Source organism: Mauremys mutica, chromosome 7, assembly GCF_020497125.1.
Source record: "Mauremys mutica isolate MM-2020 ecotype Southern chromosome 7, ASM2049712v1, whole genome shotgun sequence".
Classification (NCBI taxonomy): Eukaryota; Metazoa; Chordata; order Testudines; family Geoemydidae; genus Mauremys; species Mauremys mutica.
This window is the reverse complement of record NC_059078.1, coordinates 57,319,238-57,380,456: the sequence shown is the minus strand read 5'-3', so window position 1 is coordinate 57,380,456 and position 61,219 is coordinate 57,319,238. Positions and strand designations below refer to the sequence as shown.

Genomic DNA, 61,219 nt, shown 5'->3' with positions numbered 1-61,219 from the left:
ACCACAATACAGGGGGTAGCTAATAATAAAAGCTTCATGTCCAGCTAAAGATGCTGCCGTGTTCCCACTGCCACCATTTAAGTGATAATGGATCAAAACGGTTGAACATACAGCAGCTGTCTGCCCACCCACATGCAAGTGCACCACGCATGTGAGAGAAAGGGTTTGCGTCTCAATCTTATCTATGTGTGTTCTCTGGCTAGACACTGTCAGTGGCTGTTGAAGAGGGGGTTGCAGAGTTGCCTTATGGCTGGGGGTTGGGGTGGGCTTGCTTTGGATGGGGGGCAGGGGGGTGCCATTTTTTTTTGCATTTTCAAAGGTGATATCCCTCGGCTCTGACCATCTATATGCTACAGTCTCAGCCTCCAAACCAGACAGCCACGGGCGGGGGGGGGGGCATGGTGGAAGCCATTTGGATACCACAGTGAGGGGCATGCTATAGATCTGAAGATTAGGTCAGGCTTTGAGTGGGAGGGACCCTGCATGGTACTGGAGGGGAGTACATGGGGTGTTTGCCCATCTCTGTGAATGGGGCCGTCTGATGGAGTGAAAGCAGCTTCCTGGGGTGCTGCCTGCCTGCAGTGTGTAGGAGAGAGACAGCCCAGGACTTCGCTGCCCCTGGCTCCCATGGCTCAGAGGCACTCTTGCTTCTTCGCATATTGGGCCTAAGCCCAAGGTCTTGCTGCTGTGTGCTTATCGCTGCAGGGTGCTATTGACCAGGACGGGTGTTCCCTCCGAGTTTCTGAGAAATTATATTCTCCAGTTCCCTCCCCAGAACAATGCCTCATGGGGCTGCTGTCGCGAGGTGGTTGCATTTGTGATGGCCGAGCGCTGCCCATGGCTGGTCTAGGATACCCTGGGGCCCCTCCCACTGAGAGGAGGCACCTAACGAGCAAAGGCGGTGTTGCCAGTTCTGAAATGCATCCGTGCTGGGCTCCAGGTACAGATCCGGGAGCAAAACGAACCCTCCTCCTCACCCAGCCAGCCCATCACAGTCCACCTTGCTCTGCCCCCCTCGCCTCTTTCTCTGAGACGGAAGCTGGACCTTGCAGTCTGGCTTGAAGAGCAGCAGGCCCGGGGTGTCGACACCGAGGCCCTCCCACTGGAACTGTTTCGGGGTGTGGGGAAGGGAGGGGTTCGAGCCACTTGAGCAGCCTCGCCTGCCCCTTGGACACATTGACTCTCCTTCGCTGTCAGCAGTGTGGGAGGCAGCTGCCCAACGGGATTGAATCCGAGAGACACTTGCACATGCAGACACACCCATGAGAGCTCACTAACAATAGTGGCAAAGCTGCAACAGCCTAGGCAGTGGCATGCATGTGCTAGACAGCCGGGTCCATACCTAGTGTCTGGGGCAGGCCTGTACGTGGGCGGCTAGCCTGTCACGCTGCTCGTGCTGGGGCGGCTGCACCGCCAGCGTTATTCAAGCGAGCTGTACCAAAGCTAACTCGGGTATGTGCACACACGCTGCAGTCACACCGCGGATTGCTCTGTAGCCCCACCCTGAGAGATCACTGGGAGCAAAACCGCACCAGTCTCCAGGTCTCAGGCTGGGTTGCCTGGGAGCCAGGAACGCTGGCTATTGGCCAAGATGCATTGGCACAACCTTCTTAATGACCTTCCCTCAAAACAGTGAGTTGAGACAGGACCATAGAGGGTGAGATTGTCCGTCTTACAGGTGGTTTCCTATGCCGAGGCCTGACCATTGCTTGAAGAGAGGCTGTCCCATGACATCCCATCGCACAGCATTGGCAATCTCCTCCAATACCAGACCCAGTTCCTTTCTACTGGCCTTCCCCAGGCACTGAGGACATTGAGCCAATTCCCAGGCTGCAGCTCAAAGCTCCCTCAGCGTCTCCAGAGCTCAGTGCGTGAGTCCAGCTGCAACTCACACCGGGAAGACTCGGTGTTTGTTTGGCCCCCGCTACCCCAGGGAATACTGCTGCCACGGAGACAGAGCTTGATCTGGATCCAAGTGATCTCTTCTGAGGTTGCGTGGACACTCACGGCACGACCTGTAAGCAGCTGGAGGCAGCCTAGGTTGCTCACCCCTGGCAGGGTCTGTCCATTGCTGCTTGGCAGGTGCTGCGTTGGAGGCAAAGGACCCATTTCATGCCTCCCGCTCAGCCATGTGCCCAGTTTTCAGTGTCTAAGCCACAGATGGCACAGGAGTTCATCTGCTCTTGCCACCTCCCATGGCAGCTGTTCCAGGCCATCTGTCTGTTGCGCTAGCTTGAGAAGCTGACACCGGGGAAAAGGCTAATTAGGGACTATCATAAGGCTACACAACAGGGAATGGTGACATCATCCAGGCAGCTGCACCATGATCTTCCCTGGCGTCTCCCACAGCCCAGCCAGGGCTGCTGCCCTCAGAGGGTGGATGATAGAAGGGTCTCCCCAGTTCCATGAGGAAACATATTCCTGGAGTCAGCCAGTTCCAGGCAGGGGTAACCCTACCTGTCCATTGCCCAGCCCAGCCCCCGAACCTCATTCTGCACCTGGGCAGCTCTAGGAGCTGAATGTGACAGACGTGCGCTAGCAAGTTAGCCCCAAAGAATCCTCATCTGCACTCTCCTAGGTTTCCCAGATCAGGGATTTGCGGGAGCGGGGGCTACCTGAAATAAGCTGGAGGGATTCCGTTGGTTTGCAAGTGTCCCTACCACAAGCCATGCCCATCAGCACTGGGCACTAATCCCCACCACCCATGCACACACACATGCGGCACAGGGGAGCCTGGAACTGGAGCCTGAACTAGAAGAGGACTGAGAGACATTGGCAGGGTAGTGAGGAAGTGTCTTTACTCTCAGACAGCTTCCCAATGGCCCCCACATGTGAAATGAGTTGTCAGGCCTCAGTCTGGATCCCTGTGTAATCACCTCGCAAATACCAGCAACGTCTGGCTTGCTGACAACAGAGGTCACAGCCTAACTTCTCATCCTCTCCAGGGCAGGGCTGAGGGACGGGGTGGAGCAGTACGGAGGAAGCTTGTCCACCTGCTGCTCATGTTATCCGCTGAGCAGGGCCAGACAGGGGACTTTGGTCTCCAGAGCTCTAATCACCCAATTAACTATACAGCTGCTAGTGAAAGAAGAGAACCCAACGACTTAGACACACCAGTATTTTGCAAGCACTTGGCTACTGATTTATTGCATTGACTATTGGTTTACAAACATGGCTACAGGAGAGGGGTACTGGCCAGCAATTTATCTAGGCTGGCTCCTGATCAGTCTACAAGAGATTTCAAACAGCGGCCACTGCAGCAGAACAGGCGACAAAGGCACAGCCCTGCGGGAAAGCGTTCAATCGCGGTGCCGGTGCAGTGAACTCCCACGTCCCGCGGCTGACAGAGCGTATCTCACCCCCTGGCTAGGACCAGAGACATATCAGCCAACTCTTTACAATGCACACTCTGCCTGCAGCATATATACAATCAGTGTCAAGGCAAATTGTTATGTATACATCACAGTCACTGTGCAATAAATTAAACATCAAAGTGCTCAACTGTCCTATTTACACCACCATTAAATAGTTACCACCGGTGTTCTCAGCCTAGGGGGAAGGGGTTAGTAGTTAGTGTGAGGCATAAGAGTGCTTGGCAATTGCGGGGGGAGGGGGAGGGGGTGCTCGTCTGCTCAAACCCTCCTTTGAAGAGCCTTGGGAAGACGCGGTGGGGCTGGAGAGCGGCAGTCGAGGAGCCTCCGTGGGGCAGCATGTGAGAGCCGACGGCGGGAGGAACACCCCCGGCGTGGCGGGGAGCCCTGATGCAGTGTGAGCATGAGAGCGTGAGTCATGGGATCCCTGGCTGGACGCAGCCAGACAGCAGCTGATTAGGCAGGTCAAATGGCACCCTGGAATCTCACCCCGCTAAGGCGCTTACTTACACTGCGGTGCACTGTAAGGAATGGCAGAGCTGAGCCAAGGGGGAGGGGCGAAGCAGGGGCCTTTCTCACCCGGGGCTGGCTGCACCCCTTCTCTCTCCCTTCACCCCTCATGGGAGAGGCAGTGGGGTTTTTTAAAATGCCTCTGACTGTTGAGAGTCCTGCACAGGGAATATTAAACAAGGCCCGCAGACAGTTGCCGAGCCCCGATGTGCAGTCGCCGAGCCTGCGGTGCTGCTGCCCAAACCCAGCACTGGCGGCTTGACTGGCTCAAAGTTTGCAGGACTGCTCCCCAGGCCCAGCTTTGATTGCCGCTCTCTCTAGTCTAGTAGTCTGGTGCACAGACCTGGCAAGCTTTGGGCGCTAAGGCTCCCTGATGCCAACCTTGTGTTTGCCCCGGGACACAGACTGGAACAGCAATGTTTCCATCTGGTGTTAACTAGCTAGTTCTTGGTGTTGCTACTGTAAATCCAGAGTCACCCCTGCCACGCGGCAGGCCGGAGGGGTGTGGCTCTGGATTTAGGGGTGCAAATCCCAGCTGGCTTTGTCTATGCTGGGGGTGTGGGCCACAGATTGCTGGAGGTGAGGTCCACTTCCCAGTGCAGGCAAGGCCCTGCCAGCAGCAGCCTATGGCCTGCCATAGTCACCAGAGGCACCGTTTCAAGCACCAGCTGGACAGTGGCCAAGAGCCGACACCTTCCTTGGGGCTGTGCTGGGGAACAGAACAGAGCCAGGACAGAATGCTGCGGGGGGGCAGGAAACGGGGCACCAGGATGGCATTAAGGTTTCCTCTTGAGCTTGCGAGTGGCCCTGCCGCCCCCACTCCGTTCCCGCTTCTCCTTGCGGACGCAGAAGTACTTGGTGACCCTCTTGCGGCACTGCTCGCACCGCACAGCGCAGCACCAGTGGAACTTGCAGTTGCAGCTGGACACCATCTCGGCCCGCCTCTCCTCCACGGCCAGCCCACAGTCCCCGCACAGCCGCCGGCAGCTCCGCTTCTCCCACCGACTCAGGGCCTTGCCCCGCTTGAGGCACTCCCGGCCCTCGGTCCCCAGCAGCCCCAGGGTCTTGTTCTCCAGGCAGTAGTCGGGGGAGTCTTCCAAGTGGACCAGCTCCTTCTTGGAGATGGAGCTGAAGGTCTCAGCGATGGCCCCCCGGCTGGCCGCACTGTTGCCCACCCCTTGCAACAGATCCACTTTCAGGGCTTTGTGGTACTTCTCCTTCAGGTACGTGCCCACCTCCCGGAATTCAGGCAGCTGCAGCCAGCAAGTCTGGGTGGTGCAGCTGCCTGACACGCCGTGGCACTTGCAGGTCCGCTTCATGGTCCCCTTCACTGCCTAGGAGACAGAGAGGATGTAACAGCCCGTCAGCCAGGACACTCCGGCATCCCCGGAGCCACCGCACTCAGCGGCAGCTGCCAGGAGAGCTTGCCATGGGCCCTTTTCTAGTGAAAGGGGCTTTGTCAAGATAAAATCATGGCGTAAACCCTCCACACATTTACCCATGTCTCCACCCAGTGTCTGAATGGAGTGATTTGCAGTGCGCGTGTGTGTACATGCGCAAACCCTCCCCATCCAGCCAGCAGATGATTAAGACCAAAAGGATTTGCAAAACCAAATGCAGAATTCAACTGTTGCTGTTGCTGCTGCACGTTTTATGGTGACAATTCAGCACTTCCTGCAGTGCAGCCAGTTAAAATGCACCTAGCAACACGTTTTCTAACAGGATGAGTTTCCCAGCTAGCCTGGACCAGGTTCCCTCTACAGCTAGCAAGTGGGGTTTGCCTGCTAGCGCTGCACTAGGCTGCTGTGTTTGGGTTGCAAACATGACAGGGCAGAGAGCCAAGCTGAATGGATCTGTGTTTGTAAACTCCTTTCCCTCTCCTCTGTTTAAAGGCTAGACCTCAATTACTTGACAATCCTTTCTGAACCACAGAAGGGTTCCCTACACTTTGCTGCTGTTCCTACACATTGCTGCTGCTTCCAGAAAGGAAGCTCCCCCTCCAGCTTTCCTCAGTAGAGCTTCTCCGGAATAGGGGGCTATTTTCAGTGTCCACAGCTACACTGGGCCCTAATCCTTTAACTTCATCCACTGACTACACCGTGGTGCCATGCAGACGAAGTGCCAGGATCAGGTCCCTAATCAGCACCCTTCTTCCCTTTCCTCCAGGCTGTCAGCGCCTTGTCCCAAGAGACGGTTGTGTGCCAGTTACTGAACTCTCTCACCCTCTGGGGAGCGCCCAGAGGCCCCAGTGGGGAAACTCATCCTGTTAGAAAACGTGTTGCTAGGTGCATTTTAACCAGCCTGATGCTAGCCACCTTGCAGCGCCCAGTGTAGACACAGGCGAGTTGGGGTTAAAAACATGTTAGCTGGGTGGTGGGGAGCTGTCCTTGGGGTTCCCCACCAGCCGTCAACACCTTTTTGAAGCACAGCTGTCCTCCACTAAAGGCCAAATCCTGGCTCACCTCATGTTAGTCGAGACATGGTAGTGCCCCAACTCCTAACACAGCAGGTACAATCTGACCTGCCTGAAGCCAATGGGAAGTTTGCCATTGATGTCAGTGGGTCCAGGATTTCATGCAGTGTGTTTTCCCAGGATAGAAAAGGCCAGAGGAGGGAGAGAGATGCTGCCCAAAGGGGCTGGGAGTTGCCTAGGGATGACTTGGATTGTACTGGCACCTTCAGGGACAAAAGAGTGCAGTAACGTGGCTTAGTATATAACTCAGAGGCACACGAGCCACTCATCAGCCAGGGCAGACATTGAGCCTTTGCTCCTGGGGAGACTGGCTCTTTAGACCTGCAGAATCATTGCACATGCCGTCCCAGCCATCAGTTGCCAGCGATCACCAGTGAGACTGAACTGCACTGGTGCAATGCCCTGCGTGGCCTGGAAAAACACTAGAGCTCAACAGAGGTGCAGCTACCTTGAGCACTGGCATCTGACAGTGGAGCAGGGGCTATTTCCAGCTGCACGCTCAGGTCCCAGCTGCAATCCCTTCATCTGCCTTTCTCCGGGGCAGCTGATCACTATCACAGTGAGAGGCTGGGTACCAGAGGGCCCAGGGAAAACCCTCGCTTCCCAAGGGCCTGTTGGCGAGAAGAGGGCTCACCTTCCGGCCAGCTTCGTTGTTGTGCAGGTTCATGGCTGCTCTGGCATCCTGTCCCGTCTCCAGGGCATCCACAAACTGCTTGGAAATGGCCTCCCCAAAGCCCACATTGTCGCTGCAGCCGCCCCACAGCCAGCCTTGTCCCCCTGTGGAAAGACAAGAGATGGGCATTTCCAGGGGCCTCCCACATGGCAGCCCCTGCCTGCCCAGCCCCGGGAGGTAAAGCATGGCACAGGTCCCTGGGTGAGATGGCTCTGCCAGGGGATGGGGAGCAGCTGGGGTGCCACCTCCGGGGTACGGCCTGGTCACACTTCCAGATTCTCTCCTCTCACAGCCTCACACCATTTTCATCCAGGTTTGGACACTAAGTGAGCTGGAGAGAGATCTCCCTAGGGAAAACATCCGCGAGCACCGGGGGTTGTGCTGGCCTTGGCTAGCCCAGGAATTGGAAGCTGTTAGCTAACACACGTAAACAGCCTAATGTAGATGCCACCTCGAGCCTTTAACAAGTGTTAAATCCTTGCAACTGGCCCAGTTAAGGCACACTGCCAGAGGAGTAAAGAGTGGGGTCCCCGAGGGGCTTGCACTGGGACTTGTGCTGTTCAACATACTCACAAATGATCTGCCAAAAGGGGTACATAGTGAGGTGGCAAAGTTTGCACATGATACAAAATTACTCATGATAGTTAAGTCAAAGCAGACTGCGAAGAGTTACAAAGGGAGCTCTCAAAACTGGGTGACTGGGCAACACAATGGCAGATGAAATTCAATAATAAATGCAAAGTAGTGCATATGGCAAAATATAATCCCAACTATACATATAAAATGATGGTACCTAAATTAGCTGTTCCCACTCAAGAAAGAGATCTTGGGCTCATTTTCAGGACTCTGGAAGCACTATGTTTCCAGAGCCCTGCAAATTTAAAATAATCCTTCTCACTGTGCCTCTATCATCCTGAACTCATTCCCCAGCTTCAAAAGACTTAAAAATTATCTCCAGTCATCAGTGGGACAGACACAACTGAACAATGTAGCTGTCCTTAACGTGCATCCAGACAATACCAGGGAACCTAGATGTAAATAAGATTGCTGACAGTTTTAAGGTGACCAGATTTCCTGATTTTATAGGGACAGTCCCGATTTTGGGGTCTTTTTCTTATATAGGCTCCTATTACCCCCCACCCCTTGTCCCCATTCTTCACACTTGCTGTCTGGTCTCCCTAGACAATTTCATCCAGAAAGCTACAGTGAGACATAATGTCTTTAAACTGGGACATTAGTGAGGACAGCTTGTAGGTGATTGCAATGATTTTAATATACTGCAATTCATGATACTGTAATTATGTAGGTTTCAGAGTAGCAGCCGTGTTAGTCTGTATCCGCAAAAAAAACAGGAGTACTTGTGGCACCTTAAAGACTAACAAATTTATTGTAAGTGAGCTTTAGCTCACGAAAGCTCATGCTACAATAAATTTGTTAGTCTTTAAGGTGCCACAAGTACTCCTGTTTTTTTTGTAATTATGTAGTTCATAACAATTGAATCATTATTAAACAGTAAAGATACCAATGAGAGACACATTTAGTAACTAGAATATGAAAGAAGTGTATAAATATGCTGAAAATAGCCTCCCCCCAAACTGGCAGGGGTCTCTGCCCCCCAGCACACACACACCTTTTGAAAAGCACCCTCTGGCAAAACCAAAACTCAGCACTTATGCTGCTGGGTCTACACTAGGCTGTTAGTGTGGGAGCTAACACTTTCCAAACCCTAGCCTAGACAGGCCCATATCTCCTCAGAATGGTTGGGGGCAGGGCCGGCTTTAGGAAGTGCGGGGCCCAATTCGAACATTTTTGGCGGGGCCCCGGCAGGGATGACTAAAAAAAAAAAACATGTAAAAAAAAGCCTTTCATTTCTTAGCAACCGGTTCCCTGTAAAAAGTTCTGCTTTAAGGGATGTGCCACAGTATGTATTTTTTGTACCAATAGGGTTACCATACGTCCGTATTTTAAAAAATTCCTCCCGGATGGCGATTTAAGAACCAAAAAGCTGGACATGTCTGGGAAAATACAGATGTACGTTAACCAGACCTAAAGTTCTTTTTTAAAAAGATGAGCCTGAACTAGAACTGAGCTCCGTTTCATGTGTGTGGATCCCTGCCACTCCCTGGGGGTGTGCTAGGATGTCCAGATGTCCAGATTTTATAGGGACAGTCCCGATTTGGGGTTCTTTTTCTTATATAGGCTCCTGTTATCCCCCACCCCTGTTCCAATTTTTCACATTTGCTCTCTGGACACCCTAGGGTGTGCCCATGTGTGGGTCCCAGCTGCTCCCTGCCCCCCCTCATTGAAGCAGGGTTACTGCCCTGGGAACTGCAGGGCAGCAGTGGACATGGGGCTGGCTGGAGGCAGGGCAGGGGCTGACTGGAGGTAGGGTCTGGCTGCAAGCAGGGCAAGGGGTGTGGGGCTGGCTGGAGGCAGGGGTGTGTGGGGTGGGCTGACTGGCTTCAGGTAGGGCTGCAGGGGGGTGTGGCAAGGGTTGGCAGCGCTGGACACAGAGGAGTGCGGGACTGGCTGGCTTCAGGCAGGGGCGTGCGGCAGGGGTTGTCTGGAGACAGGGCAGGAGGTGCGGGGCTGGTGCGGGCAGGGGCTGGCTGCAGGCAGGGCAGGGAGTGCGGCGCTGGGTGCAGGCAGGGGGTGCGGGTACAGGGGGTACCGCCCACCCTGTACGGTAAGTGCCTCCTCCTCCCTCCCCCACCAGGGTAGCAGCAGCAGCAGCCCGGGGTTCAGGGGCTATTTAAAGGGCCTGGGGCTCCCCTGCTTCTACAGCCCCGGCCCTTTAAATAGCCACGGGAGCCTTGGCAAAGCAGTGGGGTTCCAGGGGCTATTTAAAGGGCTGGGGCAGTAGAAGCAAGGGGAGCCCCAGACTTTTTAAATAGCCCCCAGAGCTCTAGCAGTGGGGCTCTGGTGGCAATTTAAAGGGCCTGAGGCTCCAGTCCCTGCTGGGAGCCCCAGGCCCTTTAAATTGCCCCCTGGGGAAGCTGGGCCACCCCGGTACAGCGCACTGTCAGGGCTTGTGTGCGGGGCCCTCTTAGGCGCGGGGCCCGATTCGGGGGAATTGGTTGAATTGGCCTAAAGCCGGCCCTGGTTGGGGGTCTCGAGTCCTGCAGGGGAGAGCACAGCCTGAACGCCCAGCTAGGTGGTCAGAGCAGAGGCGTCAGGCTTCCTCAGCACAGAGCGCCGCATCCTACTATGAATTGTGGTTGTGATATAAACGTAGGCATCAGGCTCCCCTCAGTACACAGCGTCTCTCCCACCAATCCCTGGGGCACAAAGACCAAGGGCAGACCAGGGTTTATATGCAGTAACTAAACTTGTCATTATTCCTCATTCAGCGTCATACTGTCTCATTCAGCCTCACGCAGTGGGGAAATATGTTCCCCTTCGGGACCGCTGCTACTTCAGCCCTTCATTTCACTTCCTTCAGCCCCCTTTCTGCTTCTTCCCCTTTCTCCCTCTGACTCTGCAATGGGGTGTCTACCCCACACAGGGGCTCTCAGGAGCGGGAGAGCAATCAGCCCACCTTGCTGCACCTGGAGGGGTGTCAGGCTGGATTTGATATTAGACCCAGCTGGGGAGGAGCTGGGGTTTCTTCATAAAAGAAGCCAGTGGACTCTAGGAAAAGGTTTGGTCCAGGGCAGGCCCTTAGGAGACAGGAGCTCACTCTCCCTGGGAAGGCAGATTGAAGAAGGCCACAGGGATGGAATTAATCCCGTGGTGGGCCCTGGAAAGGGGGCCGGGTGCACAGAGGCAGTCCTTGGGGTCGGCTTCCAGCACAGAAAGAAGGAGCCAAGGGAGAAGCCAGAGGCCCAGGCACCAGAGGAGAGGCAGTGTTAAGCACAGGTGGCAGGGAACTGGCACATGTGGCTTGGTGGCCCAGGCAAACGCAGCCTGTCTGAAGGAGCAGAGATAGCTGCTTACTGCAGGGTACCTGGGCTGGAACCCAGAGCAGAGAGTGGGGCTAGAGCAACCATCTAAGATGTGCTAGAGGAACATGGCCAGTGATGCCACAACCACTGCCAGGCGGTGCTCCAGCAGTGACTCAACTCCTCTAGAGCATCCCTCCTCATCTCTTTGCCCTGCAGTAATCCTGAGGCCCAGCTCCAAAAGCACAGCCCCCTACTCTCACCTGAACTAACAGAGAATCTCCATGAGTGGTCCTGGGGCTATGACATGTAAGCGAGCAGCGCTGAGTCCATCCATCAGGGGCAATGGTGCACAGTAATGCTAGCCAGCTCATTACAATAATAAGCAGGAGTTATTCACAGATCAGGCTGTCCCAGGGTTATCTCTGTCTGAACCCCACCTGGGATTGATCACAATGTTACCAGTAAGTGGGATCTATGTGTGGTACATAGTCTGGAGACACCCTGCTAAGCAATCAGTAACGAGAAACTATTGAAAGTGGTGTGACTATCTGCTGCCTTTTAACTGTTTGGCTTTTTAAAAACAGAATGCACTTGAATAAACAGTAGAAACCCCATGTACAGAGAAATCCTGCTCTGAAAAGGATTCAGAAATGCTTCCTGACTCAGCCAGTCTGCACCCTGTGTGTGTTTGGGATCACATCTGCTGACTTCAGTGAGTAGGATGACTGTACGTGACTCCCATCAGCCCTCCACAGCCAGCACATCTAAGAGGGAGGGAGCTGGAGTCATCCCAGCTGGGGCTTGATTACTAAGCTCCACCCAGTTACAGCTGGCCAAACCCTCTGAAGACAATCAGCTTGCACAGGTGCCACTGAGCCCACAATTGGCCTGCAGAGCCTTTTTGATAGGGGGTGTGTGGGAGCTGGAGAGAGCCCAGCTTGAAAAAACCCTGTTGTGCTTGTAAACAAGCCCCTGTGAGCTGGAGTCCCTGCGAGTGCTAATAACCACAGGACCACACGTTTTATGTAGCGCAGAGTCGCACTTCCACAGCCTCCCGGATACACACGCTGGGAGGCTGGAGTCGGGTGTGGAAGGGAAGGTGCCTCTTGGGAAAGTTCCATAGTCTCTGACTAAGGGCTCAGATTTGTGGCCATTCAGCGTCGGGTGATCAGCAGCCCTATGGTTTGTGTGGCATTTTGAGACTGTTTTGGCTGGAAGGTTCTTAATGAATGGAAAGGATTCCCATCAGCTGCCAGGCTGGGGACCAACCGGGGCACTCAGGAAACAGATGGGCTCCTCTCAGCTCAGTGCAGAATGGTGTGTGTGTCTCGCTGGTGTGATTCACTCCCCCTGCGCTCTCATGCTGTGATCCCCCCAAAATCCCTATGGAACTGCCTGGCTTCTACTGTGATGATCTCCCCTGGGTCCTTTGAGTGACTCTCCCACAGGGTTTTCCCACTGCACTTTCTAAATAATGCCACAAAGTGCACAATAACGGTCACAATTAATGCAGCAAATAACATGGACGTTGAGGAATCCATGTTGATCCAAGGTGCATGTAACAGGGTTGAGTTGCAATGTACAGAGAGAGATGGCGAACTGCAGGAGTGAGAAAGTCCAGAATAAAAGGAGAGAGGAGGATAACTAGAGCTGGTCAGAATTTTTCCCATGGAAAATTTTGAGTTTTGAGCAAAAAAAATCAAAAACTGAAATATTTTATTCTGAAATGCCACTGCAGTGCCTCATTGGAACTGTAGTTCAAGAGCCTCACATGCCCATTCTTCTCTATGATCTGGGCTCTCTGGTGGGACTACATCTCCCATGATGCAGCACTCTCCCCTCTTGATGAGGAGAAGCCACGTATCATGGTAGTCACATGGCATAATGCATCATGGGAGACAAAGTTTATCTGAGGACCCTGGTCCATAGAGAAGAATGGGAACATGATGCTTCCAAACTACAACTCCTATGAGATATTGTGGTGGCATTTAGACTAGACATATTTTGGTTTTTGGCTGAAAATTGAAAGGATTTTTACGTTTTCAGGCATTCAATTTTTTCGACAAGAAGTTGAACTTTTCCATGGAAAGCAGACATTTTCTTTGCAAAAAACAAATTTTGCCAATTCTCCATCAAAAAACATTTTCAGTGTAAATTTTTTAACAAGCCCTAATAACAATAATTCAGCTCCAAGCATTAATATCCTACATGCTCTGACACTGACTTGCTGAGTGATTTCCGGCAACCCCTTCAGCCAGAAGTTTCAAAAGTGGCCACTGAAATTTGAGTACCTCAATTTCCAGATGTCAGTTGTCCTGAAGGCTGGCCATCCTACCACCCCACCAGCTCCACCCCAACATACTGAAAAATCTGTGGCCACTTTTAAATCTATTGGCCAAACTGGCAATGACTGGGCTGCCATGGTGAGTGTGTGAGGTGTCTGTGTCTGAGAGTTTGTGACTGGTTAGACTTGTGGAACTTGATTCTCTCCTCATTTTTACACTGGTCTTGCTCCATTGTCTTCAATGAAGTTATTCCTGATTTACACCAGTGTATGTGAGGAGAAAATCAGGTCCGTGTGTGCATGTTTGTTTCTTTTGAGGGAATTAAGAAAATTAAGCAAGGGTTGGGCAATGCTATAAATTCAGGGCTAGCTCCTGGGCTGGTCTGAATTGACTTGGCTCCATTGACTTCCACAGAACTACATCAGCTTGCACCAGGTGAGGATTCAGCCCTGGAACACTTTCTTTCTGGAGCCTTTTTGCCACTAGGGGACCAAGGGAAGGAGCTGTTTCTCCAGGCTCAAGGGGAGAAGTGGAGAGACACCCAGTATGATAGAGGGTGAGACACGCAAATCACAGCTGATCTGCTTCTTACCGAGCTGTCCGTTGCGGGAGTCATCACAGCCACAATTGTCGAAGTCCCCAAGGCTGCAGTTCCTCGTCAGCGTGTACATGACGCCCGCCGAGCTGATGGCATGGACAAAGGCTGTCTCTCGGTTTGCTGCCAGGCACAAACACACGGGGAGGGGAAGCGCTAAAGGTTTCACAATGGGCTGCGTGGAGCAGAGCCAGCTCCTGCCGTAGGGGAAGAGAAGATTCCAAGCGCAGGTCTCTGTGGCTGAGGCTATGTGGATTGGGTTAACCTGGTATCTTTTCACCCCTGCTTGGGGCCCTTTGGAGAGTGAAGGGCAGAATGCTGCCCTGCCTGAGCTATCCCATTGTAGACCATACGTCAGTGGATGTAGTGCTGGGAAATGTGCTGGATCAGCAGCCCTGCCATCCGTCCCCAGACAGGGTACAGCATAGGCACTGGCAGGGCGAGCCTCACCCACGTGACTGCGCCAGTATGCGTCAGCTTTGAGCTGCAGGGACTATCTCTAGGGTCGTTTCCGTGCAGAGTCATGGCCTCTGCTGGGATCAATAGCAACGGGTGACCAGTGAGGGCCCCTTGTGATGCTGGCATCAGCCCACTAGGACCTGGGCTGAAATAATCAACTCATTTCCCTGGGGCCCCAAGTGATAACGACATGTGTTCATCTCCAGGACCAGCTGGGGCAGGATTTCAGCTGGCAAGCTAGAGAAAGGCCTGCTAGCTCATTGCCAATTTCTACACACAGACCCCCAGGCTCTGGGTCTCTAGTCTGCTGCTGATCCCCCAGGGTCTGGCCCTTGAGCCTAGTGCCAATCCCCAGGAGCCAGCTCTGTAGCCCATTGCCAGTCCCCTGGGGCCTGGCAGCTGCCCCATGCAGAGGCAGTGAGCATGGGTATCTATGAGAGTCAGGTCTGGGGCAAAGGCATTTCCTGCTGGTTGCTGGGGGGTAGGTGAGGGGGGTGGAGTGGGGGAGCCATTTCCATGCTCACCCTGAGAGGCTCTGGCAGGTCCCAGCAACCCGCCCGCCCTGCAGCAGTGCTGAGGCAGGAGAGCCGCACGGGGCAGCGATTGGACCTCCGCCCTCTGGAAGCTGCACTAGGGAAGTGCCCCCGTCAGCCTGCTGGCCCCAGAACCTGATCACCAGAGCAGAGCCGTGGAGAAACCTCTCTTTAGCCAGCTCCCACATCTGCTTTCCCAGAACTCCAGCCCTGTTTTCAGTCTCTGTATCCACTCAGTGGGCCATCTCCCCATCCTATGCGTGTCTCAAGGGCAGAGGCCAGGGCTGGCTCTAGCATCTCCTCCCACAGGGGCTTTCAGCTGATTTGTCTCAGTTCCCCATCCTTGGCCAAGTGGGGGCTCAGCAGGCACGCAGCCCTGGGGGAGTGATGTTTGCCATGTCCCCGTGCTGCTGTGCCAGCCGTGGTCCAGACACACCTCCCCAGAGCAATGCCAGGGCCAGCCATGGGGGGAGCAGGGAGGACAGGGCCAGCCATGGGGAAAAGGGCCTGGGAAGGATGTGCCCAGAGAGAAAAGGGAGACAAGGAGATCCCCAGGAAAAGCAGGGACCTGTGGGCTCTAACCTGTGGCGAAGGGGTCCCATGAGCTGTAGCCAATGCTTTCCTTACCACTGCGCAGCCCGCCGTGGCTGGAGAGCTGCAGCGCTCTCTCGGGGCAGTTCCAGCGGTCCCATGCAAACTGGAACTTGCACTCCTCAATGCCGCTCTGGGCCCCGGCCGCCACGCTGCTGGAGTAGATGAGATACGCCTGCACGGGGAGGGCAGCGGGTCACAAGGAGCCACGTGTCCTCGGGCAGCTGAACCCCTGGCACAGGTGTGTCCCCCACGGGCAGGGCTTGCTGCTGCGGGCAGAGCTCCAGCACAGCCCAGCAGTACCTGGGAACCACAGCTCCGTTTCGCTCCTGGATATTCACCGAGAGGCGGCGCCCTCTGAACACAGGATCAGGAGCTAGGAACTGCACCATGCTACTCCCAGATGGGTGGGGCCATGGACCAGCCATTTAACTGCCTGGTGCCTCGGATTCCCCAGGGGTAGCCAGGGGATGATAACCCAGACCCACCTCCCAGGGAGTCGTAAGGCTAAAGAGCTGGTGGCATGACCGGGTGCTGACAGTGTGTGCAGTGCTGTGTGTTGCCTGTATTTCAGCTCTGGGGGTTATGTGGGAGGAGCTAAGCGGCAGGAAGAACCAGTAGGAGAGCCCCAAAGAAGACAGCTCTTGCCCTCTTCAGCCAAGGACAGGATGGGGTTTGCCCCCAATTGACACTTCCAGTGTTACTGAAATAGCGCCAAAAGGGATTGATGGGGAACTAACTTTCCCGTCTCCCCTGGGATCAGGGATCCTCAGAAGCAGGGGGACCAGACAGCGTTGGCTTTGCTCTGACAGAACAGCCAGATCCTCAGCCGGTGTCTAGTCCATGGAGCAACACTGATGTCCCCCAGCTGAGGATCTGTCCAACAGGATCTGGCTGCCCTGCAATGGAAGCCCAGGGTTAGCAGAACTCGAGTGAGCAGCCCCTGGGTTTGCTAACCTAGGGCTCAAGTGTCTACACTCCTTTGTAACCCCAGGTTAGCGACTGTTGAAACCTGGGTTCCAAGCTGGGGCTCCATTGTCTACACCATATTATGTGGGCCCAAGTCCAGCCACCCATATCCCAGATGTCCTAGTGCCCTCCCTAAATGTGGCCACTCTAGCCCTTTGTTCGTGGTGTAGTCATGGGCGCCAACTTCCCCTCTGCCCAGTGCCCAGTGGGTGCTCAACCCCCCCCTGCCCCCACCCCTGCACCGCCTTTTCCTGCCCCTGCACTACCCTCGCCCCACCCCATTCCACCCCTTCCCCAAAGTCCCTTTCCCACCCCCAGGGGCGGCTCCAGGCCCCAGCACACTAAGCGCGTGCTTGGGGCGGCAAGCCGCGGGGGGCGCTCTGCCGGCGCCGCAAGGGCAGCAGGCAGGCTGCCTTCAGCGGCTTGCCTGCAGAGGGTCCGCTGGTCCTGCGGCTTCGGAGGGCCTCCCGCAGGCATGCCAGCTTTCCACCTCCCCTCCCCCAAGTCCCTGCCCTTACCCTGCCTCTTCTCCACCTCCTCCCCTGAGCATGCTGCGTCCTCGCTCCTCCTGGAAAGTCCTAAGCGCTGGCAAACAGCTGTTAGGCGGCAGGGGGGCAGGAAGCACTGGGAGAGAGGAGGAGGAGCAGGGACGCGGCGCACTGTCACGGGGAGAAGGAGGCAAGGAGGGAGAAGCTTGGCTGCCGGTGGGTGCGGAGCACCTCTTAATTTTTCCCTGTGGGTGCTCCAGCCCTGGAGCACCTATAGGTGCAGTGTTGGAAAACTTGACTGCCTGGAGCACAAAGGAAGACAGCCTGTGGGATAGTTTTGGCAGAATCCCAGAGCACATGTCCAGTGGGGCTGTGTCCACGCTGCACAGCAATAGGGCTTGAACCCTGGGTCCTGGCTTGACTCAGGCTTGGACCCTGGGTCTGAGGGTTAGCACAATGTGTGTGTGGATGGAAGAGGGGTTAGTGTTTGAACCCTGGGTTTCCGTGGCAGTGTAGACATATCCAGAAAGACAGCCTGACATAATCTGCAGTCATTAGTGCCATGGGGCCTAGTGGATAGAGCACAGCACTGGGACTCAGAAGACCTGGCTTCTATTCCCAGCAGGGTGCTACATGATCTTGGGCAAGTCACATCCCCCTCCCTGTGCCTCAGTTTCCCTCTGTGTAAAATTAGGGATCATGATACCGACCTCCTTTGTAACGTGCTTCGAGATCTGCAGACGAAAAGAGCTAGGTATTATTGTAACTTGCGACGTGCAAAGTGGGTGTCAAAATGCAGACATTCAGCGCGTGGCAGAGGTGTAAATGATCACACTGCCATACTTTGCATGAGGGATCCGGGCTGGGATGGCTCTGCTCACGCTGGTGTCAAAGGCCTGATTCTCCCTAGCCTCATTTACATCCATGCAAAGCGAGTGTGAAATGCTACCTGTTGTGTGAGCGAGTGGAGGGCAGGGGTCTGGCCTAAAGGAATTATCTTCTCCACCCTCATCCATCCTCACCCCATCCCTATGCTGCTTCCGGGGCCACACGCTGAGCCTTGTGCTCAAGGCAAAGCCCTCACGTCATGCTGTTGTGATGCCGTGGGTCAGCGTGCTGTAACTCCAGTGTCACCAGGACCCATGTCCTTACAGGCCAGATTGCAACACCCTTCCTCCCAGGCTGATCTGAGCCTAAGGGACTGCCCCGCCTGAGGACGGGTGTGTCCTTGCAGGGGGCAGTGTAGTGCCCCCGCCCCCTCAGGGGGCTGTGCCTGATGTCCCTTAGCTCTCCAGGAGGGAGCCTGGCATTGCAACAGTGGACAAATGGACCCTGTCTCTGCTGCAGGGTGGGGGGAGGGGCGGGCTGTGGGAACAGCCAGCTAAGCTGGGTTATGTGGGAGCTAGAGGCCCCAGAGCTTGGTGTCAATGGGCACAGCTCTGGGATCTGGCCCCCAAGACAGACGCTGGTGTTCCCAGTGAGCAGAACCGATCACAGGCCAGAGCGCAGTGATGGGCACTGGACAAGCAGCCTCATCTCCCCCTCCCCCAAGCTTCCTCCGGCTGGCACGCTGCATGGGGAGGCCAGCGAGGCTGCTGGAGATGGAGGAAAGGAACTAGATGCCCCTGAGGGCTGAGTAGAATCCCAAGCGCAGATCAAAGGGATTTCTCTTACCTTCGGGCCGGTCATCAGGAAATTATTCACTGACCTGGAAGAGAGAGAACAGGCCCTCAGTGGCGAGGAATTAGCACAGTGCCGACCACGGGAATGCCTGGAATTCTGCGGTGCCCTCACCAGCTCAGAGCAGCATTGACCTCCCAGCCCCTCCCTCCAGGGCAGAGAAGCCCCTTCCCCCTCCTCAGAGCCCTTCCACATTGGGAAATCACCTGTTCACTGCTGGCCCATCCTGGGTGCAACAGCTGCCCCCACCCCAGAAGCTGTGACCCCCCTCACCCCTCTTCGCAGCCTGGGGCAGGGCCCTCCTCCCCCTCCTCATAATTGCCCCCCCTATAGGGCAGTGCCCCTCTCCCCTTATCACCCCATCCCACCCTCGGGCAATTCCTGCCCTCCCATCCACGCCCCCATCCTCTCTCCTTCTTGCACTGTCAGTCTTTATCCAGTCATGTGATTTCCATTTGCAGGTGTTTGCACAGCTGGTCCCAGTGGGAATGACCCTCCTGCGCGTGACAGAGCCCAGCCACTGCCCTGGGACCAGCCGCACATTCCCACTGCACAGCCCCTGGATGCTGCCCCAGCATGCTCAGGATCTGGTCCCATGTGCACTAGCGCCACCTAGCCAAACCGGAAGGTAGCGCACATCTAGCTCAGTGAGCGAACGGACAGGAAGGAGGAATTCCTGTGTTCTAGGCTCATGCCCTAACCACCTCCTTGTTACGTGGGACCCTATGACCTCTAATCTAATCCAACTTGAACCAGGGTAAGTAGTTGCAGTGTTGTCAACTTCTATATATTATTCTGAGTCTGACGCTATTTAGTGGTTGTCTTAAGGCCCCAGCTCCTGGAGGCATGAGATTATGAGAATCTCAGCTCTCCTCCTGAGACAACAGTAAGGCTCTAGCCCTTGTGGTTACAGAGAAAAGCTTGAAAACAATGGCTATGAGGCCAGAAGGCAAATAAAAATAACATCAATATATATATATTTTTAAATCATGAGCTTTTCTTTAAGCCTCTTACTGTCTTGGGCCAGACTCATGATTTTTGGAATGCTCTGGGGTGTCCTTACTGTGCTTGGGATCATTGCTCCCATTTCTAGCTGGAATGGGAATCAGACCTGATGAAAGCCCATGAGAAAATCTGTTCTCCCAGCTCATGTGGAAGGAGAAAGTAACTGAAATCTCGTAAAAACACTTTGCCCTGACACGGCTTTCATCTGACTCTCCCTGACTTGAGGCAGGCAAAGGATGTTCAGGGAAGTCCTGCCTGGCTTTTCCAAATGTAACCATCAGGCCTTTCAAGAGTCCCCCACCATTGCTCTGTTCCCTTTGCTACACCCACTCCCCCAACTTGACCTAATCTCTCTCACTCTCTCTCTCTCTATATATATAGTTACGCTGTATTTATAGCTTCTTGAGGCCCCCAACTAGGACCAGGTCCCCATTGTGCTTGGCGCTGTACGTACCCATAGTGAGAGACAGCTGCTACCCTGCAGCACTTACAGTCAAGACAGACAGGGAGTTGGAGCGGAAACAGATACGGTGCTTGCCACAGGAAATCCGGGCAGAGCCAGAAATAGAAGCCAATTGTCTTGTCCTAGCTGCTGGTGTCATAGAGTTTGAGGCCAGAAAGGCCCACTGGATGATCCAGTCTAACTTCCCATATCTCACAGGCCATCATCCCCACCCAGCACCCGCATGCTAAACCCAACAACCAAAATGAGATCAAAGTATCACAGCCCCCAGGTGCAGCTTTCTCTGCTAGCATTTCTGAATCTTCTGAACACCCAGCAAATAAAGATCTTCTTTCATTTCATCCACTGCTGCTTTAACCACATGAGCTGTGAGCCATAGGCAATGAGGGAGGTGCACCCTAGTGTAGAAGGGTCAGTCACACTCTGTCTAGTTGAGGTACCCCCATCATTGCCCCATCACTATTGTATCCAAGCAACTCACAATCAGTTTATGTAGCCTTATAACACCCCTGTGAGGCAGGGTAGAGCTGTTATCCCCATTGTGCTGATGGGGAAACTGAGGCACAGAGTGAGACTTGCCCAGGGAGTGTGTGGCTGAGCAGGAAATTGAAGCCAAGTCACCCAAGTTCCAGGCTAGCACCCTAACCACTGGCTCATCCTTCCTGTATGCTTTTGTATCTCAAGGAGTCTTTAAGAAATAACAACCTGCATGTTCTTTAGGGATAGATCAATGGAGCTACTTCACTGTGAAATAACATAGGAATTGCGAGACCAGATCAGACCAGGGGACCATCTGACAGTAGCCAGCTCCAGTCACTTCTAAAGAAGGTATAAGAAACCCTGTAATGGTCAATGATGAAATAACCTGCCCATAGGGGATGTCCCTTCCTGACCCCTGTAAATTAGAGGTTGACATATGCCCTGAAGCATGGGGGTTTACATCTCTTATACATTTTTATTGTATTTAATATAATTGTGGTTGTGCTTGTTATCCACAGAAATGTCCAATCCTTTTCTGAATCTTACTCAGTTCTGGGTTTCAGCAATACCTTGTGGTAAGGGTGCCACAGGATACAGATGCATGTATGAGAATGATCAGTATCCCTGCTACCTCAGTCTTGTCTTTGTATCTACTGAAATCTGGCATGTGTATCCTTTGGGCAGGCAATGCTCAGAGCCAGCTCTTTGCCAGAACTCTGGTTGACTGAAGGGTCCAAGGGCTGGAGTTAGTGGTTTGAACATTTTCTCCTTCCCAGAGGTGGAACGGAGAGCCTGTTCTCCCAATGGCATCCACAGATACTGGCTGCTGTCAGTCCAGGGACAGCCTATAACACAGGTGCTGCTGCTGTGGAGCTGGCTATGGTGTATTGAAAACTGTAAAAATTGTGATCTATCACTTTAAAATTAAATTCTCAGAGGTTTTCCTGATTCTGCTTGCAGGCTAGTGGGCTCTGGGAAAGCATGGGATAAGAGTCAGTTTGCAGCCAGCCAGCCTAGAGTAAGATGGGGTGAGCTGTGCCTCTCTGTTTTATGGAGCAGCCTGCTTTGTCTCTCTCTGTTTTGGGGCTCTTGTGTGTTCTTGTTCTGGATTCTAAGAAGTAAAGTAGAGTTACGTTGTAACCTTCCAGGAAGACTATTTGATGTTTTTATTTAAATTCTCTGTGTAGGCTGTGAACATAACACTGCCAATCCTCAGTAAAAAGCTAGTAGGCCCCTGCATCTAATGCCCTACTTTTGAACATGATGGGCAAGTGGAATTTGGGGATGACTGAGGCAGGAGTAGAGCTTTCAGCTCCATTGGCAGGATGGTGGTAGCAGAGTGATGGGAAGGCAGAAACACAAACCTGGCGGGTGTCCACCTGAAATGCACAAGCAGATCTCTCAGCAGTTTAGAGCAGAAGTTCCTGCTCTAATCAGATAGCAGAAGACATGGCTGGAGGCATTCATTGCTTCTAGAGGTTCAAGGGCTTCCTACCAGTAGGCTGCTCTGGAGATATACGGTAACCGCATCTCATGTTTTTGAACACTTCAGTTCCTCCCATGTCATAAGTAGAAGCGGGGGAGAGTAGGAGGCACGTCTGCCTTCCTTGCCCCAACTCCCACAGGATTAGTTATTTGGATGTGTATTACAGCTGCTTTTAGACCAAGATCAGGGCCCCCTGGTGCTAGATGCTGTGCAAACACATACCCCGAGACAGCCCTGCCCCAAAGAGCTTACAGTTCACATAAGGCAATAAAGAGAAAAAGCAATCTGCCTAGGGTCACACAGCAGCTCCGGAATAGCTCCACGAACTGAACCTCTGTCCTCAGCTGCTAATCCAACACGCTGTCCACCAGGCCACGAGAGAACAGGACCCTCAGGGAGCACGTGACACAGAGGGGGGAGTTAATGAATGGCAGAGCGCTAGAGAGGCCCCGGCAGAGAGGAAGGGAGTGACAGTACAATGGAGAGAGAGACACAAGAGAAAGTGAGAGAGGCAAAAACAATGTGAAAGCAACAGACAAAGAGATCACGAGTTAGACACTGGTGCATTCTACAGGCACAGGCTGAGCCCATGTCAGCTGTTCAGGTCGGGGGGGAATGGCTATGAAATACGGGGAGAGCGAAGAGACAGAGGGGCACAGAGACTATGTAACAGACCAATGCAAACTCATCTGTTATCCTCATGAATCAGCAGCTCCATCCGACTACCGATGACGTCAGTGGAAGACCTCATTAGGTCACTCGCAATCCACATGCCAAGGAACTGGAAATCCCAGGGCACAGCACAGCCTCCACTCGGCCTGGCCCGTGGTGGTATTTAATAATTGTGATCATCTCAGAGTGACGTGGTCTGATTCTCCTCTCCCTTAGTCTGGCAAACCAGGAACAACTCTGGGAGTCCCAGGGCCAGATCCTCAGCTGGTGCCAAGCTGCACAGTACCATTAAAGACAACAGACCTATATGCACAGTGTCTTCAGCTGAGGATCTGCATGAGGGAAAACCCTGTGGGAGTGAGAAATGAATCAGGCCCACAGCCTAAGCCTCAATGCAGACCTTACACCAGCCAAAGAAAGAGAACAAGGTGCCTCACAGGCTCAACAATTCTTACCTTATCAAAAAGACAAGCATAGATCACTATCCTTATTTCTACTGTAGAAAGACAGACCCATAGATCCGGGCCCCCTTGGGCTAGACAGTGTACAGACCCATAGTTATTGACCAGCACTGCCCCAAAGAGCTTACACTCTAAGTAGACAAAGGGGGGCAGAAAGGAAGCCTCCGTATCCTCATTTTATAGCCTGGGGACGCTGAGGCACAGAAAGGTGGTGACGTGGCAGGAGTCAGAAATTGAATCCAGCTCTCCAAGTTGAGGGCCCTCCTAACTGGATTTGGCTGTTTGGGTTCTGATGCTCGCTGACCAAATTGTCTAGAAAAATAGTGAAAGTACTTTGGGGGATTTTTTTCCCATTAAACCAAATAGTCACTCCTAGGAAATTCCACAGAGAAAACTCTGTTAATAGTGTGCATGTTAATATTGCATGGTTAAGTACTCAATAGTCACAAGGTAGCCCATGATTACAATCTAGCCCCCTGGAAAAACAACATAACTCTTCCTGTGTCATTACGCTCAAGGGGAGCAGCTATCCAATATCATCATGCACCTTGCTGTATGTGACTGCCTCAGAGGGGCAAGATACCCAGTACAACAGAGTGCCTCGTGTTCTGCCTTATTGCACTGAGATGAGACGGCATCCAGCACAACTTTGCAATTTGCTGTTATTGCTTCCAGCTAAACACAGATAGGCTCTCTATAAAGGTAAGAAATTACTAACATGCTTTACCAACATAACCAGTGAATACACAGGAATCACCTAACCCTCCTGTGAAATGCAGCCAGCTCTGGGGTGGAATGTGGCAGCTGGTGAATGGTGCCTGACCACACTACACCGTGGTTTATGGCAGGGAATTAAGAATGCTGTTTCCAGCTGAAACTACAGGGGGGATTTTAATATGACGAAAGCTGGGATTTCACCAGGAATTAGGGAGATTTGCCCTTCATTTTGCAACAGTTTCCATGTTACCTTTAATGAACACACAGTCAGGATTTTAACTTTAGGTCTCATACCAGAGGCAGCACCTCCAATGTACAGCTCTCCACAATGCCAGGTTGGGGATAGGAAGAGCTCCCCTACTGAATCAGTAACACCACCATGGGTTTTCAGCACAGCACTGACCCAACCTGCCCTTGCTTTGCTTGGGAGAGCTAAGGGGCTCACGGCTGGACTACTGACTTTATGCAGAGCATGCTCTTTATTAGGAGCACTGATAGGCCCCAGCTGAGCTCAAGGCCACATTGTACTAGGTGCTGAGCACATACAGATAAAGGAAGTATAATTTCTATTTTGCTGATGGGGAAACTGAGGCAAGCTAAGAGTTAAAGATTTGCCTGAGGTCACAGCGAGATCATGTAGCAGAGCCAGACACTGAACCCAGATCTTCTGAGTCCAAGTCTGTCCTTCCTCGCAGTAGCCATACAGCACTAGAAAGAGCTCCTTGTAGAGACAGAAAAGCAAAGGCTTGCTACCCCCTGAAGCATCCAGCTGCATGGGGTTTTTTCCAGGCTGCCGTAGCTGATCGTGGCTGAATTTTCCCAGCCTCCTCGGTGTTTGGGCTGTAGAACTCAGGGGGCCGCTTGCCTGTTTCAAGTAGCTTTGCGTGAGAAATGCTGGAATGCAGGAAAGTGACTGAAAACCCCTTCCCCATGCAAACATCACATTGCGCCAGGGTGCCAGGGAGGGCGAGCCGATCAGGCAGGCTGGGCAGGAAGGCAGCAACTGAGTGTTTGCCTGTCTCGTCTCGTGCCTTGAATACTGTCATCTCCCCCTTTCAGGGCCTGCATTCCAGTCTATTCAAAGGATGCTTCTGGGAACATCCTTCTGCTTCTAGCTCTTCCCACCTCTGCCTCCCTCTTCTCCGCTGCCTCCAACACGAGCATCCCATCCTCCCCTTGGAGGCCCGTCCCTTCACCCCACCTTCCCAAGCCGTTCCAGCCACTGACCCCTCCCTTCGCTCTGCCAACCGTGCCAGCCTCCATCTCCTGCTGGTCTGCTTCTCCTGCCGTCTCCTGCATCCTTTCCCCCGGCCTCTCATGGTGGTGTGAGAAAAGCCACTACCTTACTCTGCTTGCCATCCCTCCTTCAGACTGACCTGGTCCCTACAAACTCTGCCAGCTGATCCTAGGCTGAAACGACAGCCCGTGTCACTGCTACCTGTGTCACACCCACCTGCTGGGTCTTATCCTAAATCCAGCCTGGGCACTGTCGGGGGAAGGGACTGCTTTCGTATTGCTCGGCTGGACAGCGCCCACCAGGGCTGGGTCCTGGGCCTTGATCGGTGCCCAGGGGAATGACTGTCTCACAATAAATCCCACTAAGCAGCTGAGATTGGCCAGGATATGGGGCTGGTTTGGTCTGGCTCTGGTGTAAATCCGGCGTAACTCCAGCGGAATCAGTGTTCTGTTGCTGATCAGAATCAGGCCTCATTTTATTAAAGTTATGTACGTGCTGCTGCAGCTGGGCTAGTGGTCTGAGGCCGTGCTGAGCTCTCAGTGCTCCCTGTGCTCATGCTTCGCTGGCTAGTGGAAATACTGGTGCCATTAGCGACTTGGTGATTAATGAATTATTATTATTGAGGTGGTGCCTGAGCCCCCGGCATGGCCCAGGACCCATTGCGCCAGGCGCTGTACAAACACAGACCAGAAAGACTTCCTCTGCCCCAAAGAGCTGACAGTCTCAGTGCATCTGGCCAGATCTTTAGCTTGTGTGAACTGACGTGGCTCCATGAAAATCAATGAAACAATGCTGACTGGCACCAGCTGAGGAGCTAATGGCAAGTTTCTGGAAGAGATCTAACCTCTCCTGCTCCAGGGCATGAGCCAGCCTCAGATAACAGAACTGCCTGCTGCAGGGGATTCTTGCCCCTTCCACTGAAGCAGCTGGTGCCTGCTGCCATCAGAGTCAAGTCGCTGGGCTTCATGGGCCATTGGTCTGATCCAGGCTGAAATTGTTCTGTTCCCGAGGATTTGCAAAATAATAATCCCAGTCAGACCTACCATTGTCACCTTTTCACCAGCCAATCTCAAAGTGCTTTAGAAAGATGGGTAGCCATAAAACTCTCCATTTTACAGGTGTGGAAACTGAGGCACCAAGCGGTCGACTTGACCAAGGCCACAGAGTGAGTCAGTGACAGAGCAAACCTGACAGCGGTGTCTTGTGCTGAGAGAAGCCAAAATGCCATCTTTTGCCTGACAACCTCTTTGCTTCTGCTCAAGACAGAGTGCCCCAGGAGAGGACATATATCCCTCCCCTGGGCAGGCAGGCAATCAAATTATTTATAGATTGCTAGATTCCAAGTCCAGACATGATCATTGGGATCATCTCAGACTTCCTGTATAACACAGGCCAGAGACCCAGAAAAACATCCCATCTGGATTTTAAAATTGCCAGTGACGGAGAATCTGCCACACCCCTTGGTAAATTGTGAGAATGATCTTTAACTGCGTGGATCCCACTCCTTTTAAAATAGAGCGCAGTCCATTTTATGAATGATGCAGATACTGTGTATCATGGATCAGGGCCCCGTTGTGCTAGAGACCGTACAACCCCACTTACTCCTACCCCTGTATTTTAGCAGCTAATGGACTCGGGCTGTGTCTCTCTCCATGGGCTAAGCCTGTGGCAGGGTCAAACTTGGCTGGAAAAGGCAGTGAGGTAGTAGGTGTGGCAGTCCCATCAATCTGCCTCTTGGGGACAATGTGGTTTTAGCAGCGCAGAGGGGAACGAGGCGCGGCTTGTGGACTCAGCAGATCCCAAGGAGCCAGAAGGGATTCAGAGAACAGCCCCAGGTGGTCTGATCCCCCCACAACTCCCCTGACAGTGCAGATCCAGAGGCCACCCTGCTGCTGTCCTGTGTTCCCCCAGCCCGATAACATGCTACGTGCCATGGCAGGGGCTCTCTGGCAGTTAATGCTGCTTTAAACACCTGCTCAGATTTCAGCTTGGAGGCACCTCGGGGAGCATGTCTTTGCCTATGTCCCAGCCCTAGCCCTCGAAAACCCAGGGCGCCCTGAAGGTTGTGGGGTGGGGTCATGCATCCGTGAAGGGATGAACCTGCAATTTTGGCTGGCTTCCCACCCACTGCCCTTCCATGGCCCTTCTCTCCGCATTCCTTTGCCCCCATTTGGGCCATGTAACAGAGGGGAGCAGGGAGCTGCCCGTAGCCAAGAATGGGCTCTTGCCTCAGGGCAGCTTGCAGGTGAGGTTCCCAGCTGGCATAGACGTACCAGCGTAGCACTGCGGCCAGGCTAGCACACGGGTGTCTTGGGCTGGCTGCCGGAGCGCATCCTTGGGTGACAGCCCGAGCCACCACCCCTGCGACCCCAGCTACGCCACCTGGGAACCTAACCTGCCAGCTCCGATGCAGATGGAGCCGACATGCCTCACTCCTCTGGCCTACCAGGTTCCACCTCATCCATTAGCATTAGGTGCAGCCAGCAGTGTCACCGACCCAGCAGAAGAAAAGTGGCTATACAGGGCTGCTTTCCAAGTATCATCGTCTCCCTCCCTCACCCCACCACCCTCTACTTGGCGCTGGGCACCAGGGGCCAACCCTGCTGCTGAGCACCAACTCCCACTGGAACCAGTGGGTGTTGAGGGTGCTCAGCAGCTGGCGGGGTCAGGATCCAGGGGCTTAGTTCTTCAACTGTGCCTGGACTCCAGGAAAGCTGCTTGCCCCCCAACTTTTGAATGCAAGATTCAAAAGGCTTTAGCCAGAAACCTGGCAAAGTTCCCCTTCTCCTCACTGATCCCCAAGCCCTGGCATCACTGAGGGGAAGTGGTCCCTGGAGAACTGGTGAACAAAGCTCAGGGGCAGAGCAGCCCCCTTGCCAGCCTCTCAGCCATCCAGGGACTGGCCTGCACTTTTTACCGTCTGAAATACAGGCTATTTATCAGTGGAGTGGTGGGATCTGCATAGGGCAGCATGATCAGGGAGATCTATACTAAAATGGTCTGTGCTTGGAGCCCCGCCTGGCCATGCTGCTCCCAGGAGGTTAGTGTGAGAGCAACGGGTCTTTACTCATGGTGTGTTTGCAATTCAGGTGTCTTGGCGCTGTGGGCCTTGGGGCGTGTGGAAATGCATGGGGTGATGTCCTGCCATGGGGAGGAAATGGAGCCTGCTGGGGGCCACCCTGGCTGGGCACCTTCTCAGGCTCCCAGAGAAACATCGCAAGAGGCAGCGCCATTCATTATAGCTGGGGGCAACCTCCTAACAACACCAGCCCAAACGTCACCCCAGCCCTGGCAGCACAAGCCCCTGAGCCGGCCCCTGTCAAATAGAGCAGGGAGGATTCCAGTTTGGCTTCCAGAGAGCAGGATGCGGCTGGTGCCAGTGAGCAAGGAGCCCTGCCCGAACCACTCACCTAGCCCTCAATGACCAACCCCCAGGAACAGGCATTTCCTCCACTGAAATCAGGAACTCTGTCAGCTGGACTCAGATTTCACAGGCCAAGGACTAGGGCTCTGGTCTGGGAGTCCAGCAACCTAGGGTCTAGTCCCAGCTCCACCTGTTGCATGAGTGAATCGTGTCCTTTTCTCCTCCTGCCCTTTGTCCAGCTTGTCTGTAAACTCATTAAGGCAGGGACCTCTGCATACTATCTGCATGTCCTGCACCAAGCACAACAGGGGCTTGGTCCCTGCTGGTTGCTTCTATAATGTAACGAAAGCACATAGTCTTGCCAAGCAGTGGCTGGACAAGGGAGGGAGAGAGGAGAGGCCACAGGCTTTGCAAAAACTGCAGAGGGGCGAGTCTGGCTGAGCTCAGGTCTCTGTCATAAATTAAGGCCCCTCCACATTTGCTGACTACATCTCTGTGCCAAACTGCTTGCCCTGTACCTTGCATGGCTTCTCTGTCACCGTACGGGGGGCTATGTCTCTTCACAAACTCCTGGGACTAATGGTCCTTCAGCAAGTCTAAGGCATAGATTGTGAATGTTTTTGTGCATGGTTTTGTGTGTCAGATGGGGACACACAAACACAATGGAAAGCCCTAGTGAGCCTTCAGGGCGAACGACACCCTCCCTTTCCTTGTCCCCACTTCTTGAAGCAAGATTAGAGCTGTGTTAAAATCGCCTACCACCAGCTCAGCTCCAGGGTTGCGCTAGTGTAAACAGGGCACCACCCTCTCACCTAATCCTGCTCAGAGCACTTATAGAGGACATGGGGGGAATGCTGGTCACACTCGTATTGACTTGGTCAAGCCAAGATTTCACCAGTCAGGAATAGAATGCAACTCTAGCACACTCAGCCTGGCTGCCAGGGGTGAAGCTGATCCAATGGTAGCAACAAGGGGAATATTTAGGCAAAATTCCCTAGTGGGAGGCAGACCTAGGAGAGGGAAGGAAGCCCATCCTCTCCTGTCATCCTTTAGGATCAACAGAAGAGCTGCCTCCAATCTGAAACTCCTCTCTGGCATTGCTAGATACTTTGCTTCCTATCTCCTTGGGAGGAAACCCCAAATGCTTCCTATTCAAGAGGCGTCAGTTTCCAAGCAACTTGCAGTGATCTCTGTTTAGGGACCACCATCATCTGTGTCTGAACTGTAGTGGTGGTGGCTTTGGTCAAGGAGGACGGTAAGGCACGAGTTCAGAGTTTATCTAAAACATAAAAGACCAGATCGTCAACTGGATCGATCAACATATCTCCACTGGTGCTGAGGATCTGTCCCTTTAAGGAGCAAAGTCAGGGCTGTATGTTCCCATTCACTATCTGCAGCTGAGCAAACAGGAGAGTCCAAATGCTTTTATTAATTTAAAGGGACAGATTTTGTGTGTGTGTCTGTGTCTGTGCTGGCTGATCAGCAGTTCAAATGGCCTCGGGACAGGATCATAGCCTTCAGGGATGGAACAGACCCATTATGATAATATACTTGCTAGTACCAGCAGCCTCTAGATGTAACTGTTAAAGCTGCAGAGGATTTGGTAGCAGGGCTATGGAACTGTTTGGTTATGAGGAAGACTGTTTGCTTCAGAATCTATGGGTGGGAGGGTAACTGGACACTCTTCATTGCTTAGTCTGAGAAGCAAATAAGGTTAATACCAGAGCCAAAATCTTTGTGCTTCTTCTTCGCCCCTATGATCTGATTAATGAGACCACCTCTCTGTGCTGGCCATACACCACAGGGAGGTATGTAGTCCATTTGCCAGTGGTGATGAAATGTGATGTGATATTGACAATACCCATTCAATAATTTCTTCATTGTTTGTAGATGCAAACTGCTGCAGATCTCATTCCCCGTTTGCATACATCTACGTTACACTGACTTCAATTACTACTTATCCACACCCATTGTAAAGCAGAGCAGAATGTGGCACTATGCCGGATCCTCAGCGGGTGTAAATTAGCACAGCTCCTCTGACTTTAATGGAGCTATGGCACTTTACATTAGCTCAAGATCTGGCCCAGTGTACACAGAAAGGCAGGCTCCTGTAATCGCTCCTGTGCGGCAGCAAAGCTGTCGGCTGTTTCTAGATACCTCACACTCCTCCTTTCATTCCTCCTTCAAGTGCCAGGCGAGCACACCATGGAAAAAGTATAATCAAAAGAGCTCAGGAGTTAGAAGGAGAAAAGTCCTATCTGGTATTTCAGTCCATGCCTGACCCCTTGACTAGTACAAGTTGTTCCTCTAAATACTGCCATATTCATTTAGGTTAAAAAACAAAATCTGGATAAGGTGCAGGTGATGGTGTTTAGTTGCATCATGTTTTACAAAATTATAACAACATTAAAAAATAAATAAGTTCTGAAGTCCAGCTCCTCAGCTGGTATGATTTGATGCCGCCTAGTGGAAGCCAATGGCAATTTACACCAGCTGAGGATCTGGTCCAGCACATTTTACATGGATATAACGCAAACAAGCCTTTGGTGCTTTCATTGTGTTTACTCTCTGTCTGACCAGACACATAGGCCCCGATCCTCAGGTGGTGCAAATCAGCCCTGAGATCAATGGAACTACACCAGCTGCAAATTGGGCCCGGGGATCAGGGGCCACTCCAGGCACCAGCGCAGCAAGCATTCGGCAGTCCCGCAGCTTCGGAGGCAATTCGGAGGCGGGTACGCCAAAGGCGCGGGAACAGCAGATCACCCGCAGAAATGCCGCCGAATCCGCGTGACCAGTGGACCGCCCGCAGATGTGTCACCGAAGGCTGCCTGACTGCCATGCTTGGGGCAGCAAAAAACATAGAGCCGCCCCTGCCGGGGATTCTGAGGCAATCTTGTTTTAAGGTATTTCTTTGATATCTGTGCCTCCAGTGACTCGCTTAGAAAATGGCTATAAATGATTTACTCAAATTGATTTCTTATTTTACTTATTGCAAGAATAAAGAATGGACCCAATTCAGTCCCAAAGCCACTCACTTGCAAGAAACCTCCCTTCCACCTTCAGAATAATGTAAAACCAGCGACACTGGAAATTAGTGGCAAAAATCCTAATTTAAGAGTAAAGAGCAAGTTGCAATGCTAGAGACTGATACATTATTCCCAAAGGCTGCAAAAGGAGAAGTGACTTCTTAGCATTTGGGTCTTTACATTCACTTTTTTTCTTTTCCACTTTTTATTCCTTTCCCTCCCTTACAGTATCTTAAAAAATAATTTAACCCCATCGTTTTGTTCTGACACAGGCACCATCCAAAACAGCGATCTTAGCAACAGTGCCAGATGGGTCTGACCCACACCCAGACTGAGAAGAGAACATGGATTTAAAGGTTTTAAAAAATACACACACAACACCCCCACCCACCCACCCACCCACCCACCCACAAAAAAGCCCCAATGTCCCATCTGCTCTGATGACTAGAAAGAAGAATCTAGTTATTTTTAAAGTTACCAGATCAGGTGAAGAACAGCAAGGGGGTAGAGGGGGAATGTCCTTAGCAACTAAATTTGAAATAGTCCCTGAAAATCCCTGTCTCTTAGACTGTCAGTGAGCCCTTCAGCGAAGCAGGATGTTTCTGAGGCCACAACTTTTTCCATCAGATGGACGCAGAGAGCATTTAGGCATGAAAGTCAACAGGGTATGAGCTCGTAACTCCCATTTGTTCCTTGATCTTTTCCTAACAAACCCTGATAATCTTCTGTAATGTCTTCTAAACCTGTTCAGACTGGGTGATGAGGGACATGTACATACAAGGGGGGGGGGGGAAGAATTAGCCCCTATAGGAAGAGTCGCTATGAAGTATCACTACAGAATAACATCTCTTCCTGCCACCCAGGAAGGATTTACCTCTAGTTTGGCATAGGAAAGTATTTGTGAGTTTGCATGTGTGAAGGATGAGGGAAGGTTGGAGATGAAAGAGGATTCCCTCCTTGTTTGTAGCAGACCAGGAGTAATTCTCAGGTGGTGTATTCCTCAGTCCGGGTGGCTGTATGGTTCATATTCTTTAATTTATACACGAATAGCTCTGGAGCCCAGGCTGGGGCTCTGAAGGTGGGTTCTGACCGATCAATGGAAGAAGCCTTCCCTGGTGGGTAGGAATGAGCCTATAACTCGCAAAGCATATTCCCCAGGAGGAGAATCAGAAATAGAGGGTCCAACAGAGACTTTGGCACTTGATAGGAATTTCAGATGGACAAGAACCCCCAGAACTAGGTCATGGGAGTCCGTCCCCCAGGCAGGTGCCTGTCGTCTATGGAATGCTGCTGCATCCAGTCTAGCTTTAGTCTTTGCATCCCTCTTCGGAACACTTCTGGAAATTAAACACAGACTGACAGAACCGGGCACTAGGCCCCAGTGACATGATTGCCTGTTCGTGTGAGGAGAAATTGGGTTTGATTCGGCTGCCGGGTCCAGACAAGGGGGGATAATTAGTGACACAGAACCTGTAATTAGATATAAAGCTAAACTCCAGCAGGCTCTACAGTGAAATCTTCATCTCGGACAGTCCAAATATGCTTATTTCAGACCATAAGTCCCCCTACCCAGAGCCAGCTCAGACGCCTCTGGGTTTCATCATGTTCCTATGGCTGTATCTGTCTAGGCATTTATACTGCACTGTAGAACCTGAGCTCCTAGCCCCGGGCTGTTCTACAGGGGAAGAAAAGAAGCCCTGGTTGATTAAGACAAGAACCACACGGACTGTGAACCTCTGGCAAAGGAGAAGTCTCTGGCTCTCTGCTTAGGTCTTCTATCCAGTTGGAAATGATGGGCTAGGTGCCCCTGGACTCTCCTCTGTGGAGCTGCGCTGCTTTACCCCCACTGACAATGAGTTTTAGAAAGGGACAGAGTCTTTCTCTGCTAGATAAAGCCTGCCCGGCAATGAGAGAGTTTGGACTCAGTCAGTATCAGACCTTAATAAAATGCCAGGGAAGGAAGGGCTGATTTCTCAGGAAGGCAAAAGGGAACATTATTAGCTGTCTCTCGGGGTGCGTCCCAGCCACCTGCCCATGGCACAAAGCGAGATGCTCTACTTACCAGGCCTGGCAGAAGCAGAGGAAGGAAATGAGAAGGAAGATGCATAGATAAGGGTCCATGTGAAACATAATCCAAATGGCGAGGGGAGAAAGGAGATCCTAAAATACTGGGCTATCAAAAACAAAATAAGGAAGGGATAGGGCTATTTTCCACCCGGCACTCCCAGTACAATAAGGAGCTGCATGTCCCAACTTCTATGGAGGGTGACCAATCCCAAAGTGAGAGCTAAAGGGGGTGGTGAAATGGAGCTGCAGAACTGCCGAAGAAGAGATTATCTACTTAATTAAAGATTTTTTTTCCCTAAGTCCTTCAGCCAATCAGGACACAAGTGCCAGAGAGAGATTGAGCTGATCAAAAGAACACCCCAGGTTCCTCGAAGACAAATGCACCACGAAAGGGATAAGAGGGGGAAAAATAAAAAGACAGAAAGAAAGAGACAAAGCAAATCCCTCAAAATAATCACTGGATGCAATCTCCACCAGCACCACCCCGCCTCTCCATCCCCCCAAAGGCAACTGGGAAGGGCTTGGATTGCACGCCTTGATCTCCTCCTGCCTTAGAGACTTCATTTGCAACCAGGAGTTGTGTAGATGTGTGTGCACGGGAGAGAGAGAGAGAATGTGCTCTGGTTCTGGGAGTGGGGGCCACTCAACTGGAGGTCGGAGTGGGGCACCCTGAGTCTGCGGGCCAGGCTGGGACATGGGTATATTAAAAATATCCCTGCCGAGCTAGGAGGAAATGGAGCCGATTCCTAGAGCCAGACGGCCTTCCTCTTTCAGGGGACCTGCCCTCAGATCTGCCTATCCCAGCTCCTTTTGGAGCAGGCCCTCCTTTGATTGGCAGGGAGGTGTCCCCTGGGGGTCACCACCAGGCTTGGCAGTCACCCATCTCACCTTCTTCCCTGCTATTTGTTTCTCTTCACGTCCTCCTGCAAAGTCCAGCAAGAGGGGATGTCACAACCCAGAGACATCAGAGCTTGGGCAAGGTAAGGATCCCTTACTGAGGTATTGAGGGATAGCTGCTTGTCAGGGGCTGACTGAGTCCAAAATAGCTCACTCAATAGCTGCTCTGAAATGCTTGTAACAATTCCCTGGCCTCCTAGAACATCACATATGTCGGTATGCCCTCATGACCACTCTGAGCTTCGCAGTGACTGTGGGAACAGAACTTTTCCTCCATTCTGCCCATCCACTGTGACTCACATCTACCTGGAGGATCCCCCTCTCGGGACCAGGAGCTAGTCCAGGCCCCCTGACTCTGGCCCTGCCGCAAGGAAGGATTTTGTGACTGTGGACCCCTGTCTGCAGGGAGCTGGACTGGGACCTGTCAAACTCATTCTGTAGTTACAGCAGTTGTCAGCAGCACACTGCCCCGGGCAGAATTGGAACCAGTGCCCGTGAGGCGAGGAGTGCAGTAAGAGCATGAGAGCAGCGGGCAACTGTTCAGAGAAGGCTGGCTGGAAACTGGATTTTGCTAAGTGCCACTTCAGACAGACAAACTGTTCTTGGCTGGGTCCCGTGATCTCAGACAGAGGCATAAGCTCTGACCTAGGTCACTGGGTAGCAGTCATGCAGCCTTCCTGACCTCAGGGCTGAGGCTGCTGGCGTCTGCAGCGACGGGGAGATTCGATCTCCCTTCAGAAGGAGGATGCTGATTGGGAGCCTGCAAAGAGGCGCTCTGAGCTCCTGGTCCCGAGACCATCCCTGTCCTGCATCCCATGGACACAAGGGGAATGTGCAGCCTTGTGGGGCCCTGCACTCTTGGGGCCTGACATGCAGAGTGCCGGAGCTGAGAGGGCCAGCCAGCCCAAAGAGCCCCGATCCTGCTGTCCCCTTCTCCCACTCCCCTATCCCAACAGATCAGCGCTCCCACCCCAGTGTGCTGCCTCTCCCTCTCCCAGTCCCAGCAGGTGGAATTCTCCTCTCACCCTGCACGCCTGACACTCTACAGCTCCCAGCAAATGCCCGGGGGCAGCCTGGCTCCCAGGTGTCACACAAGAGCCCCTGGATCACAGCATGGGGGCATATGTTTAGTTCTGTTTAGCCAGCCAGTCAGGAAGGAACTGATCAATAGAGCCACTGGCTCTTTATCTTTATCCCTGGGCCGGCGTTGCAAGTTCTCGTGATTTTTATCACTGGTCTCATGATATTTGGTGTTAGTGCCATACCTCCTGGAGACATGACATTAGAGGAGAGGCTCAGCTTTAAGAAAGAAGTATGTTTCTCACCCTTGTGGCAGCAAAGAAAAGCCTAAAAACTTGACCCAAGTGTGCCTTAAAGGCTCAGAACAGAGCAACAGAGAAAATAACCCCTAAATGTATTATTTGTAATAATCTCATGATTATCAAGCCAATCTCATGGTTTGGGGTGGGTCCAACATATGAATTTTGAATGTTTGAGGTCAGCCATATTGCACATTGAGTAGTGCTGCTGGGTAAGTAACTCCTGTTTTGGTTCCCTGCCAAAACAAAACAACAACAATACATTTGGGTCGAGCAGAAATGAAATTTTTTTGAAGTTTTTGGTGAACTGAAAAAGCCCAAAATATTTCATTTACTGTTTGCTACCCCTTTAAAAAAAATACAATTGAATGAAAATTTCAAACAAAAAGTAATTTCAAATTTAAAAAATCAATCTTTCAACCAAGATTTCCTTTCAACCAAAACCATCTGGTGAAACCAACCCAAATTTGTACAATGTTTCAGTTGGCCTACATCTGTATTATTATTATTCTTTTTTTTTTGGCCAAGAAAAAAAAAGTTTTGGCCAAAAATGTTGCCCTCACCTCCTTTCTCTCATTGCAGTGTAAATCAGGAGTCACACCACTGAAATCACTAACCTAAAACCAGTGTGAGAGACGAATCAGGCCCTGGGTCTTATTCCTCATGCTTCCCAAATGCCCACTGGCTGGAGCTTTGGGTGCACAGAGAATACAGGTTCTGTGCCTTAATGCATTCAGTCAGTCAGCCACTGTGTGCAGTCATTCAAAGGTCCTAGTAACAAAGGCATATAATATGTAAGTATTTAAACTGAACCAAAGACATTGTATTCCTGGGGAGTTAGGTGCCTAAATACCTCTGGGGATGTGGGCCCGAAGTTTCTGAGACACATCACAATCCAGAAGAGACCCATGTAAATTGCAATAGCAGCTCCTTTATAAGTAAATGCAACTTTAAGACCCAACAAGCCTGAGGCAAGGCCACACACAGAACAGTTCCCACCTTGCCCCAAGACATATAGAAATATTTCCCTCAAAGGGGGCAAACAGCTCTGAAAAGTGTCCAGTAAGTGCCTTAAAAAGCAACCAAAATGGATCTGGAGGGCCCAGGCACCGAACATGGTTCCAATAGTTTTTCAGCATTTTTCTAAAAATGCTGCAAAAATTGTCAAAAAATGTGTCAAAACAGTGTGAAAAAGCTCTGCACAGTGGCTGAGAAGGGCTCAGAAGGGCCTAAAATCGATAGATTCACAGAGTGGAAGGCCAGACAGAACCATTGACCGAGCTTGTCTGACCTCCTGTATCACACAGGTGTGATGGGGTGTATGCCCCACACTGGCAGCAAAACGACTAATGGGAGCCTAATTATCCCCCAGGTGGCAACTGGAAGCGGGGAACTGATTCATTACCAGACCCAGCTGGGGAGGAAGGGAGCCTTCTTTGTAAGTGCTCCAGCTCTCCCAGCACTGAAGAGGATCTAGGGAGCTCACTCACGGCTTGGGATTCCCCCCTAAGACAGGCCAGGAGAAACCCTGGGAATCCACAGGGGTGAGGCAAGCTCTTGTGGAGAGCCTTGGAAAGCTTTGCGTGGTACAAGAAGCCGGAAAGAGCTCTGCAGAGCCTGGGAAGGGGGTGGGGAGAAAGGGCCTAGAGGCAGGTCAGGATGAGGAGTAGTGCAGAGAGGCAGCCAGGAGTCTGATGGAGCAGAGCTTAGCGGCTCACTGCAGGGTCCTTGGGCGGAACCCAGGGTGAGGGAGAGTTGGTTTTCCCCTGCCAGGCCTGAAGAAGATTGCATGACCCAAGCCCCTAGATGTAAGTGCTATTGAAAGCCCAGAGTAAAGGGGTGTCAGAATGCCAGGGCTGAAGAGTGGCAGAAGGTCCTGGGGCAATTGTTTGCAGGACTGACCATGACCTGGCTGAGTCATAAGAAGAGGCAGACCACAGCAGGTGGGAGCGGCTGTTGCCTGGGGCACCAGACTGGGAGAGCATGAGGGGGTGGCATCAGCTGGGGAGTCACTCTGCTACAACAGGCCTTAGAATTACACCCAGTTGTGATGGGTCCCCCCTGGAGTGCCACCTGGAACTGGGGTACCACTGAGACCTCTGATGCACCAGCCTGGGCTCCCTCTTACACTGTACTGGTGTGACAAATTGCAAAGCCTTCCAGTCTGCATTTTCACCAGCATTCATACAGATAGGGACACACCCAGCTGCAGTTACATACAGACTCTCTGACCAGCCCCTGCATAGGAAGATTACAGCTAGGGCAACTACCAGCTCCTCAGGCATGCACCCCTTCTGGAGTATAAACCCAAAATTATACCATCTTGCACTGCACATGGAACTGTACAGCGTAAGCTCATAAAATTCACTCCCTCCCTCAGTGTGGAGAGGAATAAGCAACAGCCTTTTGCCCCTGAGTTATGATTCTCACACACTGGTTTAGATAAAGCAAAAACAAGTTTATTAATTATAATAGCAAACAGATCAAAGCAGATTACTTCGCAAATAAACAAAAAATGCAAACTAAACTTAATATACTAGATTGGCTATGAATAGCAGATTCTCACCCTGAGGGTACGTCTACATTACGGGATTATTCCGATTTTACATAAACTGGTTGTGTAAAACAGATTATATAAAGTCGAGTGCACGCGGCCACACTAAGCACATTAATTCGGCGTTGTGTGTCCATGTACCGAGGCTAGCATCGATTTCCGGAGCGTTGCATTGTGGGTAGCTATCCCATAGCTATCCCATAGTTCCCGCAGTCTCCCCCACCCATTGGAATTCTGGGTTCAGATCCCAGTGCCTGATGGGGCAAAAAACATTGCCGCTGGTGCTTCTGGGTACAGCCTCACCCCTCCCTCCGTGAAAGCAGCAGCAGCCAACCATTTCGCGCCTTTTTTCCTGGGTGTACTGTGCAGATGCCATTCCACGGCAAGCATGGACCCTGCTGAGGTGAAGACAGCAATCATGGACATTTTAAACACCTCGTGCATTCTCGTGCACTCAATGCTGAACCGGGACCTGCAAAGCCAGGCGAGGAGGCGGCGGCTACGGCAGCGCGGCGATGAGAGTGATGAGGACATGGACACAGAATTCTGTCAAACTGTGGGCCCCTGCGCTTTGGAGATCCTGCTGGTAATGAGGCAGGTTCTAGCCATTGAACGCCGATTTTGGGCCCGGGAAACAAGCACAGACTGGTGGGACCGCATAGTGTTGCAGGTGTGGGACAATTCCCAGTGGCTGCGAAACTTTCGCATGCGTAAGGGCACTTTCATGGAACTTTGTGACTTGCTTTCCCCTGCCCTGAAACGCCAGAATACCAAGATGAGAGCAGCCCTCACAGTTGAGAAGCGAGTGGCAATAGCCCTCTGGAAGCTTACAACGCCAGACCGCTACCGGTCAGTCGGGAATCAATTTGGAGTGGGCAAATCTACTGTGGGGGCTGCTGTGATGCAAGTAGCCAAAGCAATCACTAAGCTGCTGCTACGAAAGGTAGTGACTCTGGGAAATGTGCAGGTCATAGTGGATGGCTTTGCTGCAATGGGATTCCCTAACTGTGGTGGGGCAATAGATGGAACCCATATCCCTATCTTGGCACCGGAGCACCAGGGCACCCACTACATAAACCGCAAGGGGTACTTTTCAATGGTGCTGCAAGCACTGGTGGATCACAAGGGACGTTTCACCAACATCAACGTGGGATGGCCGGGAAGGGTTCATGACGCTCGCGTCTTCAGGAACACTACTCTGTTTAAACGGCTGCAGCAAGGGAATTGCTTCCCAGACCAGAAATTAACAGTTGGGGATGTTGAAATGCCTGTCGTTATCCTGGGGGACCCAGCCTACCCCTTGATGCCATGGCTCATGAAGCCATACACAGGCAGCCTGGACAGTAGTCAGGAGCTGTTCAACTACAGGCTGAGCAAATGCAGAATGGTGGTAGAATGTGCATTTGGCCATTTAAAGGCGCGCTGGCGCACGTTACTGACTCGCTCAGACCTCTGCCAAACCAATGTCCCCATTGTTATTGCTGCTTGCTATGTGCTCCGCAATCTCTGTGAGAGTAAGGGGGAGACCTTTATGGTGGGGTGGGAGGCTGAGGCAAATCACCTGGCCGCTGATTACGCACAGCCAGACACCAGGGCGATTAGAAGAGCACACCAGGAAGCGGTGCGCATTAGAGAAGCTTTGAAAACCAGTTTCATCACTGGCCAGGGTACAGTCTGACTGTTGTGTTTGTTTCTTCTTGATGAGCCCCCCCCCTTGATTGACTCATTCCCTGTAAGCCACCCCCCCCCTTCGATCACAGCTTGCTTTCTAAGGAAATAAAGTCACTCTCATTTAAAAATCATGTATTCTTTATTACTTAATTATAAAAAGAGGGAGAGAACTGACAAGGTAGCCCGGGTGGGGTTTGGGAGGAGAATAGTAGGGAAGGAAAAGGCCACTAAAAAAATTTCATAATAATGAGAGTCTTTTGGTTGGGCTGTCCACTGGGGTGGAGGTGGGCGGGTGCACGGAGCCTCCCCCCACGAGTTCTTACTCGTCTGCCGGGTGAGGAGGCTAAGGAACATGGTGAGGGGGGAGGGTGGTTACCCAGGAGCTGCAGCAGCACTCTATGATCCTGCTGCCATTCCTGAAGCTCCACCATACACCGGAGCATGTCAGTTTGATCACGCAGCAGCCCCAGAGTTGCATCCCACCACCGCTGATCTTCCTGCCGCCACCTCTCATCTCAAGCATCTCTCCTCTCATCTCGAGCGTCCCTCCTGTCCTCACGTTCATCCCTCCTGTCCTCACGTTGGTCCCTCCTGTCCTCATGGTCACTGGCATCTTTCCTGTACTTTGCTACCATGTCCTTCCACTCATTCAGATGAGCTCTTTCATTGCGGGTCACTTCCATGATTTCCGAAAACATTTCTTCTCACGTTTTTTTTTTCCGCCGCCTTATCTGAGATAGCCTTCGGGACGGAGTAGGGAGGCTTGAAAAATTTGCAGCTGCATGAGGGAGGGAAAAAAGGGAGAGAAGTATTTAAAAAGATACATTTTAGAGAACAATGGTCATACTCTTTCATGGTGAACAACACTGTTCACCTTGCATAGCACATGTGTTTTCACTACAAGGTCACATTTTGCATCTTAACATTGAGTGCCTGCGGCTTTGGTGTTACAGATCACAGACCCAGGTCCAGGCATCAGAATTCGGCTTGCATGCGGCCATGGTAAGCCATTGTCTTTCGTCTTCTGCAGCCTTCATCTACCCAGTGCCCTCCTTTCCCAAATATCAAGCAAAGCCCATTGAGTGCTGCTTCTTTCCTGTTAACGTGCAGCAGCAGAAACCATCCCATGGCTGGTATCACGGAAGATCACTGCTAAACACCCCCCTTTCCCCCCCCAACCGCGTGGCTGGTATCATGGAAGATCACTGCTAAACATCACCCTTTCCCCGTCCCCGCCAACCTCGCGGCTGGTAGCAGGAAAGATCCCTGCTAGCCAAATGCGGAAAAGCTCAGCGTCAATCGCGCCCCGCCCCCCTGGCTTGGCTACCTGCAGGGAAGGATTTCTTTTAAGCCACAGGCAAACAGCCCAGTAGGAATGGCCATTTCTGTTCCCTTACTTAAATTCCTGAATTTGAACCAGGTTACCATGAACGATATCACTCTCCTGAGGTAACACAGCGAGATAAAGAACAGATGTTGCTTGAATGCCAGCAATCACCGGGACCATACGCAGCTATGTCTGTCATGTAATGATACAAGATTACTTGCTACATGCATGGCGTGGTCAAGTGTCCTACCATGGAGGACGGAATAAAGCAGCGCTGCCCAGAAACCTTCTGCAAAGGCTTTTGGAGTACCTCCAGGACAGCTTCATGGAGATGTCCCTGGAGGATTTCCGCTCCATCCCCAGACATGTTAACAGACTTTTCCAGTAACTGTACTGGCCGCGAATGCATCCCAAGTCCTGAGGGCAAATTAATCATTAAAAAATGCTTGCTTTTAAACCATGTCTTATATTTACAAGGTACAGTCACCAGAGGTCCCTTCCATGGCTTCATTATCTGGGATAGTGGCTTGGGAGGGCTGGGAGGGTAATTCCGTCAGGGTGAGAAAAAGCTCCTGACTGTTGGGGAGAACGGAGTGCTGTGTGCTCTCTACAAGCTCGTCCTCCTCTTCCTCCTCCTCATCTTCCCCGTCCGCAGAATCCTCAGCCATGGCTGCGATTACCCACCCCTACCTCGGAATCCACGGACAGGGGTGGGGTAGTGGTGGCAAACCCCCTTAGAATTGCATGCAGCTCAGCATAGAAGCAGCATGTTTTTGGCCCTGCCCTGAACTTTCCGTTTGCTTCTTTGGTTTTCTGGTAGGCTTGTCTGAGCTCCTTAACTTTCACACGGCATTGTACTGAGTCCCTGCTGTGGCCTCTCTGCATCATGGCCTTGGAAATTTTTTCAAATGTTTTTTCATTTTGTCTTTTGGAACGGAGTTCTGTTAGCACGGAATCCTCTCCCCATACAGCGATCAGATCCAGTACCTCCCGTGCAGTCCATGCTGGAGCTCTTTTTCGATTCTCAGGAGACTGCATTGTTACCTGTGCTGATGAGCTCTGCGTGGTCACCTGTGCTGGTTAGCTCTCCACGCTGGCCAAACAGGAAATTAAATTCAAAAGTTCGCGGGGCTTTTCCTGTCTACCTGGCCAGTGCATCCGAGTTCAGATGGCTTTCCAGAGCGGTCACAATGGTGCACTGTGGGATAGCTCCCGGAGGCCAATACCGTTGATTTGCAGCCACACTAACCCTAATCCGACATGGCAATACCTATTTGAGCGCTACTCCCCTCGTCAGGGAGGAGTACAGATATCGGTTTTAAGAGCCCTTTATATCGATATAAAGGGCCTCATTGTGTGGACGGGTGCAGGGTTAAATCGGTTTAACGCTGCTAAGTTCGGTTTAAACACGTAGTATAGACCAGGCCTAAGAGATGATACAAGCAGGCTGCAGATGGACAAGGTACACTTGCTTACAGCTTGGAATCCCCAGGTGTTCCATTCACAGGCTAAAAATCCCTTTAGCCTGGGACCATCACTTCCCCGAGTTCAGTCTTTGTTCCCCAGGTGTTTTCCAGGTGTGGTGCTGTAGGGAGAGTGAGGTACCATCATGATGTCATTTCCCCCCTTTATATCTTCTCCCCACTTGTTGGAAAGCTCTTTTGCTGTGACCTGGGTCAAACAGTTCCCATTGTGTAGTGCTATCTCTGAGAGGTTTCTATTGCACATAGTTCCTGGGGTAATCCTTGTGCTTGTGTGCATTTCCTCAATAAGCCATTAACATTGTTTGGCCTTTTTACTGTTGTACCTGAAAGGCTGCTGGTGGGTGTTTTCAGCCTCACAACATGTTTCAGTAACACACACATAGCCAAACTTCATAACTTCACATACGACGATAGCACATACAATCCAATGAGATATTCATGTCTAGCAGATCAAGACTTTTAGAATGATACCTCGCAGGGCATACTTTGTACAAAACATATCCTAATTACATGACAGTGGTGAGTATTGGTGTGTCAGGATGTCACACCAGTTACCCCATAGTGAGCTTATAACTGGTATTTGGCTAAAGCAGCTCTTCCAGAAAGGTATCTGAAAACATCACGAGATGGAGACTCTACCACTTCCCTTGGTAGTTTTTCCCAGAGGCTAATCGCCCTCACTGTTAAAAACCTGGGCCTTCTTGAATTTGTTTTGAACTTCCAGGGTCCAGAAAAGTCCTAAACTTGCCCCAAACACCTTATAAAAGGGATAAAAAATGGTGAGCTCTCAATGCTTCCCAACGTGCCCATTAAGTATGGAAAATGGGTCCAAAAAGTGTCCAGAGCAGGTCTTTAAAAAGTCAACAACTGACCCCAAATCATCTAAAAAGTGCCCCAAATGGTCCAAAAGTCTTAGTAAATTGTTCACAAGGGATTAAAATTTGCCCATTAAGTTATCTAAAAAGAGCCTTTAAAAAGTACAGCAGGGTATGAAATGCACCAACAGCTATCAAATGTCTCTAGAAAGGTCCTGAAAGTGACCCAATAAGCTCCAGTAGTGTAAAAAGTGAAAACCAATAGCCCCCAAAGTAAGAATCAAAGGGGGTCAGATCCCCAGCTGGTGTAAATCAGCATAGTCCTTTTGACTCCAGCAGAGCTACACCTATCTACACCAGCTGAGGATCTGATCCAGTGTCTGAATAGGGCCCAAGAAGTGTCAAAGCTGCTCCAAAATGTCAAAAAGGGCTCAAAATACACCCAAATAGATGAAAATTGTTAAATTAGGGGAGAAAGTTCCCAACACATTTCCAAAAGGTCTAAAATATGCCCAGGGAGAGGCCAAAGCTTGCTTAGATTCAGTTTTAGAAGTATCAGAAAGAGGTCTCACAGGATGCATTTTAGACTCCAGGTGCTTAAGTCTCATAGACTGCAAAGGGGGTGGGGGCGGGGAGGGAATTTATAGGACATCGTAGAGACCCTGCACAGGTGGAGCTAGCCAGGGCCATTTATGTAAGACAAGCAAGCTGAGTTTTATGGGAGGGGTCTAATCCAAGCTCCCTGACCTCGAGAGTGTGGGATCAGGTGCTGGGAGAACATGGCACTTTTCAAAGTTCTCTCCTTTCCTTAGAGCAAGGGTGGCACTGATGTGTCCAGCTCCCCCAGGACACCACAGGCCCAAACCCCAAAAATCAATCATTCAGTCTGAGTCAAACGAGAGCAAAGCACAAAGCAGTGCCTGTGCCCCAAAAGAGAGGTGTGCCAGCCAGAGATCCCACAAAGTCCACAGGGACTTTACTGTTGCTAGCAATTTTGATGGGGCAGGTGCTCAGATGCTGCGGTGCTGAGATAAAGCCTTATGCTACCCAGATCTGTCTGCTCTCTGCCGCTGGTCTAGCTACCTTTTCATGACCTTTCTCCTAGGGCCATTCAGGGCAGTTCCCATAAGCCCAGCTGCTAGGCTTGGGAGGTGGGTTATGTCATTCCCTAGACATGCACCTGGGCCCTGACAATGCAGCAATCTAGCCTCTTCCTCCCCTTATGGAGTTGCCTCATTAGGGATCGCTTTTCCTTAAACGAAGTCCAGCTTTAATATGTTATTCCCTCCACACATGCCACACGTTAAACCTTTAAAACTTCATAGTAAAATTTTGGTGCAGATGAATTCCTCTGGGTATGGGCTAGATCCTCAGGGGTAGGCTGATTTACACCATCCCAGGATCAGGCTCTCCATGGGAGCGACTGCTGTCAGTGCCCCAGGGTGGTGGTCTGATGTCCGTTATCTCCCCTGCCAGGGGTGAGGAGGGTTTGCACCATTGCAAACGGGAGGGGAGTTCTCCACAAGACAGTCTCCGTAAATCAAGACTGGATGCTTTAGTAACAGATCCGCTCCATGAATTATTGCAGGGCAGTTCTCTGGCCTGTGCTGTGCAGGTCGGACTAGATCACAGTGCTCCCTTCTGGCCTTGGACTCTATGGCTCTATTATGATGTGCTCCCCTGACCCCTGGTTTAAGAGGGACAAAGCAGACAGCAGCAGCACAGGTCCCTGGATCTTGGCTCTAGAGGTGAGGGGTGGTCTAGGGTTCACAGCCCATTCAGTCTTCGGCTTCTCTGGCGGGATACCTGTCCAGTAGGACGTGGATTTCATCGAGAGACCATCAGACAGCTGTCAGACGGTATCTACTTCCAGGGTCTGGATTTGACTAGGCAGCCAAGAAGGGTAGAGCCCCAAGCCCCATGGCTAAGGCTGCGTTATTGACATGGTTGGTCACGGATTGCATGGGAACTGCGACGTTGCCTGCTTGCTGTGGGGGAAAAGCTTGGGTCTCTGTGGACGGCGGGAGGCAGCCTTGGAACCAGTTTTTCATTTCCTTACTGGACATGTGGAGAAAAGCCTGAGCAAGTGGCCTTACAACAGTAGGGCAGGAACGCAGACATTGCCCCACTGGATCAGGCCGGGCCCTGGCTGCTTACCCCAGCTCTTATACAGCACTTTCCCCCTGCAGAGCTCAACACACTTTAGAAAAGAGGTAAACATCACCTGCTTACAGATGAGGAAACTGAGGCACAGAGTAGGTACAGGACAGCCCTAGGAATAGAATTGAGGTCTCCCGAGTCCCAAACCACTACCCTACCCCTAGGGTCCATTGTCTAGCCAAGCTCTGTGCATATCCTGTCACTGACAGTGGCCAGCACCAGCTGCTTCAGAGGAAGATGCAAGACCCCTGCAGGGGTAAGTTAGGGGGTAGCCTTCCCCCAAGGACCCTCATTAGTTAGAGTTCAGCTCCTGCCCTCAAGCCAGAGGGTTTAGATCCCTTCCCAAACTCTAGGTTGTTTTTAATCCTTACCATTATAATTCTGGATGTTAATATTATCCTGATAACGTTAAATCCCTGCTGAGCTCTTGACCTCAATGATACTTTGTGGCAATGAATTACACAGGCTAACTGTGTGTTGTGTGAAAACCTTTTGGATTAGGACAGTGGTTCCCAAACTGGGGTTCGTGAACCCCTGGGGGTTCATGAAATGTTACAGGGGATTCTTGGGAAAAAAATTCCCTAATGGCGGACAGAACTGTCTATGGAGACCTTGGGCAGCACGGGCCAGCAGCCTGGAGCTTTGGGGACTTCCAAGAGCTAAGCAGATGGAAGCAAATGTCTCTATCACACTGAGGAGATTTAAACTTCAAGACTCCTTTTACGAAATAGAGAGGGAGGTGGATATGTTTTGCTGTTTTTAAAATTAAATAGGCTGCTACTGTTGTTTTTAAATTATTATGAAGAACAAGTTTAAGCTTTGTTGTAACGTGCATTGTTTGCCTGGACTGCTCAAGCCCTGAATGCTTGTGTAGGAGGAACTTTTTGAGTTGGCTTCTTAAATACCTTCATGCTGTTTCACATCAGATACTCCTTGATGAAACATAGGAGCCAGAGGCACCAGTATGGGGGGTGATGAGGGTCACGTGCCGCCCCCACGTCAGCGCGCCTCCCCGTGGGTCCCTGCCCTTTTTTCCAGTGGCCCTGTGGCCCCCCCACTTTTCTAGCAGTGTCCCCCAGACGCCGGGATGCGTGGGGGCTTTGCCCCCGCACCTCTTTTTTCTACTGGCACCTCTGATAGGCGCCTTGTCTTATAACAGGCTTAATCAAAAGTGATACAAGCTACAGAAGTGAGATCTTGGAAGAGTGTTGCCGTTTTCATAATGTAATAAAAATACTGTAATGATAAATAATAATTAATAAATAATGTGTAATAAGCATGTCATAAAAACAAATTTTATATGTCCAAGATCAATGCTTTTAATTTATGCTGAGGTAAGGGAGAAAATCCATGGAAATCTTCATTTTTAGGAGGGCATTCATGAGACTTGACATTTTAGTGAAAGGGGTTCATGAGTTGTTAGAGTTTGGGAACCACTGGATTAGTATGATGTAGTGAGAGAGTGTGGCCTCCCTCCAAGACTGGAAGCAGCAGGATGGGACAGGAAGTATAAAAGACGGGCCCTGCAGCTCAGTTGGGCTGGAGCCACCAAAGCAGACAGATGACTTGAGCCCAACAGAGACCTCTACAGTGCTGAGGACCTGCAGGAGCTACCAGAGCTGTCTGCTGCCAGGGACGCCAAGAAGCTTCTAGGACTGCCATTAGCGGTGTACCTCCAGGAGACAGAAGATGACCCTGAGACACAGGTCCACCATGAGGGGAGTGTAGGAAAGTAGCCTATAGAAACTATAGTCTGGTTGGGTTTGACCCTGCCAGCAGGTAGGGGATCTTGGGGGACAATTACTGCACTGGTGGGGTGCAAAATAAACTTTATTAAGAACATGCAAAAACAGGGAAAATTCAATAGTGAGGGGTATGGGGTTTGTTAAGGTAGACAATTGGGGAGGGGTTTCTTTTGGTGAACAGTATAGGGGGTTTCAATAGTGGGGTACAATACAGTTGGTAACCAATTAACACTGAAGTATAAATGTAACAGGTAGCTAACAATTTCTATGTAAAGGGTGTGTCACAGCAGCATATAACCAACTAACAGTTATGGATAAAATATGTTAAATAGCAAACAATTCTAGGTAAAAATGTGTCACAGTGGTGTAAATGTAGAATGTGAGGTGTATCAGAGAGAAAAAGTATCAGAGGGGTAGCCGTGTTAGTCTGGTTCTGTAGAAGCAGCAAAGAATCCTGTGGCACCTTATAGACTAACAGACGTTTTTCAGCATGAGCTTTCGTGGGTGAATACCCACTTCTTCGGATGCAAGTAGTGGAAATTTCCAGGGGCAGGTATATATATGCAAGCAAGAAGCAAGCTAGAGATAACGAGGTTAGTTCAATCAGGGAGGATGAGGCCCTGTTCTAGCAGTTGAGTGAAAACCAAGAGAGGAGAAACTGGTTCTGTAGTTGGCAAGCCATTCACAGTCTTTGTTTAATCCTGAGCTGATGGTGTCAAATTTGCAGATGAACTGGAGCTCAGCAGTTTCTCTTTGAAGTCTGGTCCTGAAGTTTTTTTGCTGCAGGATGGCCACCTTAAGATCTGCTCTTGTGTGGCCAGGGAGGTTGAAGTGTTCTCCTACAGGTTTTTGTATATTGCCATTCCTAATATCTGATTTGTGTCCATTTATCCTTTTCCTTAGAGACTGTCCAGTTTGGCCGATGTACATAGCAGAGGGGCATTGCTGGCATATGATGGCATATATAACATTGGTGGACGTGCAGGTGAATGAACCGGTGATGTTGTGGCTGATCTGGTTAGGTCCTGTGATGGTGTCGCTGGTGTAGATATGCGGGCAGAGTTGGCATCGAGGTTTGTTGCATGGATTGGTTCCTGAGTTAGAGTTACTATGGTGCGGTGTGCAGTTACTGGTGAGAATATGCTTCAGGTTGGCAGGTTGTCTGTGGGCGAGGACTGGTCTGCCACCCAAGGCCTGTGAAAGTGTGGGATCATTGTCCAGGATGGGTTGTAGATCCCTGATGATGCGCTGGAGGGGTTTTAGCTGGGGACTGTATGTGATGGCCAGTGGAGTCCTGTTGGTTTCTTTCTTGGGTTTGTCTTGCAGTAGGAGGCTTCTGGGTACACGTCTGGCTCTGTTGATCTGTTTCCTTATTTCCTCGTGCGGGTACTGTAGTTTTGAGAATGCTTGGTGGAGATTTTGTAGGTGTTGGTCTCTGTCTGTGGGGTTAGAGCAGATGCGGTTGTACCTCAGTGCTTGCCCCTGGGTGAGAACCACTGTTCTATAGGAACTGGCCTTTACAGGGATGTTAGTATTTACCATCACGCCGATTGCTATTGCAGCCACCAGAGGGCGCGCCAGGCCTGTGCTGCTCCCAGCTGCCACCATCCTCTCTGGCCAAAACTTTCTGATGCACCTGCTGACTTTTGCCTGTTGCTCTAGTTGAGGAATCCTGGGCGTGACTTTCAGGGACGCAGCACCCCCGCTCCAGCTGAAGGCCCTGGGTTTTGCAGCTGCTCAGGGCTTCTGATATCCTGGCTTGTATCCAGGTGGGCACCCACCTCAGGCACTCGGAATTAGCAGGTGTAACCTGCACTCACACAGGATGGCACTCAGTCCCATCTGGGGTGTTGGGACCGCAGGGGGGCTGATGAGCCTCTGACAGCCTTGGCTAACAGAGGTGGGTCTTGTCCCAGGTTCAAATGCCTGCTGATTGAAAGGCAGCACTCCTGAAAACTTGTTTCTATGGGCTCAAATTGGGAGACTCTCCAAACGTTAGAGGCCAGAAGATGGTCCTATGCCCAGTAGGTTGAAGGAGAGGACTGGGAACACAGTCTCTGTCCCTTCACGATCACATTTCCTCCATGGATTTGGGTTTTCCATACAGACACAGGGTGCGGGAGGTAATATCTTCTATTGGACCAACTTCTGTTGGTGAGAGAGACAAGCTCTCAAGCTTCCACAGAGCTCTTCTCCAGGTCCAGATTTTCCAGACAGGCAGATCAAAGACTCAGCTCTCCATCCCCGCACAGCTGATACAATTGGGCTGCCTTTGCCACTTGCCTTGGTGTAACATCAGTGCAGTTCTTCCTGCTTTACCCCTCCCAGAGATGAGGAGTAGGGCCAGCCCGAAGCATTCAGATCCCAGGAGCCAGGCCCCAAAATCAGGAGGCTGGCTTGACAATCATTATGTTCTGAAAATAATCATTTTTCCATTCTCGCATCTTTTGGTTTTTGAGCCTCGAGGATGAACTCAGGTCCCATTTTCAGGCTTTTCTCTGCTCCCAGGAGGGTTAGAAACTGACTCTTTTAAATGAAAGCTGATGACTGGTGTGTGTGTGTTGCCTTCCTGCATATTGCTTCCCGCTCCTGTTTGTTCCCTGCTTCCTGCTCCCTGAATTCAGTGTTCCAGTTCCTATTCCTGGCTTTGTGTGCACGTAGTGCTGGGTGCATGCCATGCCCAGGGCCTCCTGTTACATACCTACCATCTGGGCTGCTGTTATGTTTGGTTCAGACTGGTGCTGACTTAACTGGTTCATGGCTTTGCACGTTTTGATTGATCACCTGCCTGTGTGTCTTGCTTCCATTTCCTTGTGTTTTGGGGTTGCTGTTCTGGGGTGCAGCAGAGCATAACATTATGGCAATGATTTCTTCTATCCTGCAGCCCATGCGGCCTGCACATCCTTTGGCTATTGACTGGTGATACTCTCCAATGCTGCTAGGTTACCCTTGCTGCGGAGCTGCTTTGACCAGGATGGCACTGATATGTATGATGGACTCCTGGAGCCCTAGTCCTCCTTTGATGTGGCTGTGCAGCATCTCAACGAATATTTTGGAACTGGAGATTCTGGCCTGCTAAAGAGGAAAACATTTTTTGAAGCTCACCAGCAGCCCAACAAAACCACACATGAGTTTGCATGTCCTTTGTGGCGGCTGCCCCAGGACTGTAAATTTGGGGACGTTATGATGATTATGCTCAGGGATGTTTTTGTGAATGGTGTGGGTGAACGGTTACTGGCTGAAGATGCTAGAATTCGAACTTCTGATGCCTTGGTTGCTAAGAGTGAGGCATGTGAGAGGGCTCAGGCTGAAAGGGGTTCTGTGTCTCAGACTACTGCTATCTTTCTGTCTGTACTTAAACTGTCCGCAGCTGCTCCTGCTTCCATCACCCAGAGTCACACGACACAATCTACTCCCGCTCTACAGCCTCCGCGGCGAAAGTCTTCAGCTCCTCACTCTTTCCACTGTGGTGGTGCGGGTCACTTGGCCAATTTTGCTGTCTGCCCAGCCAGAACTGCTATGTGTGAGTTTGTGGGACAGAAGGACACTTTGTTAGCGTGCCACAGTGCACTGGTTCACAGTGATGGGAGGCCAGAAGTGCATGCTGTAAATGTGGAATTGCACGAGACCACCTTTACCAGGGGACCCCAATGTTTCCTTTGGTACAATCTCCTAATGTGACAAGGCACTGGAGCTGGTATCCCATAGTGCATAAATTAATAGCACACCACTGAAGTGCATGGTGGATGCAGGGCTGAAGTTAACATTATCTCCCTGGGTTAGGTCATAATCCGGAAATTTGCTCGACTCCAGTGGTTATAAAAGTTTGGAATTTGTACGCTTTGCAGACAGTGGATGAGGCTGTGTGCTCTGTGCTCTGCAAAGGCATAGCCGTGGCTGCACAGTTTTACATTGTTAAAGACACTGCTGCCAATGCTGTTCCATTATTGTCCTACAATCTGTGCTCACAGTTTGGTATTACGCATGAACTTGGGTGTGGTTTTATAGGCTAGAATAGAAGGGGATACTCAAAGTTTCATTCGGAGACATCGTGATTTATTTAACAGTGATGGTGTTCTGTCTATGGGATATGTGTACTCTCTGCAGTTGGATTTGAATGCCAAGCCCTTTGCACTACCTGCATGGCATGTACCTCCTGCATCTGGAGACAAGATCCACACAGAATTGAAGCACATGAAAGACTGTGGTATCACCGGGGAGGTGGAAGGGCCTGCAGCTTGGCCCTTGCCCATGGTGATTGTATACAAGAAGAATGGCGACACTGGACTGTGCACAGATTTTAGAGAGACAAGGCAGATGAGGTAATGTCTTATTGGATTGACTTCTGTTAGTGAGAGGGACAAGCTTTCGATTGACACAGAGCTCTTCTTCAGGTCTGGGCCTGATAGATATTACCTCACCCACCTTGTCTCTCTAATATCATGGGGCCGGCGTGGCTACACTACCACTGCACATGCAGATTTTAGGGCACTTAATAAATATAGGAAAAGTGGGTAGTTTCAATTGCCAGCCTTCAAAGAGGTGACATGCTGGGTAAATGGATCTTGGGTTTTCTCAGTGTTCGATTACTGGTCCAGTTATTGGTACATACCTGTGGCTGAAAGTTCGCAGTTGCTACTGACTTTCAGCACACCATTTGGGAGGTACAGCTATCAATGACTCCCTTTTGGTTTAGTTTCTGCGCCTGAGATATTTCAGAGAGTGCTCTCTCAGCTTCTTGATAATATCCACCATGCATGGGCTCTTTGGATGACATTTTCATCTTTTTGCTAAGACCCTTCCTGAGCATAATGCTATTCTGGACCAGGGCTAACCCAACTCCCACAATCTGGCATAAAGTTGAATGTGACCAAGTGCGGTTTTGCAAAAGATGCTGTAGAGTTTCCAGGACGTTCTTTGTCGGTCCATGGAGTGAAACCAACACCTGAATGGCTACAAGCTAGTGCTTCGCTACCATTACCCACTGATCATAGACGTTTACGCTCATTCCTTGGCCTAACTCAATACATAGGTGACCGTGCTCTGCCCCATTTTAGTGTCCTTGCCAAGTCACTGTGGGATTTAACCCAGGGCCAGAGACAGTTGGTTCAGACTAAAGAAGCAAAACAGGGTTTGAAACCCTGCGTCAAGCCCTCTGTCAGATCAAATCCCATGCTTGTTTTGATCCAAGGAAGCCCATAGTGATTCAGACTGATGCATGTGATCGGGGCCTGGGCGTTGCTCTGCTCCAGGAGGGATGGCTGGTTATATTTGAATCTCTTGCTCTCACCTGCAACAGAAGCAAAGTATTCCCGCACTGAGCTAGAATACTTGGCGGTGTTTTTTGTTGTTTTATGTCTTTATGCTTCTTAGTGGGAAGACATTTTACACGGGCAACAGATCATTGCCTATTTGGGGCCTCTACCATAAAGCCATTGGCTTGCTGAGTGTGCAGCTGCAGCAGTGGATTATTCAGCTGCAGCACGACTTTACCTATCAGAGGAAGGTGTAATTTACTTGCCAAGGCTCTTTTGAGAAATTCTGCTGGGCTGGCGCCCTCGTGTGCAGAAACGGCAGAGTACACAGCATGCTTTTTACTGGAAGCACTAGACTTAGGGCAGGCCACTGATGTCTCTCTTCAAGGTGCTGAACTGTGCACGGTGATTCGTGCTGTACAAATGGATTGCACAGACCCCATCCTTAAGAGAACTTTGTCTGCACTCTACATTTGTTGCAAGCTCATGGTGAAAACATGCTATGTGATGTATCTTATGCAGAGGGGCCTGGGGGGTGATCGTTCCAGCAGTGTGGCGAGAAGCAGCGGCTGATGTGGCTCAGGAAGGACATTTGGGAGTTACAAAGATGAAGGAACTGCTGCGTAGTTATGCTTGGTGGTCAGGGCTGCACTCAGACACTGAGCATCATGTGAAGGCAGGCTCAGCCTGCACAGTGCATAGAACTACTGCTCCTCCAGCCCCACTGAAACCGATCATCGTAGACAGGCCATGGCAGGGTATTACAGTGAGTATTGCTGGCCCCTCAGCTGCACTGTATGGCTACCCACTGGTGACTGTTACAGACTATTACTCACGTTACCCCTTTGTATTCCCAGTTTCACAAGGCACCTCACAGGAGCTCATTTTGTGCCTAACCACTTTATTTGCCATGTTTGGCCTACCAGGGAGGCTAGTTTCGGAAAACGGGACACCTTTTGTATCAAGAGAGTTTGAAGGCTTTCTGAGGCGTATCGGTGCAGCACATTATCAATCTGCTGTGTGCCATCCCCAAGGAAATGGGACAGTGGAGAGACTATGCAGGACTCTGAAGAAGTGTGTAGCTCGCATACTGGAGGAACTTCAAGATGCACCCTTCCCTATTGCATTTGAGTCATGCATTATATGATATTTAGAATACACCTCACGAAAGGACTGGAGAAACCCCATTCTGTCGGCTCTTCAGCCAACCTTGGAGGATCAACTTGTCCATGCTGATGGAAAAGCTTCATCCCACCCCTTCACCATCCTCAAAGCCAACTGGAAATATATGAGTTTCAATAAGCATATCCATGCAAGACTCCATGTGCCCTGTCATGCACAAGCAGCGTCTGTTAGGCCAGGGTCTGGGAGCACTTTCGATACTCATGTCATGATCTCAGATGTGTTGTTCACAGCAAGGTACGCTGCCTTCTGGAAGGATAGGGAATAGAGCACTCATTCTGCATATGATGATGTCGTGAGACCAGTTGGGGAAGTTGTGCCACAGCAACAGCATCTATCCACGGAGCTGAATCAGAAGTACTGGGCTCACAGTATGGTCCTGGGCTCACCTGGTGCCTCCAGCAAGGTACCCCTGAATTTTGGAGGAAAAGAGAAGGAAATTGTGTGTGCGCATGTGCGTGCTTGCGCGTGCGTGCATCCGTCCGTCCGTCCCCCCCCTTGCTTCTAGCTCCATGTTCCTGTTGAAGCCCTGAGTCCCGGCAGGTGCACCTCACAGGACTGACGCCCCAAGACCCCCTGCCAACTGGGCAGAAGCCCCTATACCACCTTCCCACTGCAGGGCAGAAGCCCCGAGCTCCACACACACACACACCATCTGGTAAGTGGAGAATGGGGGGAAGGGATGGGGGGCTCTGAGTTGCACCTTAGTTGTAAAAGAGTCGAATGTGACTCGTGGTTTGGCCACCCCTGGACTAGAGCTTTGCCCTGCTGCTGTTGGCTTTAATCTCCCCTCCCCCATGAAAGTGCTCTTTTGGTTGCTTCGTTGAGGGAGTAGCTGCATTCAGTGATGTGCAGCAGACTGTAGCCTGGGAAGGGCTTTGGGATCCACTGGAATGCAGGGAGTGCTATATAACTACCCTAATAAAATCCATAGTCACCCAAACAACCACTGAGCGTCATCCCTCAGCCTCTCAAACTTCATGACAACAATGGGAATATTACTCAGCGCCTCCTGTTGTAAAAGCACTGGCCTCAATTACCTAAGCTAAAGGAGAATCTCTGCTAACTACACGCAGAACAGGGCATGCTTGAGCAGCCTGCATTTGGTCCAGCAAAGGGCAGTGGCAACACATGCACAATAGCCTGCTAAGCACAATATCTACACAGAGGGTTAACACTGTGCATGTAACCCCATGCAACAGAGCTTTTGTTAATTTGGGAGCCAGAAATTTGTGCTGCTGATAACATGAAGTTCAAGCGCTCATCGCTGTCATTCACACCAGCTGGGACTGATGAGTCAGTCGGTCTCTTCTGCCAAAAGTCCAGTCCAGTAATCTCCAATAAACCCAGCCAGTGAGGACTTTGACTGATGTCTGGGTCACAGGTTGAGATGATGACACAGCAGCAATGCAGCCAAATTTAACATTCATTGTGAAATAGACTCTACAAATAGCACTGCTGGCAAAGCTAGAGCCAGTTTCCCTCTGATATTCTGAGTGAGAGCCATAAATGAGTCTGCTGTGGAAATGCTGAGGGGGCTCCCTGACCTCCTGTCAAGCTGAACAAACAGCCCAAGGTGACACTATTTTTGTGTAAACAATAAGCACGATTGGCCTAGGCCTGTTGTGGGTACCAGGTCTAGCACTGCCTGATGCAAGCCTGATGCAGGTTTACCACAGTTCTGGGTTAGATTATGCCAGGGAAGGCCTTACTGAGGTGTAACGCTCACAGAGGGGTGTTTTTAGGGTTGCCAGGTGACTGGTTTTCGACCAGAACGCCCAGTCGAAAAGGGACCCTGGCGGTTCCTATCAGCACTGCTGACCAGGCTGCTAAAAGTCCTGTCGGCAGCGCAGCGGGGCTAAGGCCGGCTCCCTGCCTACCATGGCTGTGTGTGGATCCCAGAAGCAGCAGCATAGGGGCAGCCAGGGGGCTCCGCGCACTGCCCTGAGCCAGTGTGGTGAAAATGAGCGAGTGAGTGAGGGTGGGGAGAGCGAGCGACATGGTGGGGTGTCAGAGATGGAGTGAGTGGGGTCAGGGCCTCAGAGAAGGGGCGGGACAGAGGGTGGGGCCAAGGTGTTTGGTTTTTGCTAGTAGAAAGTTGGCAACCCTAGGTGTTTTCCAGCCCAGAAGGAGCTGCCCTTACAGTCGGTCAGTCACTCAGAGGTGAACAGGAAGCTCAGAGAGTGGGAACACACTAATGGCCTGAGCCAAAAGCCACTCAGACCCTAATAGAGAGGAGCACCCCACAGTGTATACACAAATAGACTTCCACTGCACCCGTGTAATGAACCACACCTACAATAGGAGAGAGAGCTTTGTCCAGGCTGGGGTGCTGCTAAAAGAGTTAACGGATGACAACCTAGCTTATACAATTAGGGTCATTAATAGTAAACACCACAATCAAGCTGGCTTCATGTCAACAGCAGCTTGACAAAGCTGGTTGTATCTAGCCATCACCACCACACCATCTCACTGTTACTGATGGATTTTATTCTCCCCACCGCCTCTGATGTAGGGAAATATTATCCCCACTTCGCAGTGAAATGCATAGTATCACCCAAAGAGTCTGTGACTGGGACAGGTATTCAAGCCAGGCCTCCTAGTCTATGTAAGGGCCAACAGGGCTTGAACCTGGGCTTGCAGTGCTGTTAGATAGCAACACTGCCATGCTGACACCCAGCAGCAGCAACCAGCTCGCCCTCCATTATCCATGACTCAATGTGGGCACAGACCATGGGCCATCCCATCTCAAGGGGTCTGACAGGCAGTAGCCTCATGGCTTTCTAGAACATAAAAACAGCCATACTGGGTCAGAGCAATGGTCCATCTAGCCCAGTATCCTGTTTTCTGACAGTGGCCAGGTGATTCAGAGGGAATGAACAGAACAGGTAATCATCAAGTGACCCACCCCTGATCGCCCATTCCCAGCATCTGGCAAACAGAGTCTGAGGACACCCAGAGCATGGGGTTGCATCTCTGTTCATCCTGGCTAATAGCCATTGATGGACCTAGCCTCCATGAACTTATCTAGTTCTTTTTTGGACCCTGGTATAGTTTTGCCGTTCACAACATCCCCTGGCAATGAGTTCCACAGGTTGTCCACGTGTTGTATGAAGAAATACTTCCTTTTGTTTGTTTTGAACCTGCTGCCTATTAATTTATTGGGTGACCCCCAGTTCTTGTGTTATGAGGAGTAAATAACATTTCCTTATTCACTTTCTCCACACCAGTCATGATTTTATAGACCTCTAACATATCCCCTCTTAGTTGTCTCTTTTCCAGGCTGAAAAGTCCCAGTCTTTTTCATCTCTCCTCATACAGAAGCGTTCCATATCCTTAAGAATTGTTGATGCCCTTCTCTGTACCTTTTCCAATTCTAATATCTCTTTTTTGAGCTGGGGCGACCAAATCTGCATACAGATTTCTCTGCAGACATCAGACGCAATTGCTAGATAAATTGCATGTGCAAGACTAGAACCTTGCTCCTCCAGCTCCAAAACCACAGACATTTCCTGACCTAAAGAAAATCTTCCTGTACGTGGGTCCAACATCTCACCTACTCACACAGCCAGTAGATTACACATTCATCTCAGTCAACAATAGCAAAACCAGGACATGACACACACACCCCTGACACTCATGATAGGCATGTTCCTCATTTGGAGAATAAAGTGCCCTAGAATTCTGATGGGGGAATTCCCAGGGGTCTGTTCAGACATTCTTTATGACAATGTGCCTTCAGACACTACTTGCTGCTGAAATATACACCTTACCCATCTGTTAAGAAGGAGAAGTTCATTTAAAATGTGGTTACTATAGCCGCTTCCCCCAGTCCCTTTGATTGTGTGTTCTCACTTCCACCAAGCTCTGCAAGGGAGTGCTGAAGATAGGATTAATGCAGAAGGACTGTCACCCCTTGAGCCAGTAGAGGGTGGAAAACCCTGTCCCATAAAGCTCCAGCGAAGATAAATAGCCTAAAGCTACAAAAAGGGCATGAGTCTGACAAGGTATTGGGATGATTGACCTGGGGGTGTAGGACTTCCACAATGCGGCAAGCTGCCCCATAGGTCTGATTGTAAAGTGAACTGCAAGGGATTTTGTTAAACATTGGGGTGGGGGTTAAATGTATGATTTATAAGTTAACCCCATCGATATTACTCCAACCACCTTTGCAAGGGTGACTCTGCTGCCATGCAGAAGACCAGCAGAAGCTCTAAATGCCACTGATGTCCTCAGAATAGAACATAAGTTTTGAATAAGCTTTGCGTGCAGCCTGCACAGAGGGAAATTCACCCAGGCTGTTAAATTCCATTCCTGTACAGTGACACTCTGATGGCATTTCTTACACCTGTGTGAAAGCGATGTCACCTGTGAAGAGTCCTCATTTAATTCCAGGCTATTTTGCAGCCCAGAAATTGTAATTTGTGTGAAATGTATGTGGCCTGTGGCCATTCTCCTGGTGAAAATGTTTGGAATGTTGAAAGTATGCACTTCTTTTCCATGCAAGTTGATTTCCTCCATCACTCCCCCCCCCCTACAAAATACGGTAGGGATCAATTTTCAATTAAAATGGAGTCATTTTCAAAGCCATCCTGTTGTTTGAGCAAAGAGCTGTGACCTGGCTTGGGTTATGTGTGTGTTTTGGTTTATTTGGAGGATGGGGGTTGTAGGAAATGCTGACCATGTACCCTCTGAAAATTGGGCCCCTTTGTGCTGAGTTTAGGTGTGGGAGGGGGTTCTGAGCTGGGGTAGGGGATTGGGGCATGGGAGGAAGTGCAGGGTGCAGGCTCCAGGTGGTGCTTACCTCAGGCAGCTCTTGGGAAGCGACATCACAACCCTCTGGCTCCTAGGTGGAGGGACCATGGGGATTTGCATGCTGTCCCCGCCTGCAGGCACTGCCCCAGCAGCTCCCCTTGGCCGTGGTTCCTGGCCAATGGGAGCTACAGAGCTGGCGCTCAGGGAGGGGTCAGAGTCCAGAGCCCCGGGGCCGCCCCCGTGCTGGAGGGACATGCTGGCTGCTTCCTGGGAGCTGTGCGGAGCTGGGCAGGGAGCCTGCCAGCCCTGCTGTGTTGCCAACCAGACTTTTAACAGCCCGGTCAGCAGTGCAAACTGGTGCTGCCAGGATCCCTTTTTGACTGGGTGTTCTGGTAAAAAACTGGACACTCTTCAACCTCACCCTTGACAGCCAGCTAAGCACACTGCAAAGTTCCCTTCGGGCCTTGCTAGAGAATTCTTTTGTTTCCTTCTAGTCTTCATAGAGCTAATACATAAATATTGTATCTGAATTGAAATGAATGGAAGCTTTGCCATTGACTTCAGTGGCCGGCTGTCACAGGGTGGGGAGTTGGGCTCAGTCCCACCTGTGCCTAGCCATCTGTGACCCAGCTGATGGATTTGGGCCAGTGGTTGGGTCAGGTGACCAAGTATCAGATGATAGCAGCCTGGGCTTCCTATATGAGGCTGTCTCAGGAAGAGGAAAGGGCTGGGTGATTTTAGAGAGGGGGAATAGATACAAAGTTGCGGGGGGGGGGGCAGAGAAAAGAGTAGAAGCAGAATCCAATGATATCAGCAAAAAAGCAAGGAAATAAACCAGGATATTATCATTGTAAGCTTCCTAGGCAAAGAAATAAGATTAGGTGATGTTAACATAGGCACCGACTCTGTGGGTGCTCCGGGGCTGGAGCACTCATGGGGAAAAAATGAGGGGTGCCTAGCAAGCACTGGCAGCCCCCCTATCAACTCCCCTCCCCCCCCAGCACCTCCCAAATCCCTGCACCCCCGACGGCCTGCAATTCACCATGACTCACATGAATTGCATCCTGTTCTCCCTCCCCCCTACTCTCTATATTAGACACTCAGACTGGACAACACAGTTGGTTAGATAGCACCCTGGGCTGCGAGTCAGGAGATCTGGATTCTAATCCTGGCTCTCCTGTGTGACCTAGCACACTTTACCTCTGTCTCTTGGGCCAAGGCCTGTCTCTTAATCTCTGTGTGTATACAGCACCATGCACAACGGGGCCCTGAGCTTGGTTTGGGGCCCAAGATGCTTCTGCCATACAAATCATAATATACTTGGGGGTGCCAGCCTGGGGTGCCAGCAGTTTGGGGGCCTGTTGTGCCCAGAAACACTGGAGGCCCAACTGCTGAGATCGCAGGCAGAGCAGGGGAAGATGAGATGAGGGACCCTTTGACTGAGGCAGCGACTTTGTTTTTTGCCCAGGCTGGGTGGCTGACTTGTTTCAGGGAGAGGCAAGAGTGAGAGGAGGGTCCCCACTGTCTAGCTTGCAGCAGCTACAATGATGCAGGGCTCCTAAGCTCCCTTTCCCTAGGACACCTGCCCTTGGGATGATGAGGGAAGTCTCTGGTGTTGGCAGGGATGAGAGGTCCATGCAGTTAGAAACCCTGGATTCGCTGTTGTGGCTCTGATCACTGTTTGCTGATCAAACTCCTCACCACCAACGCGCTTGGGACCCAGCTGTTGCTGACAGCGGAGCAGAGGCTCTGTCTGCCTGGGCATGTGGGTGTCAAGGGCAGGAAGTAGCCTGCCTTGGAAACAGACGTTCACTGAACTTTATGGGAGATAGGATCTCTGCCACGTGATGGGAGGACTGCCCAGCTGGAGCATCTCATGATTTCGTGGGCTGCAATCACCGGCCTGTGGCGTGTACTCGGGTTCACAGGGGAGGAGTTCACTGTCCCGAGGGGGTTATTAAAGTTAATGAAATTATTTGCAAGGCACTGCAAGTGAATGGGGCCTCTTCCCGCCCTCCTGCTTGAGATCATCTTCAGGAACATCTCTTTGATGGGCCTTGTCATAGGGTGGGCTGGCCCTCTTAGGGAGGGGGCTTAGCCCCCTCTCTCACTGTGACCCATTAGTTGTCTCCCAGGTAATGGGGTGGGGGCAGGGATCAGGTAGGAGCCTGCAGGTCAGCTGGTCCTCAGATGAAAGCAGCCAACCATGCAGGGAGCAAGCAGGCTCCTGCAGGAGGCCCCTGCTCTGGGGAACAGACCTGGCTTAGTTGTCTGTCTGATGCTAGACTATTGCAGTTTTGAGAAATAAATCCATCCGTGCATAACAGGACTGAAATTCTGCTGTCATTGGGAGCTTTATTTGCTGCCCTGGCTGGTGAGCTGCTTCCAGCCCTTAACGGCATTGTAATGAATGGATTGGGACCACAATTCTCAAAATGGCTATAGCCATATGCAGTCCCCTGGAAGGGGCCAGACTTTTGAAAGAGCATCTAACAGCTCCCCTGGATGTCAGCGGGAGCTGCTTGCCATTGGTCACTCCTGATAATAGAATCACGTGGTCTCT

At 51.2% G+C, this 61,219-nt stretch overlaps 1 protein-coding gene across 1 annotated transcript; it reads right to left on the bottom strand.

Annotated features, from left to right (window-relative positions):
* Positions 1-3,191: 3,191 nt before the first annotated feature.
* WNT8B (Wnt family member 8B) lies at positions 3,192-23,158 on the bottom strand. Its single transcript, XM_045022799.1, has 6 exons — positions 23,073-23,158; positions 18,506-18,539; positions 15,411-15,549; positions 13,789-13,914; positions 6,989-7,131; positions 3,192-5,215 (listed from the first exon to the last, which is right to left on the bottom strand). Exons 1-6 carry the CDS (start codon positions 23,090-23,092, stop codon positions 4,658-4,660), a joined length of 1,020 nt encoding a protein of 339 aa, XP_044878734.1. The 5' UTR covers positions 23,093-23,158; the 3' UTR covers positions 3,192-4,657.
* Positions 23,159-61,219: the final 38,061 nt, after the last annotated feature.

Bases quoted from the DNA above. Each gene is read 5' to 3' on its own strand.
- WNT8B (XM_045022799.1), bottom strand. From the start codon at position 23,092: ATGCTTGTCTTTTTGATAAG. The intron at 15,550-18,505 runs GTAAGAGAAATC...CTCCCCGTGCAG, and splicing joins TCCTGATGACCGGCCCGAAG to GCGTATCTCATCTACTCCAG. The intron at 13,915-15,410 runs GTAAGGAAAGCA...TGTGCCTGGCAG, and splicing joins CCACGGCGGGCTGCGCAGTG to CAAACCGAGAGACAGCCTTT.